The sequence below is a fragment of the Salvelinus fontinalis genome, chromosome 23, assembly GCF_029448725.1.
Source record: "Salvelinus fontinalis isolate EN_2023a chromosome 23, ASM2944872v1, whole genome shotgun sequence".
NCBI lineage: Eukaryota > Metazoa > Chordata > Actinopteri > Salmoniformes > Salmonidae > Salvelinus > Salvelinus fontinalis.
Genome location: NC_074687.1, coordinates 3,655,747 through 3,727,835, shown reverse-complemented (window position 1 = coordinate 3,727,835; position 72,089 = coordinate 3,655,747). Strand labels below are relative to the sequence as shown.

Here is a 72,089-nt window from a genome sequence, read left to right as displayed (position 1 = left end):
AACAAAACAACAAATAGACGACCGTGAAGCTATATAAATGAACTTAGTGCACACATGCAACATAGACACAGACAATTACCCACAAAACCCCAATGCCTATGACTGCCTTAAATATGGCTCTCAATCAGAGACAATGAACCACAGCTGCCTCTAATTGAGAACCAATCTAGGCAGCCATAGACATAACTAGACAACTACACTAGACACTACAAAAACACATACATTCCCCATGTCACACCCTGGCCTAACTAAAAAACATAAAGAAAACAAAGAATACTAAGGCCAGGGCGTGACAGTAATGTCACGTTCCTGACCTGTTTTTTTTTGTCTTGTATTTATTTAGTTGGTCAGGGCGTGAGTTGGGTGGGTTTGTCTATGTGTGATTTTCTATGTTGGGATTTTGTGTTCGGCCTGGTATGATTCTCAATCAGAGGCAGCTGTCAATCGTTGTCCCTGATTGAGAATCATACTTAGGCAGCCGGGGTTTCACGTGTGTTTTGTGGGTGTTTGTATCTCGTGTCAGTGTTCGTGCCACACGGGACTGTTTTTGGTTTTGTCACGTTTGTTGTTTTTTGTATTTGTAAGTGTTCAGTTTCGTTTTGATTAAATCAATATGAGCACTAACCACTCTGCGTGTTGGTCCGATCCATGCTCCTCCTCGTCTGAGGAGGAGAACGACTATGACGACCGTTACAAGTAATCACAAGTGATAGACTCCTCTCTGGTTAATTTCAGGAAATATGAATCTGGATCAACACAATCATTATATTTATCGGTCGCTTCGTTAATATCTAATGGGTTAAAGACCATGCTATCAGTGTCTGGTATCCTTGGCTTCGTTATTAATACCTAATGGGTTAAAGACCATGTTATCAGTGTTGGTATCCTTGGCTTCGTTATTAATATCTAATGGGTTAAAGACCATGTTATCAGTATTGGTATCCTTGGCTTCGTTAATATCTAATGGGTTAAAGACCATGTTATCAGTTTTGGTATCCTTGGCTTCGTTATTAATATCTAATGGGTTAAAGACCATGTTATCAGTATTGGTATCCTTGGCTTCGTTATTAATATCTAATGGGTTAAAGACCATGTTATCAGTATTGGTATCCTTGGCTTCGTTAATATCTAATGGGTTAAAGACCATGCTATCAGTGTTGGTATCCTTGGCTTCGTTAATATCTAATGGGTTAAAGACCATGTTATCAGTTTTGGTATCCTTGGCTTCGTTATTAATATCTAATGGGTTAAAGACCATGTTATCAGTATTGGTATCCTTGGCTTCGTTAATATCTAATGGGTTAAAGACCATGTTATCAGTTTTGGTATCCTTGGCTTCGTTAATATCTAATGGGTTAAAGACCATGTTATCAGTATTGGTATCCTTGGCTTCGTTATTAATATCTAATGGTTTAAAGACTATGTTATCAGTGTTGGTATCCTTGGCTTCGTTAATATCTAATGGGTTGAAGACCATGTTACAAGGGATGATATCCTGCTCAACTAACACACAGTGGGAATCATCCAGAGAGTGTGACAGAAACATAGAAGTACATGTCTCACATGTCCAATACAACATACGTTTGTGTTAGTTTTATCAATAGGGGTGCACTTCCTGTGGAATGCACATTGACACAGTCCACATAACACCACTGAAGACTTCAGACGATTATGGCATTTAGAGCAATGTGTGTTTTAGGTCATGAGGTAAGGTGAAACACATGAACAAAGTAGAGTATATATATTCGTGTGTGTGTGTCAAATCAGTCGACTATAGCGGAGTCACTTGCCATAAACCTAGGAGAGGGGAGGGGTGAATGACCAGCTGATCATATTTCAGGTATGCAATGTAGATCTTGGCCGTCCATCGGGGAAGAAAGTGCCATTCCTTTTCATCCTCTCCAAATTTCAGTCTTTACGTCTTCAATTCCATGAGATTAAAATGTTATTGTGCCTCGATTGGTTTTCGACGTAGTCTCCTTTTGGAAAATTGCTCCTCCAAACTGTGTTTAAATTCAACTACATCCTTAAAAAGATGATCAACCCTTTTGTTGGTAGAATCCATGTTAGAGTTGCAGGAAGGACTTAAAGTTATTTTCCTGCAGATCTATGATATCTTTATATACTTATTTTTGTTGATCGAGTAGTTAATGATGTAGTGCTTGGTACGCATTCCTCTTCCGCACTGGGCCTCTGTAATATTAGCTGATATTAGCAAAGCTACACGCTTAAAAAAGTTTATTTTTTGGCCATGCAACAAGATTGTTGTGAGCTAAAATGAGTTCGCAAACACAACCCACACCCCGCCTCCCGAAAACAAGCTCCGCAAGTGAAATGGCAAACACACAAAAGCAACACACACATGCACCAGTACGATAAACAAAAAGCGGAGAATTGCGCACTGTATGGATCCTGGCTGCACTTTACTTAAGGAGCGGGAGATTGCCAATGTTAGTACTGTGGATACAAGCAGTATTCGGGGCAGTAAGCCAAAACACGGTCAAAGATGCTTGGGAGAGATAGTGGTAGGAGCATTCGCTTACCCGCGGAACGAGCAGGGTGAACGCGCAGAGTCCCTCCGGCGTGGCTGATTTACACAGTCTTTCATTTCATAATTAGACCATTTCATTACGCAGGGGCAATATCCCTGATCTTACCTGTGCACATAGTGATCTCCTGCTTCTAGGTAGGTTATAAATAATATCTCTCACACACGAATTCACCATAAATCAAACAAAAGGTTCTCAATTTGGGTTTATGATTAATCTCAACCCATTTCTTTCCATATTGCATCATCCGTTGTTTTTTCATAAAACTGTCTCCTTTAATTTGGTTTTCGTACTGCTGTTCACAGTCAGACTGTTGGAAAAGGTCATTCATTTCAGTTGCCCAGGCTCCTCCTATGGAGAGATTCCATTAAAAAATGTTTCTGGCTATTCTGGCAATAGGCATATCCAACAGTCTATTCCAAAGTCTCACCATACACGCCTTCCATTTCACCTCACAGGGTTCCCAGCCCATGTCCCCAGTTATTGCCAGTATAGGTGCAAACTTGTGGATACCAAAAAAATATCGCACTGCTCTGTTATGGACATGTTCGTTTTTGAGATACCTCTTAGCACCCCACAGTCCTGCTGAGTAGTCCAGAACAGGACAGACGCCTGTTTGATACAGTTGGGAATATGTAGCATCACTAATATCTTTGAGTGTTTCTGTTTTTCCTGTAACTCCCCCAGGAGCTCTACATCCTGAGTCGGCCAGGGCAGATATGCCAAATAGAAAGGGCATGTGTTCATTAAAAATTGCTAGTATACTCAATCATTTCTTCACCAAAACAAAACTGAAAAACACTTCTCTTAGTACCTGTTTTTCTAAAATGCATTATCTTTATTTTTTCAATCTTTTGCACCAATTTACTGGACATAATAATATTTTATGCAGGTCTTGCTCAGCTTCTGCCATCAAAATAATATAATCAGCATATAAGAGGATGCTTAGCATTTCATCATCATATCTTACTCCAATATTTAAAAGTTTAATTTACTACTCGGACTATTGACCCTTTTTTCACTAACTGTGCTGCAACTGTTTATATCAACCTGTTGCCTAGTCACTTTATCCCTACCTATATGTACATATCTACCTCAATTACTTCGTACCCTGGCACATCGACTCTGTACTGGTACCCTGTGTATATAGCCAAGTTATTTCTTGCAGTGCAGGTTAGATTGAATGGAGTCCTGAGTGCCTCCCCGGTCTCCATGTGTCCTAGCATGAATGTCATCTTCAAACAGTCTTTTATGTGAGTGGCTAACTCTTCACCAGCCAGAGAATAGAGGGAGTGAGCAAGCGATTCATTCCCCGGCCGACCAAATAGGAGTCTAATTAATGTAGGGCTAGGAGCTGCTTTTGAAACAACAGGGCCGCAGAATGAAAGGGATGCCCGTTGTTTTATTCTGACGAGACAGTGGCCTTTATCTAGTGATAATACATAATGTTATCAGCATCAGAACTGTTCTGCTGTAATCAAAAGGTCATACAACCTGGTCGTAACAGCATCTACTTGAAAGCTAAAAAAAAACATTAGATCTCTAAAGAATGGGCTGGATGAAAGAGAACTGAATTGATGAGGTTTGGTGTGGGGGGGGGGGGGGGGGGGGTAATGGGAATGGGTGGTTGTGGGTATTAGAACATACAAAAGACACCATGAATAAAGTAATGGTAAGACAAGGTAGAGAAAGGGGAGGAGGAGGGAGAGAGAGATATGAGGAGGGGGTTAAGGATGGAGGACATAGTAGTTTTTTTCAGGGTAGATATCTCCCTCTTGCACAGCGATACTGACTTTGAGTTTGCCTCTGTCTATTTGAGCTGGAATAATTAGATGCATCGTTTAATTAACAAGAAAGAAATTAATCAAATTCACAATTTCATTACTGGTGATACATTAAAAGTTTGTCTGTGTGATGATTTTAATTGGTCCTTACCCAACGATGTTGAGAGCTGAATACATATTTGGGGAATTAGATATAAAATATGAAACATTTAGCTGAAGAGCTCTAAACAATTTTCTTCTTAGAATTTGACCCATGGTCAGATATTTGTTCTTCACTCTAGTGGCTAGGTTTTGGATTAGAGTAGGGGAATCCTATGTAAGGGCGAGAGAATGGGGAGAGAATGGGGTGGGGGCATGTAGTCTAATTAGGGAATGACTTAGAAACAGGTCCCCGTGACCCCATCATATTAGCCTTAGCTTGTCTGGCTATTAGTGTTTTCTCCTGGCCACTCCACCAGAATGGTACAGGGCTGTAAGACTATGTTGTCCCCAATCAATACCTACAGGGTCTTTATCATTAAGACCAGTTATCAGAGCCAATCATTTATTAGTGGTCTAATACTGCTGTTGATATGCCTCAACCACAAATCAATGGAAAAAGAAAAGCACTGATGAAATTAGACGGTGCCCATTTTCTCCCATTCATTTAGTAATGAGGCATATAGCTGGATCTACACAATAGAGGTGGACACTCAACATTACACCATTCTCCAGGTTCAATAAAGTCTAAAAACGTACATTTTTGGAGTGAACTCTCATTTAATCCCGCGATGACATTAATGCCTTGTAGCAGTCCATGGTCTGATAGCAACACTATTTCGGAGTACAGTAGTCAAATGTTAATCAATCCAAAGTTTTAGAGTCATCCTCCATGTACATAAAGGAAAATAAAAAACCTCTATAGTAAGTTTCTCTCTTCATCAAGACGTGATCAAACACAAAGACAGCCTAGACTCTAAATAAAACATTAATGCCATTCTAACAAACTATAGTTTTGGCAAGTCGGTTAGGACATCTACTTTGTGCATGACACAAGTCATTTTTCCAACAACTGTTTACAGACAGATTATTTCACTTATAATTCACCGTATCACAATTCCAGTGGCTCAGAGTTTTACATACACTAAGTTGACTGTGCCTTTAAACAGCTTGGAAAAATCCAGAAAATGATGTCATGGCTTTAGAAGCTTCTGATAGGCTAATTGATATAATTTGAGTCAATTGGAGGTGTACCTGTGGATACATTTCAAGGCCTACCTTCAAACTCAGTGACTCTTTGCTTGACATCATGGGAAAATCAAAAGAAATCAGCCAAGAGCTCTGAATAAAAAATGTAGACCTCCACAAGTCTGGTTCATTCTTGGGAGCAAATTCTAAACGCCTGAAGGTACCACGTTCATCTGTACAAACAATAGTATGCAAGTACAAACACCATGGGACCACGCAGCTGTCATACCGCTCAGGAAGGAGACTCGTTCTGTCTCGTAGAGATGAACGTACTTTGGTGCAAAAAGTGCAAATCAATCCCAGAACAACAGCAAAGGACCTTGTGAAGATGCTGGAGGAAACCGGTACAAAAGTATCTATATCCACAGTAAAACAAGTCTTATATCGACATAACCTGAAAAGCCGCTCAGCAAGGAAGAAGCCACTGCTCCAAAACCGCCATAAAAAAGCCAGACTACGGTTTGAAACTGCACATGGGGACAAAGATTGTACTTTTTGGAGAAATGTCCTCTGGTCTGATGAAACAAAAATAGAACTGTTTGGCCATAATGGCCATCGTTATGTTTGGAGGAAAAAGGCGAAGGCTTGCAAGCCGAAGAACACCAACCCAACCGTGAAGCACGGGGGTGGCAGCATCATGTTGTGGGGGTGCTTTGCTGCAGGAGGGACTGGTGCACTTCACAAAATAGATGGCATCATGAGGAGAGAAAATTATGTGGATATATTGAAGCAACATCTCAAGACATCAGTCAGGAAGTTAAAGGTTGGTTGCAAATGGGTCTTCCAAATGGACAACGACCCCAAGCATACTTTAAAAGTTGTGGAAAAATGGCTTAAGGACAACAAATTCAAGGTATTGGAGTGGCCATCGCAAAGCCCTGACCTTAATCCTATAGAAAATTTGTGGGCAGAACTGAAAAAGCGTTTGCGAGCAAGGAGGCCTACAAACCTTACTCAGTTATACCAGCTCTGTCAGGAGGAATGGGCCAAAATTCACCCAACTTATTGTGGGAAGCTTGTGGAAGGCTACCTGAAACATTTGACTCAAGTTAAACAATTTAAAGGCAATGCTACCAAATACTTATTGAGTGTATGTAAACCTCTGACTCCCTGGGAATGTGATGAAAGAAATAAAAGCTGAAATAAATCATTCTCTCTACTATTATTCTGACATTTCACATTCTTAAAATAAAGTGGTGATCCTAACTGGCATAAGACAGGGAATTGTTACAAGGATTAAATGTCAGGAATTGGGAAAAACTTAGTTTAAATGTATTTGGCTAAGGTGTATGTAAACCTCTGAATTCAACTGTATATGTACCCCCACACACACTGGGACAGTAGACAGGGGGTTCAAAAACGTCCTCCTTACCCCTTCATCTGAGAGCTCAGCTGGGCTGTCTGCATGGAGTCGTAGTGGGGATATAGCTCTTAACCCTTCATCTGAGAGCTCAGCTGGGCTGTCTGCATGGAGTCGTAGTGGGGATATAGCTCTGTGATGGATGACTCAGGAGTTCTCACTGTTTTCCCCAGGGACAATCCTGGGAGGGAGGGGTTACTGCCTGCAACCAGTCCACTATGAGGCAGTCTTGGATGTCAGTCACCTACTGTACAGAGAAAAGTTGGATACATAGTGAAGTGTAATGCTGTTTAACAGGCACGATAATGAGCTGGAGTCTCTGTTAATTAAGAGTGCTTTGTAATGCGACGTCAATAGAAAGAGGAGTAGGGAGAGAAAAGGAGAGTGTAATCTTTATTTAACTAGGCAAGTCAGTTAAGAACAAATTATTATTCTCCAGACAACGCTGGGCCAATTGTACATCGCCCTATGAGACTGCCAATCACAGCCAGTTGTGATACAGCCTGGATTTGAACCAGGGTACATACATCTATTAGACCTGTTAAATGGACTCTGTTGAATCTTTCCCGAGATAGCAGAGCAGTACAGAGCAATCATGCCACAAATAAAAATGAAAATGACATTTTATTTGCAACATGCTTTGTAAACAGATGTAGACTAACAGTGAAGAGCTTACTTACGGGCCCTTCCCAACAATGCAGAGAGACATAAAAAAAGAAAAGAAAGGGCACACAAGGAATAAATTCACAATGAGTCCAGGATAACTTGGCTATATATACGAGGTACCAATACCGAGTCCAGGATAACTTGGCTATATACACGAGGTACCAATACCGAGTCCATGATAACTTGGCTATATACACGAGGTACCAATACCGAGTCCAGGATAACTTGGCTATATACACGAGGTACCAATACCGAGTCCAGGATAACTTGGCTATATACACGAGGTACCAATACCGAGTCCAGGATAACTTGGCTATATACACGAGGTACCAATACCGAGTCCATGATAACTTGGCTATATACACGAGGTACCAATACCGAGTCCAGGATAACTTGGCTATATACACGAGGTACCAATACCGAGTCCAGGATAACTTGGCTATATACACGAGGTACCAATACCGAGTCCAGGATAACTTGGCTATATACATGAGGTACCAATACCGAGTCCAGGATAACTTGGCTATATACACGAGGTACCAATACCGAGTCCAGGATAACTTGGCTATATACACGAGGTACCAGTACCGAGTCCAGGATAACTTGGCTATATACACGAGGTACCAGTACCGAGTCCAGGATAACTTGGCTATATACACGAGGTACCAATACCGAGTCCAGGATAACTTGGCTATATACACGAGGTACCAATACCGAGTCCATGATAACTTGGCTATATACACGAGGTACCAATACCGAGTCCAGGATAACTTGGCTATATACACGAGGTACCAATACCGAGTCCAGGATAACTTGGCTATATACACGAGGTACCAATACCGAGTCCAGGATAACTTGGCTATATACACGAGGTACCAATACCGAGTCCATGATAACTTGGCTATATACACGAGGTACCAATACCGAGTCCAGGATAACTTGGCTATATACACGAGGTACCAATACCGAGTCCATGATAACTTGGCTATATACACGCGGTACCAATACCGAGTCCAGGATAACTTGGCTATATACACGAGGTACCAATACCGAGTCCATGATAACTTGGCTATATACACGAGGTACCAATACAGAGTCCAGGATAACTTGGCTATATACACGAGGTACCAATACCGAGTCCATGATAACTTGGCTATATACACGAGGTACCAGTACCGAGTCCATGATAACTTGGCTATATACACGAGGTACCAATACCGAGTCCATGATAACTTGGCTATATACACGAGGTACCAGTACCGAGTCCAGGATAACTTGGCTATATACACGAGGTACCAATACCGAGTCCAGGATAACTTGGCGCTATACACAAGGTCCCAGTACCGAGTCCATAATAACTTGGCTATATACACGAGGTACCAGTACCGAGTCCATGATAACTTGGCTATATACACGAGGTACCAATACCGAGTCCAGGATAACTTGGCGCTATACACAAGGTCCCAGTACCGAGTCCATAATAACTTGGCTATATACACAAGGTACCTGTACCGAGTCGATGTGTAAGGGTACGAGGTAATTGATGTAGATATGTAGATATTTAATAAGCAGTAGCAGCAGTGTATGTGATGAGTTAAAATAGTTAGTGCAAAGGGGGGACATCGCAGACAGTCTGGGTATCTATTTTGTTAACTATTTAACTAACTATTTACAGTCTTATGGCTTGGAGGTAGAAGCTGTTCCGGGTCCTGTTGATTCCAGACTTCGGTATTGCTTGCCGTGCGGTAACAGAGAGCACGGTCTATGACTTGGGTGGCTGGAGTATTTAACCATTTTTATTGATCTGCATTGAGTTAGCCACACTCCCTATAGGCCTACGAAGTTCTCTGTAATGTGTTTTTCTGTGAAGATGCTTTCTTGGCTCTACATATGACAATTTCTCCAGAAATTGGCACTTATTCAACTCTCCCTAATTGAAGAATGACCTGGCTTTCTTTTCACTATGAACTTTCCTCACAGCTTGTCAATACAATGAAAGAAAGAGTATTGGTCTACTTTTAATAATGGAAATGCTGACGACTACAGAAATACAGAGAGCTCCTCTGGACTCCATTGCTCTGTGATAAAGACTGAGCTTGTTCCTCTGGCTCCAAGACTAGTCATGTGGATAATTGCCTCTCGCTGCTATGGGACAGAGAACGCACCCGTGTGAATATAAAGGAGAGACCTTTTTAATAAGAAACACTGTCCAAACAATACAGCTCCATTCTGTTGTTATATCCGTGGTCGCAGGGAAGCTCCAGACATTACAGAGTGGGGCTGGGGATGATGAGGAAGGTGTGGTCTATGTTCTACCCAACAAGATAGCAATGACCCTAGGAGCATGAAGGTGAGAGGAAAGAGAGAGAGAGAGAGAGAGAGAGAGCAAGAGACAGACAGACAGAGACAGAGAGAGACAGAGAGAGAGAGAGAGAGAGAGACAGACAGAGAGAGAGAGAGAGACAGACAGAGAGAGAAAGGGATAAATAGAGAGAGACTAAGTGGGGCTAACGGCTAAGTGGTCACAGTAAATGTCCCATCGGTAGAAGACAAAGAAAGGACTCGAAGGAGAGAGAGATATAACAGGCAGAGATTTAATGTCAATGTGTCATTGCTCTGTGAGGCAGAGGAGGACAGCAGCTCTGCTCTAATTGATCATCCCAAAGCCAAGGTCAGAATTAGCCTCACACCTCGGAGACTGAACCCTACTGTCCCCTGCCACCTTGGCCTTGGCCTGAAGGCAGCAATCTGACCGTTGACCCCTAGCATCTGACTCCTGACCCCTATGGTTCTCCCATATGTGACCTTTGCCGGGTGGTATTTTGGCTTCAGTTGCATCACCCCCTCTCCGTCTTCCATCCCCAACACAGCCCCACCTCGCCCCTCTCCGTCTTCCATCCCCAACACAGACCCACCTCCCCCCTCTCCGTCTTCCATCCCCAACACAGACCCACCTCGCCCCTCTCCGTCTTCCATCCCCAACACAGACCCACCTCCCCCCTCTCCATCTTCCATCCCCAACACAGCCCCACCTCCCCCTCTCCATCTTCCATCCTCACCCCCACCTCCCTCCTCTCCATCTTCCATCCTCACCCCCACCTCCCCCCTCTCCGTCTTCCATCCTCACCCCTACCCCACCCTCCACCTCCCCCCTCTCCGTCTTACATCCTCACCTCAGCCCCACCCTCCACCTCCCCCTCTCCGTCTTACATCCTCACCCCAGCCCAACCTCCCACCACCCTCTCTCTGTCTGTCTGACATCCTCACCCCAGCCCCACCCTCCACCTCCCCCTTCTCCGTCTTCCATCCTCACCCCAGCCCCACCTCCCCCTCTCCGTCTTCCATCCTCACCCCAGCCCAACCTCCCACCTCCCCCTCTCTGTCTTACATCCTCACCCCAGCCCAACCTCCAACCTCCCACCTCCCTCCTCTCCGTCTTACATCCTCACCCCAGCCCAAGCTCCAACCTCCCACCTCCCCCCTCTCCGTCTTACATCCTCACCTCAGCCCAACCTCCCACCTCCCCCTCTCCGTCTTACATCCTCACCCCAGCCCAACCTCCAACCTCCCACCTCCCCCCTCTCCCTCTTACATCCTCACCTCAGCCCAACCTCCCACCTCCATCCTCTCCGTCTTACATCCTCACCCCAACCCAACCTCCAACCTCCCACCTCCCCCCTCTCCGTCTTACATCCTCACCTCAGCCCAACCTCCCACCTCCCCCTCTCTGTCTTACATCCTCACCTCAGCCCAACCTCCCACCTCCCCCTCTCCCTCTTACATCCTCACCCCAGCCCCACCCTCCACCTCCCCCCTCTCCGTCTTCCATCCTCACCCCAGCCCAACCTCCCACCTCCATCCTCTCCGTCTTACATCCTCACCCCAGCCCAACCTCCAACCTCCCACCTCCCCCCTCTCCGTCTTACATCCTCATCCCAGCCCCACCTCCCCCCTCTCCGTCTTCCATCCTCACCCCAGCCCAAACTCCCACCTCCCCCTCTCCGTCTTCCATCCTCACCCCAGCCCAAACTCCCACCTCCCCCTCTCCGTCTTACATCCTCACCCCAGCCCAACCTCCAACCTCCCACCTCCCCCCTCTCCGTCTTACATCCTCACCACCGCCCCAGCCCCACCCTGCACCTCCCCCCTCTCCGTCTTACATCCTCACCCCAGCCCAACCTCCCACCTCCCCCCTCTCCGTCTTACATCCTCACCCCAGCCCCACCCTCCACCTCCTCCCTCTCCGTCTTCCATCCTCACCCCAGCCCAACCTCCCACCTCCCCCTCTCCGTCTTACATCCTCACCCCAGCCCAACCTCCAACCCCCCATCTCCCCCCTCTCCGTCTTCCATCCTCACCCCAGCCCCAGCCCCACCCTCCACCTCCCCCCTCTCCGTCTTCCATCCTCACCCCAGCCCACCCTCCACCTCCCCCTCTCCGTCTTACATCCTCACCCCAGCCCAACCTCCAACCTCCCACCTCCCCCCTCTCCGTCTTACATCCTCACCCCAGCCCAACCTCCCACCTCCCCCTTCTCCGTCTTACATCCTCACCCCAGCCCAACCTCCCACCTCCCCCTCTCCGTCTTACATCCTCACCCCAGCCCAACCTCCCACCTCCCCCCTCTCCGTCTTCCATCCTCACCCCAGCCCAAACTCCCACCTCCCCATCTCCGTCTTACATGCTCACCCCAGCCCAACCTCCAACCTCCCACCTCCCCCCTCTCCGTCTTCCATCTTCACCCCAGCCCAACCTCCCACCTCCCCCTCTCCGTCTTCCATCCTCACCCCAGCCCAACTTCCCATCTCCCCCTCTCCGTCTTCCATCCTCACCCCAGCCCCACCTCTCCGTCTTCCATCCTCACCCCAGCCCCACCTCCCCCCTCTCCATATTCCATCCTCACCCCAGCCCCACCTCCCCCCTCTCCATCTTCCATCCTCACCCCAGCCCCACCTCCCCCCTCTCCATATTCCATCCTCACCCCAGCCCCACCTTCCCCCTCTCCATCTTCCATCCTCACCCCAGCCCCCCCCCCCCCCCCCCCCTCTCTGTCTTCCATCCCCAACAGGACTTCAGAGAAACATGCTATCCCTAGGCTTGAGTTCTGCATCGTAACATGCACTTATATTTACAGACATAGAGAGGGAAAAAGGTATAGAAGGAGAAACAGGGAGAGGTTTAGGGAGAGTAAGAACGTGGCATATTGTAACGGTCTTGAGAGGGAGTCATAGGCTGCTGGGTAGTATTGATCTAGTGATTTAATTATGAACATGCACAACACACACACACACACACACACACACACACACACACACACACACACACACACACACACACACAGGATATAGTGGATGATGGATCACAGTATTAGGCAGCTCTGACAGTTCTGCTCCCCATATTGCTGTAAAGGATCAAGTGCTGCTCAACACTTCATTCTGCATAGTATTAGTATAGGTAATCACAGACAGACAGACAGACAGACAGACAGACAGACAGACAGACAGACAGACAGACAGACAGACAGACAGACAGACAGACAGACAGACGGATTCACTTACTTTGTTTAGAAATCACAGTTCCAATACTTCTACAATACTTCTACACTATTGCATCATGGGACATAGCTCCATGTCCTATCAGATGGCTGCCAGATGTCCATTTATGACTGTTTCAAATCTCCATCTCATTTCCAGGCTTTGCATATTTCCAGATCTGACTGCCTTTCAAGTATGGTAGAAAATCTCCCCTAATGTTTTTGCATGAGGTAACTAAACATGCCATTCTCTCAAAATTCTTGAGAAAAGGCTTTCTGTATTGCGTGACATAAATTTGAAGATATACATTTATTTCCCCATCCATGGAAATGTATGGATATTAGTGCATTAGGGATGTGGCCAGGGAACAGGATTATACATGCAATGTCATTACAATAATCCCATTTAACCACATCAATGTCCTCTCTACTATTGGTGATCGGACGCAAGTCCAGACATGATCTATAGGTCTTCAGACAAGGTCAAAGGAGAGAGGTCGTGGTCACTGTGTGTGTGTGTGTAGGTGTATGTGTGTGTAGACAGGGTCTTTAATGCTGAATCAGGATCGAAATGAGAATGTACCCCCGTCCCGCCCAAACATCAATAACATCCTTTCAACAGATAATTCCTTTTATCTGTTGAAAGGGCAAATGTTAAGAGATTCTCCAGTAATTTTGTACACTTTTTAGCCAGTAGTTCTGAAAGTCGAGCTCACGAGCCAAATGTGGTCCCCGAAAATTGCGTACTACGTCACATACTGTATGTGCACCAAGTCATTGCTCTCTCTCTCGCTCTGCTGTTTGTGCATCTTGCTAGCTGTCACTCAAATTGGAAAGGGACGAAGCTCATTGTCTAGAACTCGAATTGCTAGGGGGCTGGCCCATGTGGGAAAAATGCCACAGCACAGCTTCCAGAAAAATAGTTGCTTTCAATCTAGGGATTTCATGGCTAACTGAGGTTAAACAGGTATTTTGCTCATAGATTATGCATGTATGAACTACACATTGACAAATCCATCCCAAAGCGTAAGGTTTAAAAAATACTTAGTCACCAAAGTTCTGGAGCATGTCTTTAAGAAGGGAGGGATCAATAAAAGCTTCCTTGACTCAAAAAGCAACTACAGGGGAAAAATGTAGATACTTTTCAGGCAGTTTAAAGTTTGTAGGCATTGGGATGATTTGACTCAGATCTTCTTCTGCTGTGGTTCTGCACTGCTTCCAATCCTACACCTGGTTGTTGATAACCAGAGCTTATCTTCTAATTAGATACATGCAGATAAGATCAGATGCCTCAAATCATCTATGGCAACATCGTGACACACCTGCATCTCTGTGGGACTCCACCATCACAACTTCCTTGATAACGAGCTGAGGCAGGGTTTCATTTCTCTGCTAATTGTCTTGTAATTCCATCCTGTCATGTTCGAGCCTCCACACTAAAGTTCACAGCCAGAGACCCATCTTCTTCTTTTTCTCGGAGTCTACATGTTCTGGTTATTGCTTTTATCAATCTCCTAGAGCACAGAAGAAAGCAGCCTGTGTTCAAACACCAGTTACTCTCTCATCTCCTGAGACATCAGCCTAAGCCTAATTGGATTTAAATGAACTCCAAATTTCCCTTTGTTATGGCAAATAACACGCAACGCTTTTTAATTAAGATGCCCATTCTTTCCCACGTGGAAGGGACTGCAGTCGCTTTCATGTTCCACTCTTCAAACATCAACTGGAGAGAGGCAGAGCCAGAATGGCGGATGAGCCTGCCCACTGTCTGGTCCAGCGGGGGGGCTCTATCTGGAGGGGAAGATCGGTTAATTAAGATCCTGGTTCTGATCTGATAGATCAGTGGCTCTACATTCTGGGGAGATGATATGTTCTGTGTTTGGATGCTACACTTCATGTGAAGGAATAGGCTAACAAAGACCCCGTTTCCCTCATCTATCGCCTATCTGTCTGATCTAACCCTGGTTGGGTTAACATATGCTGGGCTCCGTATACTGGGAGGGAGATGAGTGTGGGAGGTGTGTAAGTCTCATATCGCAGATGGATGTTAGATAGAGACGGAGAACATAGATCCTACTGATTCTACTAATCACCTGCTTATCAGGACTGTGATTAGCTGAATGAAGTGTGTTGGTGCTGGGTTGGAACAAAAGCCTGCTACAGAATGTAATAGAGCAATACATTAGTGTTTATTGATGCTTCACATGGACATCGTGAAAAACCCTGTGTCAAGCTGAGTTTCCATTGTAATGATCTGGGGGAGGGGGAAAGCAGTTTCCCACCTACAATGTGCCATGACAGGTAATGAGACAACAGGCAGAGACAACTTCCATTCCCCAAACTCATACAAATAGAGAAGAATTGTTACGTCCTTCGTTATACAAAGAGGAAACACAGTTCTTTAATTGAATAGGACCCTGGACAACAGTTGCCTTATCAGTGAAATGGAGAGAAGCACTCATTATCAAGGCTTCAATGGATTATAGTTAAGTGTCTGTTAATTACATTTCAACACTTCATTCAATAACATTGGTTCTCTTATTGGCTTTTCGTCTGTTTGTGGCCCAGCAGACCAGAAGAAAGGCTAACTGTTCAGCCTATGGTAGCAATTTAGGGGGTACAGTCAGGGGTCAAATTTGGAATGCAGAGGCGGGGGACATCATTTGGAGGGGTTAGGGTAAGGGTTGAAAATAGGGTGTTGACAAGACTAGGGTTAGGGTTTAAATAGGACGCAGACGTTAAGCTAGGGTTAGGCATCAAGCTAGGGTTAGACATGAAGCTAGGGTTAGGCATGAAGCTAGGGTTAGACATGAAGCTAGGGTTAGACATGAAGCTAGGGTTAGACATGAAGCTAGGGTTAGGCATGAAGCTAGGGTTAGGCATGAAGCTAGGGTTAGACATGAAGCTAGGGTTAGACACGAAGCTAGGGTAGGACATGAAGCTAGGATTAGACATGAAGCTAGGGTAGGGCATGAAACTAGGGTAGGACATGAAGCTAGGGTTAGGACATGAAGCTAGGGTTAGGCATGAAGCTAGGGTAGGACATGAAGCTAGGGTTAGGCATCAAGCTAGGGTTAGACATGAAGCTAGGGTTAGACATGAAGCTAGGGGTAGAACATGAAGCTAGGGTTAGGACATGAAGCTAGGGTTAGGCATGAAGCTAGGGTAGGACATGAAGCTAGGATTAGACATGAAGCTAGGGTAGGGCATGAAGCTAGGGTAGGACATGAAGCTAGGGTTAGGCATGAAGCTAGGGTTAGACATGAAGCTAGGGTTAGACATGAAGATAGGGTTAGACATGAAGCTAGGGGTAGAACATGAAGCTAGGGTTAGGCATGAAGCTAGGGTAGGACATGAAGCTAGGGTTAGACATGAAGATAGGGTTAGACATGAAGCTAGGGTTAGACATGAAGCTAGGGTAGGGCATGAAGCTAGGGTTAGGCATGAAGCTAGGGTTAGACATGAAGCTAGGGGTAGAACATGAAGCTAGGGTTAGGACATGAAGCTAGGGTAGGGCATGAAGCTAGGGTAGGACATGAAGCTAGGGTTAAGCATGAAGCTAGGGTTAGACATGAAGCTAGGGTTAGACATGAAGCTAGGGTTAGACATGAAGCTAGGGGTAGAACATGAAGCTAGGGTTAGGCATGAAGCTAGGGTAGGACATGAAGCTAGGGTTAGACATGAAGCTAGGGTTAGACATGAAGCTAGGGTTAGACATGAAGCTAGGGTAGGGCATGAAGCTAGGGTTAGGCATGAAGCTAGGGTTAGACATGAAGCTAGGGTTAGACATGAAGCTAGGGTTAGACATGAAGCTAGGGTTAGACATGAAGCTAGGGTAGGACATGAAGCTAGGGTTAGGACATGAAGCTAGGGTTAGGCATGAAGCTAGGGTTAGACATGAAGCTAGGGTTAGACATGAAGCTAGGGTTAGACATGAAGCTAGGGTAGGACATGAAGCTAGGGTAGGACATGAAGCTAGGGTTAGACATGAAGCTAGGGTTAGACATGAAGCTAGGGTTAGACATGAAGCTAGGGGTAGGACATGAAGCTAGGGTTAGGACATGAAGCTAGGGTTAGGCATGAAGCTAGGGTAGGACATGAAGCTAGGGTTAGACATGAAGCTAGGGTTAGACATGACGCTAGGGTTAGACATGAAGCTAGGGTTGGGCATGAAGCTAGGGTTAGGCATGAAGCTAGGGTTAGACATGAAGCTAGGGTAGGACATGAATTTAGGGTAGGACATGAAGCTAGGGTTAGACATGAAGCTAGGGTAGGACATGAAGCTAGGGCCGGACATGAAGCTAGGGTAGGACATGAAGCTAGGGTTAGGACATGAAGCTAGGGTTAGGACATGAAGCTAGGGTTAGGCATGAAGCTAGGGTAGGACATGAAGCTAGGGTTAGGCATCAAGCTAGGGTTAGACATGAAGCTAGGGTTAGACATGAAGCTAGGGGTAGAACATGAAGCTAGGGTTAGGACATGAAGCTAGGGTTAGGCATGAAGCTAGGGTAGGACATGAAGCTAGGATTAGACATGAAGCTAGGGTAGGGCATGAAGCTAGGGTAGGACATGAAGCTAGGGTTAGGCATGAAGCTAAGGTTAGACATGAAGCTAGGGTTAGACATGAAGATAGGGTTAGACATGAAGCTAGGGGTAGAACATGAAGCTAGGGTTAGGCATGAAGCTAGGGTAGGACATGAAGCTAGGGTTAGACATGAAGATAGGGTTAGACATGAAGCTAGGGTTAGACATGAAGCTAGGGTAGGGCATGAAGCTAGGGTTAGGCATGAAGCTAGGGTTAGACATGAAGCTAGGGGTAGAACATGAAGCTAGGGTTAGGACATGAAGCTAGGGTAGGGCATGAAGCTAGGGTAGGACATGAAGCTAGGGTTAAGCATGAAGCTAGGGTTAGACATGAAGCTAGGGTTAGACATGAAGCTAGGGTTAGACATGAAGCTAGGGGTAGAACATGAAGCTAGGGTTAGGCATGAAGCTAGGGTAGGACATGAAGCTAGGGTTAGACATGAAGCTAGGGTTAGACATGAAGCTAGGGTTAGACATGAAGCTAGGGTAGGGCATGAAGCTAGGGTTAGGCATGAAGCTAGGGTTAGACATGAAGCTAGGGCTAGACATGAAGCTAGGGTTAGACATGAAGCTAGGGTTAGACATGAAGCTAGGGTAGGACATGAAGCTAGGGTTAGGACATGAAGCTAGGGTTAGGCATGAAGCTAGGGTTAGACATGAAGCTAGGGTTAGACATGAAGCTAGGGTTAGACATGAAGCTAGGGTAGGACATGAAGCTAGGGTAGGACATGAAGCTAGGGTTAGACATGAAGCTAGGGTTAGACATGAAGCTAGGGTTAGACATGAAGCTAGGGGTAGGACATGAAGCTAGGGTTAGGACATGAAGCTAGGGTTAGGCATGAAGCTAGGGTAGGACATGAAGCTAGGGTTAGACATGAAGCTAGGGTTAGACATGACGCTAGGGTTAGACATGAAGCTAGGGTTGGGCATGAAGCTAGGGTTAGGCATGAAGCTAGGGTTAGACATGAAGCTAGGGTAGGACATGAATTTAGGGTAGGACATGAAGCTAGGGTTAGACATGAAGCTAGGGTTAGGCATGAAGCTAAGGTTAGACATGAAGCTAGGGTAGGACATGAAGCTAGGGTAGGACATGAAGCTAGGGTAGGACATGAAGCTAGGGTTAGACATGAAGCTAGGGTTAGACATGAAGCTAGGGTTAGACATGAAGCTAGGGTAGGACATGAAGCTAGGGCCGGACATGAAGCTAGGGTAGGACATGAAGCTAGGGTTAGACATGAAGCTAGGGTTAGACATGAAGCTAGGGTTAGACATGAAGCTAGGGTTAGACATGAAGCTAGGGTTAGACATGAAGCTAGGGTAGGGCATGAAGCTAGGGTAGGACATGAAGCTAGGGTTAGGCATGAAGCTAGGGTTAGACATGAAGCTAGTGTTTGGCATGAAGCTAGGGTTAGGCATGAAGCTAGGGTTAGGCATGAAGCTAGGGTTAGACATGAAGCTAGGGTTAGACATGAAACTAGGGTTAGGCATGAAGCTATGGTTAGACTTGAAGCTAGGGTTAGACATGAAGCTAGGGTTAGACATGAAGCTAGGGTTAGACATGAAGCTAGGGTTAGGCATGAAGCTAGGGTTAGGCATGAAGCTAGGGTTAGACATGAAGCTAGGGTTAGACATGAAGCTAGGGTTAGACATGAAACTAGGGTTAGGCATGAAGCTAGGGTTAGACATGAAGCTAGGGTTAGACATGAAGCTAGGGTTAGACATGAAGCTAGGGTTAGACATGAAGCTATGGTTAGACTTGAAGCTAGGGTTAGACTTGAAGCTATGGTTAGACTTGAAGCTAGGGTTAGGGTTAGAGTTTCTGCTGTAATTTCAATGTTAGCACTTTTATCTGAATTTCTATTCTACGCCTCTTGGTATCCATATGGTGCTGGAGTGAATGGAGTATATGGTGCTGGAGGGTATGTTGCTGGAGTGTATGTTGCTGGAGTGTATGGTGCTGGAATGTATGGTGCAGAAGTGTATGGTGCTGGAGTGTATGGCGCTGGAGGGTATGTTGCTGGAGTGTATGTTGCTGGAGTGTATGGTGCTGGAATGTATGGTGCAGAAGTGTATGGTGCTGGAGTTCATGGTGCTGGAGTGTATGGAATTTATGGTGCTGGAGTTCATGGTGCTGGACTGTATGGAGTGTATGGTGCTGGAGCTCATTGTGCTGGGTTGTATGGTGCTGGTGTTCATGGTGCTGGAGTATATGGAGTGTATGGTGCTGGAGTTCATGGTGGTGTACTGTATGGAGTTTATGGTGCTGGATTTCATGGTGCTGGACTGTATGGAGTTTATGGTGCTGGATTTCATGGTGCTGGAGTGTATGGCGTGTATGGTGCTGGAGCTCATTGTGCTGGGTTGTATGGTGCTGGAGTTCATGGTGCTGGAGTGTATGGAGTGTATGGTGCTGGAGTTCATGGTGCTGGAGTGTATGGAGTGTATGGTGCTGGAGTTCATGGTGCTGGACTGTATGGTGCTGGAGTTCATGGTGCTGGAGTGTATGGAGTGTATGGTGCTGGAGTTCATGGTGCTGGACTGTATGGTGCTGGAGTTCATGGTGCTGGAGTTCCGTTCTGCCTGGCTGTCTCATTAACTGAAGGTGTCGGTGCCCGGCTTCATTTAGCTCTGGCTCTATCTAACGGGAGCTTGTACCAGAGACCCTGCAGGTATGAGGAAAGCACATTACCACCTGTGTCACTAACATTCAGGCCATTTCCTTAACCTCAGGTGATTGACTAGCTAGTTAATAACTTCAGGACCAGTTGCATATCCACGCTTCAGTCTGCTAATATGGAATTTATTTTATCATTGTGATGAGTAGGAAATATTACAGTAGGTAACCCAGCACGCTGAACAATGGTTACCACAGGACCATGTGTAATGGCACATATACTTCATTATGAGAGCTAGATCATTTCACCAATTTATATTTAACCATCAAGGCTGTGCCAACATTATTACTGCACTGCTGCAGTGTCAAACCAATCACAGACAGGGCTCTATATGTATACGTGTATACATACACTACGTATACAAAACATTAAGAACACCTGCTCTTTCCATGACATAGATTGACCAGATGAATCCAGGTGAACGCTATGATTCCTTATTGATGTCACTTGTTCAATGCGCTTCAATCAGTGTAGATGAAGGGAAGGACACAGGTTAATAAAGAAGGATTTTTAAGCCTTGAGACAATTGAGACATGGATTGTGTATGTATGCCATTCAGATTGTGAATGGGCAAGACACAATATTTAAGTATGGTAGTAGGTTCCATGCGCACCGGTTTGTGTCAAGAACTGCAACGCTGCTGGGTTTTTCACACTCAACAGTTTCCCGTGTGTATCAAAAATGGTCCACCACCCAAATGACATCCAGCCAACTTGACACAACTGTGGGAAGCATTGGAGAACTAGTGTAGAATATCAGGTGGGTTGTTGTAGCAGTATGTGGGTGCTCAGGCTATTGGCCTCTTGGTGGCACTAATCACTGAACATGCTCTCCCCCTTTGAGGACCTCCCCATCCTTTAGTGTGTGTGTGTGTGTGTGTGTGTGTGTGTGTGTGTGTGTGTGTGTGTGTGTGTGTGTGAGCACAACTTGAACAGTTGCATCTGGTTTGTGCGTGAATTAATCATGATGATTAATTGGCCTTCATGTTAAATCTCCACAGAGTGATGTCAGGCTGCCAGGCATCATGGCTGTAATTGACAGCACTTTAAGGAGAAGCAGATTGATTTACACAAGACCCTAATGAATCCCCCTCTCTACCGTGGGAGGAATGGGGAATGGTAAACAAATCTCTCTCTCTCTCTCTAACCTCTCTCTCTCTCTCTCTTACTCCCCCCCTCACTCCCTCCCCCTCTCTCACTCTCCCTCTCCCCTCTCTCTCTCTCTCTTGCAATCTCTCCTCTGTGTGTCATATACACTTCTATCAGTTTCCTTTGTGTGTTCGCATAGTTAACTATCTTCTCTTTTTCTCCTTTCCTTGTTGCTTTTCCTTAATGATTACAGGTAATGAGGGTGAGTAGAAAAAGTCAAGGTGGATAAGTAAGAGTCTTTGGCCATTGCCCCTCTATTTCCTTCAGCCCGCCCTCTTAGGCACTCTTTCCCTCTCCCTCTCCTCTGTTCTGTCTGTCCTAACAAATGTAAACGAGGGTGAACTGTGCATGCGAGCGCATAATGCACTTTCTGGTTCACATTGCAGATGTGGGTTTCCATGGTTATAGTGGAACAACCAACTGTAGCATCAAAAAATTCCAAGATGGCGTAGCAGTCGGTTGTGTGTTGTGTTAGTCTTTGTCTTATCCCGTGTAAATAGCTGTTTTTTTTCTCATATACATTTTAGTCTCACTTTCTTTCTACGATCCAAATATACTTTCCTGCAACCCGCCTCACCCAAGGTGGTACGGATCTGCTATTTTTATTCCTTATAACTGGAACCTCTGTCAGGAGCTAACCTGCTAACTAGCTACTAGTCTTTGTTAGCCACGGCTAGCGGTCTTTTAGCTCGTACAATACATGCCAGTATGCACAGCGCGATATCAACCCAGAGCATATCGGACTGCTTCTCCCTACCACATCATCGGATTCCTGCTCATCTGGATCATTACACCGGATCTTCGCAGCTAGCTAGCTGCTACCGAGTGGCTACTGTTAGCTAACGCCTCTGTCCTGAAGCAAGCACCAGTTAACCTTGAGCTAGCCACAAGCTAGCCCCATATACCAGCTACTTCTAGGGCTACAATACCTCTTTTGACAATTGGCCTGGACCCTTTGTTGTCAACGCGGAGCCCCGCCGATCCATCACGACTGGTCTGCCTACGTGGTCGTCCGATGTGGTCTCAACGGGCTTTTCTTTTGCGATGTAGCCGAAGACCCATCTTCTTGCCCCGGCCCGCTAGCTTTCTAAGCGCCGTGTCTCCCACCCGCCTATTGTAGTACTAACTAATGTACGCCACCCTTACTCACCTATTGCTGTTCTTTGGACCCTATGATCACTTGGCTACACAGCTGATGCCCCCTGGACTGTTTCAATAACACGGTACCTCATTTTGTTTATCTGTCGGCCCCAGCCTCGAACTCAAGTCCCGTATGTACCTAACTGGCCCGCTCTGCCCATTCATCACCATTTACCTGTTATTGTCTTAGCTCTCCTGATCAACACCTGTGATTGCTTTATGCCTTTCTAATGTCAATATGCCTTGTCTACTGCTGTCTCGGCTAGTCCTTATTGTTTTATTTCACTGTAGAGCCCTCAGTCCTGCTCACCTTGCCTTAGATAGCTCTTTTGTCCCACCCCCCACACATGCGGAGACCTCACCTGGCTTAGCTGGTCCCACCAGAGACAAAACCTCTCTCATCGTCACTCAACGCCTAGGTTTACCTCCACTGTACTCACATCCTACCATACCCTTGTCTGTACATTATAATCTGAATCTATTCTACCACGCCCAGAAATCAGCTCCTTTTATTCTTTGTTCCCAATGCACTAGACGACCAGTTCTTATAGCCTTTAGCCGTACCCTTATCCTACTCCTCCTCTGTTCCTCTGGAGATGTAGAGGTTAACCCAGGCCCTATAGACCCCAGTACCACACCTATTCCCCAGGCGCTCTCATTTGTTGACTTCTGTAACCGTAAAAGCCTTGGTTTCATGCATGTTAACATCAGAAGCCTCCTCCCTAAGTTTGTTTTATTCACTGCTTTAGCACACTCCGCCAACCCTGATGTCCTAGTCTGACTGTGTTGAGTTAGCTGTAAGGGAAGGCCACCAAAAATTCTGAAATTTCCATCCTCAACTACAACATTTTCCACCGAGATAGAACTACCAAAGTGGGTGGAGTTGCAATCTAGTGCAGAGATAGCCTGCAGAGTTCTGTCATGCAATCCAGGTCTGTGCCCAAACAGTTTGAGCTTCTATTTCTAAAAATCCACCTTTCCAGAAATAAGTCTCTCACTGTTGCCACTTGCTATAGACCCCACTCAGCCCCCAGTTGTGCCCTGGACTCCATATGCGAATTGATTGCCCCCATTTATCTTCGGAGTTCGTTCTGTTAGGTGACCTAAACTGGGATATGCTTAACACCCTGGCAGTTCTAAAATCTAAGCTAGATGCCCTCAATCTCACACAAATTATCAAGGAACCCACCAGGTACAACCCCAAATCCATAAACACGGGCACCCTCATAGATATCATCCTGACCAACCTGTCCTCTAAATACACCTCTGCTGTCTTCAACCAGGATCTCAGCGATCACTGCCTCATTGCTTGCATCCGTAATGGGTCCGCGGTCAAACGACCACCCCTCATCACTGTCAAATGCTCCCTAAAACACTTCAGCGAGCAGGCCTTTCTAATCGACCTGGCCCGGGTATCCTGGAAGGATATTGACCTCATCCCATCAATAGAGAATGCCTGGTCGTTCTTAAAAGTGCTTTCCTCACCATCTTAAATAAGCATGCCTCATTCATTTTTTTTTAACTGTAACAGGTGTCGTCGTCGGAAGAGACCAAGGCTCAGCGTTCTTTGAGTTCCACATAATTTAATAACGAAGTGAAACTTTGAAAGGACAAAACAATAAAGAATACAACGACCGAACAGCTTCGATGTGCAAACTACCTGCACATAAACAGAGAACAAGATCCCACACAGAAGGAGGGAAAAGGGCTGCCTAAGTATGATCCCCAATCTGAGACAACGATAGACAGCTGCCTATGATTGGGAACCTCACTCGGCCAGAAAAAAGAAACACAAAACCTAGAAATAAAGAACATAGAATGCCCACCCAAATCACACCCTGACCAAACCAAATAGAGACATAAAAAGGCTCTCTAAGTTCAGGGCTTGACAAGAACTAAGAACAGATATAGCCCTTGCTTGACTCCAGACTTGACTGCCCTCGACCAGCACAAAAACATCCTGCATCCTGCATTAGCATCAAATAGCCCCCACGATATGCAACTTTTCAGAGAAGTTAGGAACCAATATACACAGGCAGTTAGGAAAGCAAAGGCTGGCTTTTTCAAACAGAAATTTGCATCGTATAACACTAACTCCAAAAAGTTTTGGGACACTGTAAAGTCCATGGAGAATAAGAGCACCTCCTCCCAGCTGCCCACTGCACTGAGGCTAGGAAACACTGTCACCACCGATAAATCCACGATAATCGAGAATTTCAAGAAGCATTTTTCTACGTCTGGCCATGCTTTCCACCTGGCTACCTCTACCCCGGCCAACAGCTCTGCACCCCCCGCAGCAACTTGCCCAAGCCCCCCAGATTCTCCTTCACCCAAATCCAGATAGCTGGTGTTCTGAAATAGCTACAAAATCTGGACCCCTACAAATCAGCTGGGCTAGACAATCTGGACCCTCTCTTTCTAAAATGATCCGCCGCAATTGTTGCAATCCCTATTACCAGTCTGTTCAACCTCTCTTTCGTATCGTCTGAGGATCCCTAAAGATTGGAAAGCTGCCGCGGTCATTCCCCTCTTCAAAGGGGGAGACACTCTAGACCGAAACTGTTATAGACCTATATCCATCCTACCCTGCCTTTTTAAAGTCTTCGAAAGACAAGTTAACAAACAGATCACCGACCATTTCGAATCCCACCTTACCTTCTCCGCTATGCAATCTGGTTTCAGAGCTGGTCATGGGTGCACCGCAGCCACGCTCAAGGTCCTAAACGATATCACAACCACCATAAAAGACAGTACTGTGCAGCCGTCTTCATCGACCTGGCCAAGGCTTTCGACTCTGTCAATCACCGCATTCTTATCGACAGCCTTGGTTTCTCAAATGACTGCCTCGCCTGGTTCACCAATTGGTTCTCAGATAGAGTTCAGTGTGTCAAATCGGAGGGCCTGTTGTCCGGACCTCTGGCAGTCTCTATGGGGGTGCCACAGGTTTCAATTCTCGGGCCGACTCTTTTCTCTGTATATATCAACGATGTCGCTCTTGCTGCTGGGGATTCTCTGATTCACCTCTACGCAGACGACACCATACTGTATACATCTGGCTCTTCTTTGCACACTGTGTTAACAAACCTCCAGGCAAGCTTCAATGCCATACAACAGTCCTTCCTTGGCCTCCAACTGCTCTTAAGTGCTAGTAAAACTAAATGCATGCTCTTAAACCGATCGCTGCCTGCACCTGCCCACCCGACTAGCATCACTACTCTGGACGGTTCTGACTTAGAATACGTGGACAACTACAAATACCTAGGTGTCTGGTTAGACAGTAAACTCTCCTTACAGACTCACATTAAGCATCTCCAATCCAAAATTAAATCTAGAATCGGCTTCCAATTTCACAACAAAGCCTGCTTCACTCATGCTGCCAAACATACCCTCGTAAAACTGAATATCCTACCGATCCTTGACTTCGGCGATGTCATTTACAAAATAGCATCCAACACTCTACTCAGCAAACTGGATGCAGTCTATCACAGTGCCATCCGTTTTGTCACCAAAGCCCCATATACCACCCACCCCTGCGACCTGTATGCTCTCGTTGGCTGGGCCTCGCTTCATATTCATCACCAAACCCACTGGCTCCAGGTCATCTATAAGTCTTCGCTAGGTAAAGCCCCACCTTATCTCAGCTCACTGGTCCCCATAACAACACCCACCCGTAGCACGTGCTCCAGCAGGTATATTTCACTGGTCATCCCCAAAGCCAACTCCTGATTTGGCCGCCTTTCCTTCCAGTTCTCTGCTGCCAAGGACTGGAGCGAATTTTCCAAAAATCACTGAAGCTGGAGACATATCTCCCTCACTAACTTTAAGCATCAGCTGTCAGAGCAGTTTATCAATCACTGCACCTGTACACAGCCCATCTGTAAATAGCCCACCCAACTACCTCATCCCCATATTGGTATTTATTTTTGCTCTTTTGCACCCCAGTATCTCTACTTGCACATAATCTTCTGCACATCTATCACTCCAGTGTTAATGCTAAATTGTAATAATCTCGCCACTATGGCCTATTTATTGCCTTACCTTCCTAATCTTACTACATTTGCACACACTGTATATAGATTTTTCTATTGTGTTATTGACTGTACATTTGTTTGTCCCATGTGTAACTCTGTGTTGTTGTTTGTGTCGCACTGCTTTGCTTTATCTTGGCCAGGTCGCAGTTGTAAATTAAAACTTGCTGTCAACTGGTCTACCTGGTTAAATAAAAAAAATTAAATTCCTGTTCAGGTGATCTGCATCTTGGACAGTCAACGAATCAAAACAGAGGAGACACACCTCACTGAGGAGCAGAGTGGGTCAACCAATTCAATAACCATGTGAGCTGAACAGGAAAAACTCCATCCTCCCATACATGGCCCATACATAGCGAGCGCTTTAGAATGCCCTTCAAGCCAATCAGAAACGAGTATTCAACAATGCCATGGTATAATCTGAGATCATTTGCTTTAAAGTTCCGAACCATCATTGGTTTGGGTGCATTCTTTTGATCATAGCAACATATTAACAACTATATTGGTAGAGAACATTGAACGGAACAAGGCTATGTCATTAACTACATTTTGACTAGAATGCAGATAGAACCTTACAGTCCCAGGCTCTCGATAGCCCAAACATACGAGCCAGAGTTTATCCCAACTCAGGGCCCTAACCATGGTGGCATGCATCCACAAAAAGCAATGTGCAAATATCAGATACAAAACAGCCATGAAAAGAAGTTTGTTATTTTTTCAAAAAGCAATTTGAATGATTTCAGATAGTGAAATGATGTTGTAGTAAATTCTTGATATCATTATGACTGGGGCCTTGTGCTGTAAAGAAGGTCAAGGCTGGTCAAACACAGAAGCTCCTCTGATAGCTGTGTGCGTTTGATGTTCAATGCTACACGTTCCTCCTCTCGTCTCCACTCCCCCCGGCCCGAGCCCCTCCTCTCCTCTCCTACCCCGTCCCGAGCCCCTCTGATCTGCACTGGCACTGATTATAAAACCCTCTCCACCTTCACATTAGCATCAGAGTCATGGTCAGCTGGCTTTGTGGTATGAATGGGGGAAACAATATCAATAACAACAACAAACAACTAAAGTAGTCTTTTGTCCAGTGAGGATAGGAGGACAGGAGAGTAGGAGAGGAGGCGAGGAGGAGAGGAGGGGAAGAGAGGAGGAGAAGAGGAGAGAAGGGGAAGAGAGGAGGAGAGGAGGGGAAGAGAGGAGGGGAGGAGGAGAGGATGGAAAGAGAGGGGGAAAGGAGGGGAGGAGGTGAGAAGGGGAGAGGTCTTTGATAGTGCAGATCAAGGAAGAGAGGTAAAGTAGACCATTGTGTGTTTTCATCCTCAGCCTCCCAAGGTCCTCTCTGATGCAGCCTGCCTGACTGTATTGAGTTAGCTGTAAGGGGAGGCCAGCCTGCATGACTGTATTGAGTTAGCTGTAAGGGGAGGCCAGCCTGTCTGACTGTGTTGAGTTAGCTGTAAGGGGAGGCCAGCCTGTCTGACTGTGTTGAGTTAGCTGTAAGGGGAGGCCAGCCTGTCTGACTGTGTTGAGTTAGCTGTAAGGGGAGGCCAGCCTGTCTGACTGTGTTGAGTTAGCTGTAAGGGGAGGCCAGCCTGTCTGACTGTGTTGAGTTAGCTGTAAGGGGAGGCCAGCCTGTCTGACTGTGTTGAGTTAGCTGTAAGGGGAGGCCAGCCTGTCTGACTGTGTTGAGTTAGCTGTAAGGGGAGGCCAGCCTGTCTGACTGTGTTGAGTTAGCTGTAAGGGGAGGCCAGCCTGTCTGACTGTGTTGAGTTAGCTGTAAGGGGAGGCCAGCCTGTCTGACTGTGTTGAGTTAGCTGTAAGGGGAGGCCAGCCTGTCTGACTGTGTTGAGTTAGCTGTAAGGGGAGGCCAGCCTGTCTGACTGTGTTGAGTTAGCTGTAAGGGGAGGCCAGCCTGCCTGACTGTATTGAGTTAGCTGTAAGGGGAGGCCAGCCTGCCTGACTGTGTTGAGTTAGCTGTAAGGGGAGGCCAGCCTGTCTGACTGTGTTGAGTTAGCTGTAAGGGGAGGCCAGCCTGTCTGACTGTGTTGAGTTAGCTGTAAGGGGAGGCCAGCCTACATGACTGTGTTGAGTTAGCTGTAAGGGGAGGCCAGCCTGTCTGACTGTGTTGAGTTAGCTGTAAGGGGAGGCCAGCCTGTCTGACTGTGTTGAGTTAGCTGTAAGGGGAGGCCAGCCTGTCTGACTGTGTTGAGTTAGCTGTAAGGGGAGGCCAGCCTGCCTGACTGTATTGAGTTAGCTGTAAGGGGAGGCCAGCCTGCCTGACTGTGTTGAGTTAGCTGTAAGGGGAGGCCAGCCTGTCTGACTGTGTTGAGTTAGCTGTAAGGGGAGGCCAGCCTGTCTGACTGTGTTGAGTTAGCTGTAAGGGGAGGCCAGCCTGTCTGACTGTGTTGAGTTAGCTGTAAGGGGAGGCCAGCCTGTCTGACTGTGTTGAGTTAGCTGTAAGGGGAGGCCAGCCTGTCTGACTGTGTTGAGTTAGCTGTAAGGGGAGGCCAGCCTGTCTGACTGTGTTGAGTTAGCTGTAAGGGGAGGCCAGCCTGCCTGACTGTATTGAGTTAGCTGTAAGGGGAGGCCAGCCTGTCTGACTGTGTTGAGTTAGCTGTAAGGGGAGGCCAGCCTGTCTGACTGTGTTGAGTTACCTGTAAGGGGAGGCCAGCCTGTCTGACTGTGTTGAGTTAGCTGTAAGGGGAGGCCAGCCTGTCTGACTGTGTTGAGTTAGCTGTAAGGGGAGGCCAGCCTGCATGACTGTATTGAGTTAGCTGTAAGGGGAGGCCAGCCTGTCTGACTGTGTTGAGTTAGCTGTAAGGGGAGGCCAGCCTGTCTGACTGTGTTGAGTTAGCTGTAAGGGGAGGCCAGCCTGTCTGACTGTGTTGAGTTAGCTGTAAGGGGAGGCCAGCCTGTCTGACTGTGTTGAGTTAGCTGTAAGGGGAGGCCAGCCTGTCTGACTGTGTTGAGTTAGCTGTAAGGGGAGGCCAGCCTGCCTGACTGTATTGAGTTAGCTGTAAGGGGAGGCCAGCCTGCCTGACTGTGTTGAGTTAGCTGTAAGGGGAGGCCAGCCTGTCTGACTGTGTTGAGTTAGCTGTAAGGGGAGGCCAGCCTGCCTGACTGTGTTGAGTTAGCTGTAAGGGGAGGCCAGCCTGCCTGACTGTGTTGAGTTAGCTGTAAGGGGAGGCCAGCCTGCCTGACTGTGTTGAGTTAGCTGTAAGGGGAGGCCAGCCTGTCTGACTGTGTTGAGTTAGCTGTAAGGGGAGGCCAGCCTGTCTGACTGTGTTGAGTTAGCTGTAAGGGGAGGCCAGCCTGTCTGACTGTGTTGAGTTAGCTGTAAGGGGAGGCCAGCCTGTCTGACTGTGTTGAGTTAGCTGTAAGGGGAGGCCAGCCTGTCTGACTGTGTTGAGTTAGCTGTAAGGGGAGGCCAGCCTGTCTGACTGTGTTGAGTTAGCTGTAAGGGGAGGCCAGCCTGTCTGACTGTGTTGAGTTAGCTGTAAGGGGAGGCCAGCCTGTCTGACTGTGTTGAGTTAGCTGTAAGGGGAGGCCAGCCTGTCTGACTGTGTTGAGTTAGCTGTAAGGGGAGGCCAGCCTGTCTGACTGTGTTGAGTTAGCTGTAAGGGGAGGCCAGCCTGCCTGACTGTATTGAGTTAGCTGTAAGGGGAGGCCAGCCTGCCTGACTGTGTTGAGTTAGCTGTAAGGGGAGGCCAGCCTGTCTGACTGTGTTGAGTTAGCTGTAAGGGGAGGCCAGCCTGTCTGACTGTGTTGAGTTAGCTGTAAGGGGAGGCCAGCCTACATGACTGTGTTGAGTTAGCTGTAAGGGGAGGCCAGCCTGTCTGACTGTGTTGAGTTAGCTGTAAGGGGAGGCCAGCCTGTCTGACTGTGTTGAGTTAGCTGTAAGGGGAGGCCAGCCTGTCTGACTGTGTTGAGTTAGCTGTAAGGGGAGGCCAGCCTGCCTGACTGTATTGAGTTAGCTGTAAGGGGAGGCCAGCCTGCCTGACTGTGTTGAGTTAGCTGTAAGGGGAGGCCAGCCTGTCTGACTGTGTTGAGTTAGCTGTAAGGGGAGGCCAGCCTGTCTGACTGTGTTGAGTTAGCTGTAAGGGGAGGCCAGCCTGTCTGACTGTGTTGAGTTAGCTGTAAGGGGAGGCCAGCCTGTCTGACTGTGTTGAGTTAGCTGTAAGGGGAGGCCAGCCTGTCTGACTGTGTTGAGTTAGCTGTAAGGGGAGGCCAGCCTGTCTGACTGTGTTGAGTTAGCTGTAAGGGGAGGCCAGCCTGCCTGACTGTATTGAGTTAGCTGTAAGGGGAGGCCAGCCTGTCTGACTGTGTTGAGTTAGCTGTAAGGGGAGGCCAGCCTGTCTGACTGTGTTGAGTTACCTGTAAGGGGAGGCCAGCCTGTCTGACTGTGTTGAGTTAGCTGTAAGGGGAGGCCAGCCTGTCTGACTGTGTTGAGTTAGCTGTAAGGGGAGGCCAGCCTGCATGACTGTATTGAGTTAGCTGTAAGGGGAGGCCAGCCTGTCTGACTGTGTTGAGTTAGCTGTAAGGGGAGGCCAGCCTGTCTGACTGTGTTGAGTTAGCTGTAAGGGGAGGCCAGCCTGTCTGACTGTGTTGAGTTAGCTGTAAGGGGAGGCCAGCCTGTCTGACTGTGTTGAGTTAGCTGTAAGGGGAGGCCAGCCTGTCTGACTGTGTTGAGTTAGCTGTAAGGGGAGGCCAGCCTGCCTGACTGTATTGAGTTAGCTGTAAGGGGAGGCCAGCCTGCCTGACTGTGTTGAGTTAGCTGTAAGGGGAGGCCAGCCTGTCTGACTGTGTTGAGTTAGCTGTAAGGGGAGGCCAGCCTGCCTGACTGTGTTGAGTTAGCTGTAAGGGGAGGCCAGCCTGCCTGACTGTGTTGAGTTAGCTGTAAGGGGAGGCCAGCCTGCCTGACTGTGTTGAGTTAGCTGTAAGGGGAGGCCAGCCTGTCTGACTGTGTTGAGTTAGCTGTAAGGGGAGGCCAGCCTACATGACTGTGTTGAGTTAGCTGTAAGGGGAGGCCAGCCTACATGACTGTGTTGAGTTAGCTGTAAGGGGAGGCCAGCCTGTCTGACTGTGTTGAGTTAGCTGTAAGGGGAGGCCAGCCTGTCTGACTGTGTTGAGTTAGCTGTAAGGGGAGGCCAGCCTGTCTGACTGTGTTGAGTTAGCTGTAAGGGGAGGCCAGCCTGCCTGACTGTATTGAGTTAGCTGTAAGGGGAGGCCAGCCTGCCTGACTGTGTTGAGTTAGCTGTAAGGGGAGGCCAGCCTGTCTGACTGTGTTGAGTTAGCTGTAAGGGGAGGCCAGCCTGTCTGACTGTGTTGAGTTAGCTGTAAGGGGAGGCCAGCCTACATGACTGTGTTGAGTTAGCTGTAAGGGGAGGCCAGCCTGTCTGACTGTGTTGAGTTAGCTGTAAGGGGAGGCCAGCCTGTCTGACTGTGTTGAGTTAGCTGTAAGGGGAGGCCAGCCTGTCTGACTGTGTTGAGTTAGCTGTAAGGGGAGGCCAGCCTGCATGACTGTGTTGAGTTAGCTGAAGGGGAGGCCAGCCTGCCTGACTGTGTTGAGTTAGCTGTAAGGGGAGGCCAGCCTGCCTGACTGTGTTGAGTTAGCTGTAAGGGGAGGCCAGCCTGCCTGACTGTGTTGAGTTAGCTGTAAGAGGAGGCCAGCCTGCCTGACTGTGTTGAGTTAGCTGTAAGGGGAGGCCAGCCTGTCTGACTGTGTTGAGTTAGCTGTAAGGGGAGGCCAGCCTGCCTGACTGTGTTGAGTTAGCTGTAAGGGGAGGCCAGCCTGCCTGACTGTGTTGAGTTAGCTGTAAGGGGAGGCCAGCCTGCCTGACTGTGTTGAGTTAGCTGTAAGGGGAGGCCAGCCTGCCTGACTGTGTTGAGTTAGCTGTAAGGGGAGGCCAGCCTGCCTGACTGTATTGAGTTAGCTGTAAGGGGAGGCCAGCCTGCCTGACTGTGTTGAGTTAGCTGTAAGGGGAGGTCAGCCTGCCTGACTGTGTTGAGTTAGCTGTAAGGGGAGGCCAGCCTGCCTGACTGTGTTGAGTTAGCTGTAAGGGGAGGCCAGCCTGCCTGACTGTGTTGAGTTAGCTGTAAGGGGGGGCCAGCCTGTCTGACTGTGTTGAGTTAGCTGTAAAGGGAGGCCAGCCTGCCTGACTGTGTTGAGTTAGCTGTAAAGGGAGGCCAGCCTGTCTGACTGTGTTGAGTTAGCTGTAAGGGGAGGCCAGCCTGTCTGACTGTGTTGAGTTAGCTGTAAGAGGAGGCCAGCCTGTCTGACTGTGTTGAGTTAGCTGTAAGGGGAGGCCAGCCTGTCTGACTGTGTTGAGTTAGCTGTAAGGGGAGGCCAGCCTGTCTGACTGTGTTGAGTTAGCTGTAAGGGGAGGCCAGCCTGTCTGACTGTGTTGAGTTAGCTGTAAGGGGAGGCCAGCCTGTCTGACTGTGTTGAGTTAGCTGTAAGGGGAGGCCAGCCTGTCTGACTGTGTTGAGTTAGCTGTAAGGGGAGGCCAGCCTGTCTGACTGTGTTGAGTTAGCTGTAAGGGGAGGCCAGCCTGTCTGACTGTGTTGAGTTAGCTGTAAGGGGAGGCCAGCCTGTCTGACTGTGTTGAGTTAGCTGTAAGGGGAGGCCAGCCTGTCTGACTGTGTTGAGTTAGCTGTAAGGGGAGGCCAGCCTGTCTGACTGTGTTGAGTTAGCTGTAAGGGGAGGCCAGCCTGCCTGACTGTATTGAGTTAGCTGTAAGGGGAGGCCAGCCTGTCTGACTGTGTTGAGTTAGCTGTAAGGGGAGGCCAGCCTGTCTGACTGTGTTGAGTTAGCTGTAAGGGGAGGCCAGCCTGTCTGACTGTGTTGAGTTAGCTGTAAGGGGAGGCCAGCCTGTCTGACTGTGTTGAGTTAGCTGTAAGGGGAGGCCAGCCTGTCTGACTGTGTTGAGTTAGCTGTAAGGGGAGGCCAGCCTGTCTGACTGTGTTGAGTTAGCTGTAAGGGGAGGCCAGCCTGCCTGACTGTATTGAGTTAGCTGTAAGGGGAGGCCAGCCTGCCTGACTGTGTTGAGTTAGCTGTAAGGGGAGGCCAGCCTGTCTGACTGTGTTGAGTTAGCTGTAAGGGGAGGCCAGCCTGCCTGACTGTGTTGAGTTAGCTGTAAGGGGAGGCCAGCCTGCCTGACTGTGTTGAGTTAGCTGTAAGGGGAGGCCAGCCTGCCTGACTGTGTTGAGTTAGCTGTAAGGGGAGGCCAGCCTGTCTGACTGTGTTGAGTTAGCTGTAAGGGGAGGCCAGCCTACATGACTGTGTTGAGTTAGCTGTAAGGGGAGGCCAGCCTGTCTGACTGTGTTGAGTTAGCTGTAAGGGAAGGCCAGCCTGTCTGACTGTGTTGAGTTAGCTGTAAGGGGAGGCCAGCCTGTCTGACTGTGTTGAGTTAGCTGTAAGGGGAGGCCAGCCTGCCTGACTGTATTGAGTTAGCTGTAAGGGGAGGCCAGCCTGCCTGACTGTGTTGAGTTAGCTGTAAGGGGAGGCCAGCCTGTCTGACTGTGTTGAGTTAGCTGTAAGGGGAGGCCAGCCTGTCTGACTGTGTTGAGTTAGCTGTAAGGGGAGGCCAGCCTACATGACTGTGTTGAGTTAGCTGTAAGGGGAGGCCAGCCTGTCTGACTGTGTTGAGTTAGCTGTAAGGGGAGGCCAGCCTGTCTGACTGTGTTGAGTTAGCTGTAAGGGGAGGCCAGCCTGTCTGACTGTGTTGAGTTAGCTGTAAGGGGAGGCCAGCCTGCATGACTGTGTTGAGTTAGCTGAAGGGGAGGCCAGCCTGCCTGACTGTGTTAAGTTAGCTGTAAGGGGAGGCCAGCCTGCCTGACTGTGTTGAGTTAGCTGTAAGGGGAGGCCAGCCTGCCTGACTGTGTTGAGTTAGCTGTAAGAGGAGGCCAGCCTGCCTGACTGTGTTGAGTCAGCTGTAAGGGGAGGCCAGCCTGTCTGACTGTGTTGAGTTAGCTGTAAGGGGAGGCCAGCCTGCCTGACTGTGTTGAGTTAGCTGTAAGGGGAGGCCAGCCTGCCTGACTGTGTTGAGTTAGCTGTAAGGGGAGGCCAGCCTGCCTGACTGTGTTGAGTTAGCTGTAAGGGGAGGCCAGCCTGCCTGACTGTGTTGAGTTAGCTGTAAGGGGAGGCCAGCCTGCCTGACTGTATTGAGTTAGCTGTAAGGGGAGGCCAGCCTGCCTGACTGTGTTGAGTTAGCTGTAAGGGGAGGCCAGCCTGCCTGACTGTGTTGAGTTAGCTGTAAGGGGAGGCCAGCCTGCCTGACTGTGTTGAGTTAGCTGTAAGGGGAGGCCAGCCTGCCTGACTGTGTTGAGTTAGCTGTAAGGGGGGGGCCAGCCTGTCTGACTGTGTTGAGTTAGCTGTAAAGGGAGGCCAGCCTGCCTGACTGTGTTGAGTTAGCTGTAAAGGGAGGCCAGCCTGTCTGACTGTGTTGAGTTAGCTGTAAGGGGAGGCCAGCCTGTCTGACTGTGTTGAGTTAGCTGTAAGGGGAGGCCAGCCTGCCTGACTGTATTGAGTTAGCTGTAAGGGGAGGCCAGCCTGCCTGACTGTGTTGAGTTAGCTGTAAGGGGAGGCCAGCCTGCCTGACTGTGTTGAGTTAGCTGTAAGGGGAGGCCAGCCTGCCTGACTGTGTTGAGTTAGCTGTAAGGGGAGGCCAGCCTGCCTGACTGTGTTGAGTTAGCTGTAAGGGGGGGCCAGCCTGTCTGACTGTGTTGAGTTAGCTGTAAAGGGAGGCCAGCCTGCCTGACTGTGTTGAGTTAGCTGTAAAGGGAGGCCAGCCTGTCTGACTGTGTTGAGTTAGCTGTAAGGGGAGGCCAGCCTGTCTGACTGTGTTGAGTTAGCTGTAAGAGGAGGCCAGCCTGTCTGACTGTGTTGAGTTAGCTGTAAGGGGAGGCCAGCCTGTCTGACTGTGTTGAGTTAGCTGTAAGGGGAGGCCAGCCTGTCTGACTGTGTTGAGTTAGCTGTAAGGGGAGGCCAGCCTGTCTGACTGTGTTGAGTTAGCTGTAAGGGGAGGCCAGCCTGTCTGACTGTGTTGAGTTAGCTGTAAGGGGAGGCCAGCCTGTCTGACTGTGTTGAGTTAGCTGTAAGGGGAGGCCAGCCTGTCTGACTGTGTTGAGTTAGCTGTAAGGGGAGGCCAGCCTGTCTGACTGTGTTGAGTTAGCTGTAAGGGGAGGCCAGCCTGTCTGACTGTGTTGAGTTAGCTGTAAGGGGAGGCCAGCCTGTCTGACTGTGTTGAGTTAGCTGTAAGGGGAGGCCAGCCTGTCTGACTGTGTTGAGTTAGCTGTAAGGGGAGGCCAGCCTGCCTGACTGTATTGAGTTAGCTGTAAGGGGAGGCCAGCCTGTCTGACTGTGTTGAGTTAGCTGTAAGGGGAGGCCAGCCTGTCTGACTGTGTTGAGTTAGCTGTAAGGGGAGGCCAGCCTGTCTGACTGTGTTGAGTTAGCTGTAAGGGGAGGCCAGCCTGTCTGACTGTGTTGAGTTAGCTGTAAGGGGAGGCCAGCCTGCCTGACTGTATTGAGTTAGCTGTAAGGGGAGGCCAGCCTGCCTGACTGTGTTGAGTTAGCTGTAAGGGGAGGCCAGCCTGTCTGACTGTGTTGAGTTAGCTGTAAGGGGAGGCCAGCCTGTCTGACTGTGTTGAGTTAGCTGTAAGGGGAGGCCAGCCTACATGACTGTGTTGAGTTAGCTGTAAGGGGAGGCCAGCCTGTCTGACTGTGTTGAGTTAGCTGTAAGGGGAGGCCAGCCTGTCTGACTGTGTTGAGTTAGCTGTAAGGGGAGGCCAGCCTGTCTGACTGTGTTGAGTTAGCTGTAAGGGGAGGCCAGCCTGCATGACTGTGTTGAGTTAGCTGAAGGGGAGGCCAGCCTGCCTGACTGTGTTAAGTTAGCTGTAAGGGGAGGCCAGCCTGCCTGACTGTGTTGAGTTAGCTGTAAGGGGAGGCCAGCCTGCCTGACTGTGTTGAGTTAGCTGTAAGAGGAGGCCAGCCTGCCTGACTGTGTTGAGTCAGCTGTAAGGGGAGGCCAGCCTGTCTGACTGTGTTGAGTTAGCTGTAAGGGGAGGCCAGCCTGCCTGACTGTGTTGAGTTAGCTGTAAGGGGAGGCCAGCCTGCCTGACTGTGTTGAGTTAGCTGTAAGGGGAGGCCAGCCTGCCTGACTGTGTTGAGTTAGCTGTAAGGGGAGGCCAGCCTGCCTGACTGTGTTGAGTTAGCTGTAAGGGGAGGCCAGCCTGCCTGACTGTATTGAGTTAGCTGTAAGGGGAGGCCAGCCTGCCTGACTGTGTTGAGTTAGCTGTAAGGGGAGGCCAGCCTGCCTGACTGTGTTGAGTTAGCTGTAAGGGGAGGCCAGCCTGCCTGACTGTGTTGAGTTAGCTGTAAGGGGAGGCCAGCCTGCCTGACTGTGTTGAGTTAGCTGTAAGGGGGGGGCCAGCCTGTCTGACTGTGTTGAGTTAGCTGTAAAGGGAGGCCAGCCTGCCTGACTGTGTTGAGTTAGCTGTAAAGGGAGGCCAGCCTGTCTGACTGTGTTGAGTTAGCTGTAAGGGGAGGCCAGCCTGTCTGACTGTGTTGAGTTAGCTGTAAGAGGAGGCCAGCCTGTCTGACTGTGTTGAGTTAGCTGTAAGGGGAGGCCAGCCTGTCTGACTGTGTTGAGTTAGCTGTAAGGGGAGGCCAGCCTGTCTGACTGTGTTGAGTTAGCTGTAAGGGGAGGCCAGCCTGTCTGACTGTGTTGAGTTAGCTGTAAGGGGAGGCCAGCCTGTCTGACTGTGTTGAGTTAGCTGTAAGGGGAGGCCAGCCTGTCTGACTGTGTTGAGTTAGCTGTAAGGGGAGGCCAGCCTGTCTGACTGTGTTGATTTAGCTGTAAGGGGAGGCCAGCCTGTCTGACTGTGTTGAGTTAGCTGTAAGGGGAGGCCAGCCTGTCTGACTGTGTTGAGTTAGCTGTAAGGGGAGGCCAGCCTGCCTGACTGTGTTGAGTTAGCTGTAAGAGGAGGCCAGCCTGCCTGACTGTGTTGAGTTAGCTGTAAGGGGAGGCCAGCCTGTCTGACTGTATGGAGTAGGTCCATATACAGTCATTGGGTATGTCAGGTCTATTGTTTCTGTAGACCTGGTTCAGAGGGCATACAGAGGGTCAAAGAGGACAGACAAGAGGTCAACTGTTTTATGAGGTTATGTTGCATCACTCTGATGACGCTGTGATATCATACATCTAGGGGCTGCTGAGATCCTGCTGAAGTATGTGATCTAAACCCATCTCAGCGTGTGTGTGTGTGTGTGTGTCTGTGTCTGTGTCTGTGTCTGTGTCTGTGTCTGTGTCTGTGTCTGTGTGTCTGTGTCTGTGTCTGTGTCTGTGTCTGTGTGTCTGTGTGTCTGTGTGTCTGTGTGTGTGTGTGTGTGTGTGTGTGTGTGTGAGGCTGATAGAATGGAGATGTTGCATGATTGCAGTAAGGAGTGGGAGACTGCATTACAAGTAAAGGGTACCCTATGTGGAACAATGGCACAAAGCAAAGACTTGAATCGCACCCATCAGCTCCTTCACTCTCAGAAGCTATATGAATGGGACTGCTGTGTCGAAGCAGCTCATACCACTCAGCTAGGAGCTAGAACAGTGTATGTATGTGTGTGTGTGTGTGTGTGTGTGTGTGTGTGTGTGTGTGTGTGTGTGTGTGTGTGTGTGTGTGTGTGTGTGTGTGTGTGTGTGTGTGTGTGTGTGTGTGTGTGTGTGTGTGTGTGTGTGTGTGTGTGTGTGTGTGTGTGTGTGTGTCACTTTGGTTGTGGGAGTCCAGCTCTGTGTGTCAAAGAGGTGTGTACCACTCAAAGCTCCAACAGGGGGAGATATGCAGGTTGAGTGGGACAGATCACTTTAATTGGTTTAGCGGGGGTCCCATTGAAGCTGTGGAGAGCATTGTGTCTGGAATGAGAGCCGAGTGGACAATAGCACTCAATCAGCTCCCCATTCTGTGGTGGAATGAGTCTGTATGGTCCCTCTCAGTGAAACTGCTGCCTCGAGTCACTCCTCTGTCCCTTCTGCGTTCTCCTCTTATGGGAAACATCCCAATGATGCCGTAGAATCTTAGATATCATCTGGTACATAGAGATACTGTACAAGAGACAATGCTAAAAAGAGATAGGGCTAGAAAGGGAAAGAGGAAAAGTGATGTGGATGGAGAGAGAGCCCACTGGGCACACTCACTGGTTGAGTCAACGTTGTTTCCACGTCATTTCAACAAAATGAATAGACGTTGAATTGACGTCTGTGCCCAGTGGGAGCTGAGTTGTTTTGGTGCAGATTCTCTCATATCTTCATCTCGCTCATATCTTCATCTCGTTAAGTGCCTTGCTCAATGGCACAGACAGATTTTTCACCTAGTTGGCTCAGGAATTCAAACCAGCAACCTTTCGGATACTGGCCCAATGCTCTCAACCACCAAGCTACCACTCCCCATAAAAGAACCCTGTCTGGTTACAGGTAAAAAAAACATTTTGGTTCCAGGTAGAACCATGTTGGGTTCCATGTAGAACCCTCTGTGGGATGGGCTCTACATGAAACCCACATCTCAACGCTGTGCATTACAGGGAAGACATCCTCCTCCCTCATGTGGTACCCTTCCTGCAGGCTCATCCTGACATGACCCTCCAGTATGACAATGCCACCAGCCATACTGCTCGTTCTGTGCATGATTTCCTGCAAGACAGGAATGTCAGTGTTCTGCCATGGCCAGCGAAGAGCCCGTATCTCAATCCCATTGAGCACGTCTTGGACCTGTTGGATCGGAGGGTGAGGGCTAGGGCCATTCCCTCCAGAAATGTCCAGGAACTTGCAGGTGCCTTGGTGGAAGAGTGGGGTAACATCTCACAGCAAGAACTTGCAAATCTGGTACAGTCCATGAGGAGGAGATGCACTGCAGTACTTAATGCAGATGGTGGCCACACCAGATACTGACTGTTACTTTTGATTTTGACCCCCTCTTTGTTGAGGGACACATTTCTCCATTTCTGTTAGTGACATGTCTGTGGAACTTGTTCAGTTTATGTCTCAGTTGTTGAATCTTGTTATGTTCATACAAATATTTACACATGTTAAGTTTGCTTAAATAAACGCAGTTGACAGTGAGAGTTTACTTGGAACCAAAAGGGTTCTACCTGGAACCAACAAGAGTTCTTCAAAGGGTTCTCCTATGGGGACACCCGGAGAACTCTTTTAGGTTCTAGATAGCACTTTTTTTGCTAAGAGTGTAAGAATAGGAAAATGTTGGTTTCCACGTTACTGAGGCTAAGCAGTGTAGCCCCCAAAAATAAAACAAATACTGCTATCACCAGTTGAAGTTAATATCTTCATTTGATAAATATTCCTAATCCTAGTGAACGCACCAGGAAAAGCTCCTTAACTACAGAGGGTCTCTATAACCAGGTGGCCCAGAGGGGAACTGTAGGGAAAACTCTCCCCATTCACAGAGCTCTGGGCCATGGTCTGAGTCTGTTTGAGCAGCCTGGTCCTCAGGGACTCCAAGCTGTTTGACTTGGCCAGCTTCGGAGCTTGGGTACAGGGGGACGGTTGTCCATACTGCCTGGAGAACCGGAGATTCTTCCTGACCCATTTTTTCCCTGGTCGTTTTTCAGTCTTATTTTGTAGAGGTTGGGTGGCAGTGATGTGTGTTTGTGGCAGAGAGAGTTAGAGTCAGGGCAGGGAGAAGAGATGGAGGGAGAGAGAGAGAAAGGGGATGAGAGAGCGAAAGACAGAGTGAGGGGAAGAGAAAAGATCAAGCTCAGAGGATAGAAAGAAATGAACGACTTTCTTCCCTTCTATTTGCCTCTGTTGCATTTGTTCTCCTTATCCAGCATTTGTTCTCTTTATCCAGCATTTGTTCTCCTTATCCAGCATTTGTTCTCCTTATCCAGCATTTGTTCTCCTTATCCAGCATTTGTTCTCCTTATCCAGCATTTGTTCTCCTTATCCAGCATTTGTTCTCCTTATCCAGCATTTGTTCTCTTTATCCAGCATTTGTTCTCCTTATCCAGCATTTGCTCTCCTTATCCAGCATTTGTTCTCCTTATCTAGCATTTGTTCTCCTTATCTAGCATTTGTTCTCCTTATCCAGCATTGCAATACAACATATTTTCACATGAAACCAGGAGCCTAGTTCTCTTCCAATCTCCTCTACACTGGCCATATCTGAGTCCAAATGTTTTCCTTATGTCTCGGTCCAGTTGTTCTTCTTGTCCTCTGCTTCACTTTGTTTCTTATATACTGCATTTCTAAATAAGATAGGAGGGCGTGCACCTGTTCCCAGTATATCTGTGAAGTATCAGACTGATATTCTGCCATCAGGAGTGACACGCACACATTCTCACACACACACACACACACACACACACACACACACACACACACACACACACACACACACACACACACACACACACACACACACGCACACTATAAATGCGGTCTCGTTATACCTCACAGCCCCCCTTAACCTTGTGAAAATTATGTGGTGGAATTAATGAATGTCATTTTCACACATTAGCCACCGCCGTCCACACATAATGGGCCACCCCACAACAACGTTTAACCAGTGCATCTGTCCTTTGGGCTTGATCATTTGGGCCACAGCAGGAGGTGGTAATTGACTGTGTTCCAATCAGGGCTGTAAATCGGATGGGGTTCCCTCTTCTCCTGACTCTCCTGTCTCTCCTTCCCTCCTTCCCTAATTAGATCACATTAAAGTGCTGTATTCCGAGGGATTCCCAAATGTTCCTCCTTGAGGACACACTTGAGGCCTCAGACGTCTTTTTGAGCTCTTTCTAGATTAACTATTGACAATATAGAAGAGGTTGCCTATATATAGCACATCAATTATAATGACACAGCACAAACAACCAAGCTTCACTATAACTCCTGTTGTTATAATCACCGTAGGGCTATGTTCTCTTCCCTCATTCTCTCTCATTCTCTCTCTCCCTTTCATCCTCTCCCTCCTGCACCCCCCCCCCCCCCCTCTATCACCCTCCCTCTCGCTCTCTGTGCCTCCCTCTGTCTGTGGTAGAAACACGCAGCAGGGGGTTGTGGGTAGAAGGCTTCTCCTGCTGTGAGGGTTGTCTCTGGCTCAGAGAGAGATGAAGGTCGAACACACTTCCAATCAGAACAGGAGGAGGAGGAGGAGAGTGATAGTTCTCTATTTATTTAAAAACAGAAACGTTTCAATCTAGTTCTTTCACCCTCTTCTTTCCCCTCCTCTTCCTCCTCATCCTTCTCTTCTTCACTCTTCCTTCTTGAAAGGCTATCTATTTGGAAAAAGAGAGACAGAGGAAGAGAGAGAGAGAGACAGAGAGACAGAGAGACAGAGAGAGAGAGACTGAATACACTGATCATACACCTCTCATTGAAGCCACAGTGGTTCAAGGCATGGAAAAAATGGAAAACTGTCAATCTTCATTAAAATATAAACATTTTAAGACTATCATAGTACCAATAATTGCTTCTAATACACCAGATGTATGTCCTTGAACCAATATGTTTTTCATCTAACACAAATAAGGTTAATTTAGTTGCTAATGGCAGCCTGCAGTACCCTGGTCGGCCTTCAATTTGAGTTAGTCAATGAGAGGGGGCAGCACTCAAACTGAGCATGTTATGTCTCCATGAGATTACATCTTAACTGACTTCATTTGGCTTCAATGCGCTATTGAGTCTTCACATAGGAATGAATGGTGTCATGTGATCGATGTCTTTATCCATTAATGTATATAGCCATTGGATTGAACACACCCCTTTCCTTACCCCCAACTTTGACTACTCTGTGACATCACTGTGACATCACTGTCTATGTACACTAAAACTGTGTGTATGAACGAGCTGATGATCTCCACAAACATTACGTCATGAGGGGCCGCTTGTAAGGGTAGAAGAGCTCTGTGGGAAAGAGAGAGACTTTTATTTTTCTCTCAACACACACAGACACCTCTCTAAAGGTTTGCTCTAACAAGGGGACAAAGAGTAGGGGCCATCCCCGTCCAGCCAAGGAGGTCGCACTAATAGAGAAAACCAACCAAGCCTCTGAAAGGGACTGCAGTCTCTTAGGATTTACAATAGTGTGTGGGGGGGCATTGAGAGAGAGAGAGAGAGCGAGAGAGCGAGAGAGAGCGAGAGAGCGAGAGAGCAAGAGAGAGAGAGAGAGAGAGAGAGAGAGAGAGAGAGAGAGAGAGAGAGAGAGAGAGAGAGAGAGAGAGAGAGAGAGAGAGAAAGAGAATCCTGCAGTCTCTTAGGATTTACAATAGTGTGTGTGTGAGGGGCATTGAGAGAGAGAGGGAGAGGGAGAGGGAGAGGGAGAGGGAGAGGGAGAAAAGGAGGGAGAGTAGAAATAACCAACTGAGCAATGGAGGACGATTGACATATAATTTCCTTCTATCCTTTGAGCCTGATCTTTTCTCTCCCTCTCACTTCTTCTATCGGTAAGTCTTGCACCACTCCTTTGATAGAGGGATGTACAGAGAAAGGAACAAGTAAATGATATGTCTTTGAGAGCTGACAGCTCAAGGAACATAGATGCAGAGTTGTTTCTCTTTTCTTCTTCTCTCTGCAGTTGTCAACTGCTGCATTTGCATATTTCTAAAGTCCACCAAAGAAAATAGCCTGCAGCTAGAGTAGCCTAGCCACTGTGCAGATTGGAGACAGAAACAGAGAGGGAGAGGGAGGGAGTGCAGACAGTGAAAGACCAAACCAGGGAAGACAGGACCTGGAAAGTGAGAGAGAGTGAAAGAAAAGGTTGGATGGAGCATGGGATCTGGGACAATCCTGCTGCCCTCATGGACGGGAGTTTATAGTGCACCTCTTCTCTGCAGCCCTGAGTACAGAGATAGACAGGGAGAGAAAGAGCAAATGAGAGAAAAGAGGGAGAGAGGGGAAATGGAAAAGACAGAAAGAGCCAGAGTAAGAGAGAGAGAGGGAGCAAAGAGAGTGAGAGAGCAAAAGAGAGAAGAGAATGAGAGTAGAAAGAGAGAGAGAACAGAGGGAGAGAGGGCTAAAATATGTGCATCATAAGGACTCTTCAGCTTCCTTCATGAATATCAAACAGTCGACCCTGGCCTGTTCCCTGCTGCGTCAACACAACACATGAGAAACATTACTGCTCTGCTCCCTGAGCACACACACAGCAATATGCATAGAGTTGGTTCTCCTGACCACAGCCTGGTTATAGGCTATAGGTCTCCTGGTCAGAGAGGACTCTGGACCCTGGTTATAGGTCTCCTGGTCAGGGAGGACTCTGGACCCTGGTTATAGGCTATATGTCTCCTGGTCAGGGAGGACTCTGGACCCTGGTTATAGGCTATAGGTATCCTGGTCAGGGAGGACTCTGGACCCTGGTTATAGGTCTCCTGCTCAGGGAGGACTCTGGACCCTGGTTATAGGCTATAGGTATCCTGGTCAGGGAGGACTCTGGACCCTGGTTATAGGCTATAGGTCTCCTGCTCAGGGAGGACTCTGGACCCTGGTTATAGGCTATAGGTCTCCTGGTCAGGGAGGACTCTGGACCCTGGTTATAGGCTTTAGGTCTCCTGATGAGAGAAAACTCCTGGCCCTGAATATGTGTGAGGAGAGGGGTACCAAAGGCTGTTATAGAGTGTGTGGGTGGTGTTCACATCATGGCTACATTGTGTAATCCTGAAAGGCAAGACAGATATCAATCTAACTAGTGGTAATTAGCAGGTTTAAATCATTTAACAAAGGTCATCACTATTATTATTCTGTTTTGTCAATAGCCATTATGATGTACCATGATTATGTATGTTGCATCTCTTACAGAAAAAACACCAGATTTTTTTGGAAACCTTCACGTGATCACGTTTTCACATTTGTGCTTTCATGTTGTCGCTTGTTGCTTTTACATGTCGTTTGAAACCTCCTCTCTACCTAACCAAAGACAGTACAGTATGAAGATAGGCAGAAATTACTTCTCCAATAGAAATCCCTGATTACACTTGCACTCATTGCGACGTTGGCTGGCTAAACTCATGACCAGAAACACGTCATCGGGTCTAACGGTTGTCTCGCGCCGAACTGCGCATGTGCAGGCCGTCAAATCAAAGGCCCTCCGTCGATATAAAGTTGTTTTTGACGAAAATTAAAACGTGTCAGTTTGTCACTTTCAGGAGGTTGGGTGTGATGTTTCAGTTTCAATGACTCAATATTTTGGACAAAAACAGCCTACTGTAACTAAGGGAATGTCAATACAATCAAACTAGCGAAGGCAAAGATCACAAGTCAGTCAAAACGTGGCTAATAGAATAGCTATTTCTTTAGCAAGTTAAAAACACATTATCAACAGATTTTCATTCGATTTCATGTTGCTAAAATGCTGTCAGATCCACTTTAGACATTGTCTCGGATCTAGGTTTTGCCTTTAGCTTTCGAGAAAATGAACAGCGAAGGAAGTGTTTTCACTTCTCTCATTGATTTTTAAAATCCCGGTCTGGTCTGTAGGGGCTGCTTCGCTAGCGCAAGAGAATCGCGATGTGGCGTCTCTGGGTTAAGAAACTCTGTGACCTCACCTTCCATCACAATCGCCTTAGTTCCCCCACAGTCCCGATAGCGTGATATTTCACCATCTCAGCTGTCCATCAAAGCCCTTTGGCTTCAGCCAATCAGCGTGCCCATATGCACATCTGGACTCGGACCCCTCCCACCCCATGTCAGAGTGTTTTAGTCCGAGGAAGAGGAAAGTTTTGGCCTGGAAGATTGTGCATACATCTAATAAAAAAGTCCATTCCTATTGTAACCAAAGATTCTGCATGTGTGTGTTAATTATGTGTGGTGGTGATGAAGATGAATAAAAGTCCTGGACTGTTCTTGCCAGACAGCATGTAGCGTCAGAACATCTACAAACAAGCATTAAGTAGGCCTACATCTACAAGCCTTAAGTAGGCCTACAGCTACAAGCATTAAGTAGGCCTACACCTACAAGCATTAAGTAGGTCTACATCTACAAGCATTAAGTAGGCCTACATCTACAAGCATTAAGTAGGTCTACATCTACAAGCATTAAGTAGGTCTACATCTACAAGCATTAAGTAGGCATACATCTACAAGCATTAAGTAGGTCTACATCTACAAGCATTAAGTAGGCATACATCTACAAGCATTAAGTAGGTCTACATCTACAAGCATTAAGTAGGTCTACATCTACAAGCATTAAGTAGGCCTACATCTACAAGCATTAAGTAGGCATACATCTACAAGCATTAAGTAGGCATACATCTACAAGCATTAAGTAGGGCTACACCTACAAGCATTAAGTAGGTCTACATCTACAAGCCTTAAGTAGGCCTACATCTACAAGCATTAAGTAGGTCTACATCTACAAGCATTAAGTAGGCATACATCTACAAGCATTAAGTAGGGCTACACCTACAAGCATTAAGTAGGTCTACATCTACAAGCATTAAGTAGGCCTACATCTACAAGCATTAAGTAGGCCTACATCTACAAGCATTAAGTAGGTCTACATCTACAAGCATTAAGTAGGCATACATCTACAAGCCTTAAGTAGGCCTACATGTACAAGCATTAAGTAGGCCTACATGTACAAGCATTAAGTAGGCCTACATCTACAAGCATTAAGTAGGCCTACATCTACAAGCATTAAGTAGGCCTACATCTACAAACATTAAGTAGGCCTATATCTACAAGCATTAAGTAGGCCTACGTCTACAAGCATTAAGTAGGGCTACACCTACAAGCATTAGGTAGGCCACCTCTACAAGCATTAAGTAGGCCTACGTCTACAAGCATTAAGTAGGCCTACATCTACAAGCATTAAATAGGCCTACATCTACAAGCATTAGGTAGGCCACCTCTACAAGCATTAAGTAGGCCTATATCTACAAGCATTAAGTAGGCCTACATCTACAAGCATTAGGTAGGCCACCTCTACAAGCATTAAGTAGGCCTACGTCTACAAGCATTAAGTAGGCCTACGTCTACAAGCATTAAGTAGGCCTACGTCTACAAGCATTAAGTAGGCCTACATCTACAAGCATTAGGTAGGCCACCTCTACAAGCATTAAGTAGGCCTACGTCTACAAGCATTAAGTAGGCCTACGTCTACAAGCATTAAGTAGGCCTACATCTACAAGCATTAGGTAGGCCTACATCTACAAGCATTAAGTAGGCCTACGTCTACAAGCATTAAGTAGGCCTACATCTACAAGCATTAAGTAGGCCTACATCTACAAGCATTAAGTAGTCCTACATCTACAAGCATTAGGTAGGCCACCTCTACAAGCATTAAGTAGGCCTACGTCTACAAGCATTAAGTAGGCCTACATCTACAAGCATTAAGTAGGGCTACACCTACAAGCATTAAGTAGGTCTACATCTACAAGCATTAAGTAGGCCTACATCTACAAGCATTAAGTAGGCCTACATCTACAAGCATTAAGTAGGTCTACATCTACAAGCATTAAGTAGGCATACATCTACAAGCCTTAAGTAGGCCTACATGTACAAGCATTAAGTAGGCCTACATGTACAAGCATTAAGTAGGCCTACATCTACAAGCATTAAGTAGGCCTACATCTACAAGCATTAAGTAGGCCTACATCTACAAACATTAAGTAGGCCTATATCTACAAGCATTAAGTAGGCCTACGTCTACAAGCATTAAGTAGGGCTACACCTACAAGCATTAGGTAGGCCACCTCTACAAGCATTAAGTAGGCCTACGTCTACAAGCATTAAGTAGGCCTACATCTACAAGCATTAAGTAGGCCTACATCTACAAGCATTAGGTAGGCCACCTCTACAAGCATTAAGTAGGCCTATATCTACAAGCATTAAGTAGGCCTACATCTACAAGCATTAGGTAGGCCACCTCTACAAGCATTAAGTAGGCCTACGTCTACAAGCATTAAGTAGGCCTACGTCTACAAGCATTAAGTAGGCCTACGTCTACAAGCATTAAGTAGGCCTACATCTACAAGCATTAGGTAGGCCACCTCTACAAGCATTAAGTAGGCCTACGTCTACAAGCATTAAGTAGGCCTACGTCTACAAGCATTAAGTAGGCCTACATCTACAAGCATTAGGTAGGCCTACATCTACAAGCATTAAGTAGGCCTACGTCTACAAGCATTAAGTAGGCCTACATCTACAAGCATTAAGTAGGCCTACATCTACAAGCATTAAGTAGTCCTACATCTACAAGCATTAGGTAGGCCACCTCTACAAGCATTAAGTAGGCCTACGTCTACAAGCATTAAGTAGGCCTACATCTACAAGCATTAAGTAGGCCTACATCTACAAGCATTAGGTAGGCCACCTCTACAAGCATTAAGTAGGCCTACGTCTACAAGCATTAAGTTGGTCTACATCTACAAGCATTAAGTAGGCCTACATCTACAAGCATTAAGTAGGTCTACATCTACAAGCATTAAGTAGGCCTACATCTACAAGCATTAAGTAAGCTACAAGCTACAAGCATTAAGTATGCTAAGTCCCGTGTGGCTCAGTTGGTAGAGCATGGCGCTTGCAACGCCAGGGTTGTGGGTTCAATTCCCACGGGGGGACCAGGATAAATATGTATGAACTTTCCAATTTGTAAGTCGCTCTGGATAAGAGCGTCTGCTAAATGACTTAAATGTAATGTAAATGTAAGTAGGCCTACGTCTACAAGCATTAAGTAGGTCTACATCTACAAGCATTAAGTAGGCCTACGTCTACAAGCATTAAGTTGGTCTACATCTACAAGCATTAAGTAGGTCTACATCTACAAGCATTAAGTAGGCCTACATCTACAAGCATTAAGTAGGCCTACATCTACAAGCATTAAGTAGGTCTACATCTACAAGCATTAGGTAGGCCTACATCTACAAGCATTAAGTAGGTCTACATCTACAAGCCTTAAGTAGGCCTACATCTACAAGCATTAGGTAGGCCTACATCTACAAGCATTAAGTAGGTCTACATCTACAAGCATTAGGTAGGCCTACATCTACAAGCATTAAGTAGGTCTACATCTACAAGCATTAGGTAGGCCTACGTCTACAAGCATTAGGTAGGCCTACATCTACAAGCATTAGGTAGGCCTACATCTACAAGCATTAAGTAGGTCTACATCTACAAGCATTAGGTAGGCCTACATCTACAAGCATTAAGTAGGTCTACATCTACAAGCATTAGGTAGGCCTACATAGCGGATGAGGCCTCAGAAGCAGAACTCTAAGATGAGTTCCAGATAGCCGTTTGTACACGTCATCTGTTATCACATTAACTTCACATGACATGTGATCACATGAAAACATGTGCGTTTGGAAGACTTAACATGTGATGACATTTTAAATGAATGTGGTTTTTCGTAAGGATGCTACTATACATTAGGACAAAGCATATCTACAACCTTAGAAAAAAGGTTTTCAAAATGGTTATTCGGCTGTCCCCATAGTAGGAGAACTCTTTGAATAGCCCTTTTGGGTTCCAAAAAAAATGGTTCTACTTGGGTTCTCCTTAGTGGACAGCCGAAGAACCTTTTAAGGTTCCAGATAGCATTTTTTTCTAAGAGTGTACCGGTGGAAGTTATGGTAACATTAAATAAATGATCCCCGTGCTTCTGAGGGCTGTTTATGAATGCATAAACCACGATAAGCTAAAGTGATGTGTGAATGAGGTGAGCGGAGTAAATTACGCGTTCCTTAAGTGTAGTAAAATGTGCCCGTTTGCTCGTCGGTAATTAGATAAACAACGTAATGATATCCGGACTATTTCGCTTGGATGATTGACTTTTACCATGGAATGCCTTCCTGTTTGTGATGACGGCCTAATAGTAGCAATAATACACTTTTCGTGAGGGGAGGGAAAAACATTAGATGACAAAATGTATTGATCCAGCAGGACACTATATAACGACAAAAAAACTTTGTCGTAGTTCTATACTAGCTATAAACACGCAATAAACACTATCTCTCTCTCCCTCGCTCTCTCTCTCTCTCTCTCTCTCTCTCTCTCTCTCTATATATATATATATATATATATATATAGCTGTAACTATTAAATTCTAATATTACATAAGCTAACAGTAAATATAACCGTTTTTGTTGCAGCCTAATACATAAACAATTGTTCTTATTATTAATAATATTAGTACAAATCGTTATTGTTATTGTATTCATCATTATTGATATTTGCTTAACTGTTATTTTATTATTACATTAGTCTGTCGGTTTGATGTCGTTTTTATAGGGTTGAAATAGCCTACACCTTCATGTTGAAATTGTTCGTTCATTTATTATGTTTATTATTATCATTATCATACTTTTTATTTTATTTTTTATATATATATATATATATACATAAAAAGCATACCTGCCATGTAATTTGATTCATCGGAATACCGAACATTCCGCCGCCACATGTAGGCCTAGGTCTAGTCTATAAGGACCCCATCCTGGGTTATGAGGATGTTGTGCAATCCATATCCATTGAATAACTCTCGATTGAAAACTAACATTGATGACTAAATACTTATATTTTTGTCTTCTTCCATGCATTGAATTCTCGTGTCGCCTGTGGGTTCCTATTCTGATACTGCTGCGTTTCTCGTGGGTTAAAACTGAATGCCCTCGCGTAGGGAGGGCAGCTCGCCCCATTGATGGGAAGACATACTAAACACCCCTACCCGGTTACCATGGTGATTTGAATAGGAGAAGGGGGAAAAGTGCTCGGTTGTATTGTGCATTGGATTCCGTTTAGCCTACATGCACCATAATTCTGACAGTTTGTCCTGGAATACAATTTAACAGTAAATTAATAGAATAGAATACAATACAATACAATACAATAGAACAGGTGGCACTTTTTTTCAAGTTTAAGGCCTAACTTGAGTGCACAAATCGAACTTATGCAAAGCTCTGGCATGCAAGGGTATACTCTTAGAAAAATGGGTTATTTGGGGTTCTATATAGAACCCTTTGGTTCTTTCGAGGAGAAAGGGTTCTCTCAGTGCCTTCAGAAAGTATTCACACCCTGTGACTTCCACATTTTGTTGTGTTACAAAGTGGGATTAAAATGGATTGAATTTTGTGTTTTTTTACTATCTACACAAAATACTCTGTAATGTCAAAGTGGAAGAAAAATTCCAAAATTTTATTTTAAATAAAACATTAATATATCTTGATTATATAAGTATTAAACCGCCTGAGTCAATAGGCTACATGTTATAATCACCTTTGGCAACGATTACAGCTATGAGTCTTTCTGGGTAAGTCTCTAAGAGCTTTGCACACCTGGATTTTACAATATTTGCAGATTATTCTTACAAAAAAAAATATTTCAGCTCTGTCAAGTTGGTTGTTGATCATTGCTAGAGAGCCATTTTCAAGTCTTGCCATACATTTTCAATCCGATTTAAGTCAAAACTGTAACTAGGCCACTCAGGAACATTCAATGTCATCTTGGTAAGCAACAGTGTATATTTGGCCTTGTGTTTTGGGTAATATTCCTGTTGAGTGGTGAATTTGTCTCCCAGAGTCTGTTGGAGAGTAGACTGAACCAAGTTTTCCTCTAGGATTTTTCTTGTGCTAAGCTCCATTGCATTTCATTTTATCCTAAAAAACTCCCTAGTCCTTGCTGATGACAAGCATACCCATAACATGATGCAGCCACCACCATACTAGAAAATATGAGGAGTGATACTCAGGGATGTGTTGTGTTGGATTTGCCCCAAACATAACGCTTTGTATTCAGGACAAAAAGTTAATATCTTTGTCACATTTTTTGCATTATTATTTTAGTGCCTTATTGCAAACAGTATGCATGTTTTGGAATAACTATTTTTATTCTGTACAGGCTTCCTTATTTTCACTCTGTCATTTATGTTAGTATTGTGGAGTAACTACGATGTTGTTGATGCATCCTCAGTTTTCTCCTATCACAGCCATTAAACTCTGTAACCATTTTAAAATCACCATTGGCCTCATGGTGAAATCCCTGAGCGGCAACTGAGTTATGAAGGGTGCCTGTATCGTATGAAGGGTGCCTGTGACTGGGTGTATTGATACACCATTCAAAGTATAATTACTAACTGCACCATGCTCAAAGGGATATTCAATGTCTGCTCCTGAACTTATTTAGGCTTGTGTTTTTAGAATTTGAGCTTGTTTGTTAACTTGCCTAGCTAGCTGAACAGAAAAAGATAGGCAACTTTAATTTGCCAATTTAACCAGCCAACCCTTTCAAATGAACATTATTTGTTATTATGGGATATGCCAAATAGAGCTACAGACCCAACCTGACATTGACAATTAGCTAATTGTTAATTTTATTTCAGTAAAACTGTGGAGTCAATTAAGGGGACTATGTTTCATGAAGCCATTAGAAGGCTGTTGCTGACTGAGAGGAAGTAGTCTACTGTATACATTTATAATACATCTTGGTGATTCAATAGCCTAGTTAATCATTACATGACTTTTAACACACCATCTATGTTTTACTCAGACTGGCAGTAACTCCGAACTATCAGAGACAGAGGATTTCTTTTTCGGCTATGGCTGACAACAACTGCATGCAAGTTGTTTTCCTACATCATAATAATTAGGCTATATGTCTGCATAGCGCTTTGTCTTCATTTTTTGAAGATGAACTCACGTATATTTCTGAAGATTAACTCATATTGTTGCTCTTTTTTCTTCTCTGGAACCAGTCAGGCAACAACCCAGACTGTACTGGCAGTAGGTAGCCCAGCAGCAAAAGATTTGGACCTGTGGCAGAAGTTGGACCTGTGGATGAAAGGCGGCCGGGACGGGCGCTAGAAAAAAAATGGGCGGAATTGATCTGACAAATGGGGGGCTGCTGTGTTCACATTCTCAAAACATTCCTCTACCGTTGGCCCCGTATGGCACCATGCAGGGTTCTATATGGAACCATTTGGGTTCAGTGAAGAACCTCTAGAGTTCTGAAAAAGAACCCTTTTGGGTCTATAAGGAACCTTTTTTTCTGTATCCTTATAGCCTATGAAGGCTACACACAAATGTTAACTTTTTCTTTCTCCTCCCCCAACATTTTTGAATCAGATCCAAGAGAAATGTTCCGGGAAGGAAAACTGCAAATGTATTAGCCTGCACCTGGTTGGGTGCAATTTCTCTTCTTTCAATTTAAAGAAAGCTCCCTGTGTTGAGAGTTTCGGTTTCTAAGACTGGGAAAATCTTGTGGCTAGAAATATTGGAAAGGTTATAATTGAGCTTACCGTCACTCGCACGCACTCTGGAAACATCCTATTAAAATAACACTTCTCCCGGAGATGGAAAAAACTAAAGGACTCTACATGCTTGCTAACCTCGATCCTGTGTAAATGTACATATTGCACCCTCACCCGCACTCGCCCGTGCGTCACGCCCAGTGGGTCCTGCTTCAGTACAAAAAGGAGAGGGCATTAAGATGCAAGTGGCGTACAGAACCCCTGGGTGTGTATCCAGAGCCGACCTTATACCCTTGACACAGCCCCCTCCGCATCCCTGACTGGCGAGAATGGCAAGAGTCAGTGTTCCCCTCCAATCCCCAATGGACTGCTAAATTTGGCCTTGTTTGCATGGGGCTTCTCTCTCTCCGTTAGAATGGAGAGTTTCTCTTCAATCCCCATGATATTGGGGTCATATAATTTGATTGTTTCTTGATTAGGCTAATTACAATTTTGTTATTGTGTTATGAATGCTACAATACTAATATCATTAGGTAAATATACCGTTAAATATTAATAATAATGTAGGGTACGCTATGATAGCCTAATTGCAATGTCAATATTGTATATTACCCTACATTATCATCTAAGCAATGAATCTGTATTTTTTTTCAGAAAAGGGAACCAAGACGTGTCAATCCCTCTATGTGTATCGTCCAATCAGCAGGAGTCCTGCTCTCCACTTCCGCTGGTAATTGGGGGAAGATGAGAAAGGCGTGCGCACGCATGGCACAGAGTAAACACTCGCTCCCAGAGAGGAACTGGTAGAAGTGTCAGATGGAAGGAGAAAAAGAGTGAAGGAAGAAAATAGATACAATCATTTATGTAGACCGTTGTATCATTTGGAAATTTGTAGCTTCCAACACTTCAGATTCGAAGAGCAGAAGCGGAGAAGAGTGTTTATGAATGGTCTTTTTCCGACCAGCCTCCCTCGACAAGGATCCTAGAAGAGAGCGTCCTTTTGTGGGAGTTTACTGAATCTATACGTCCAGCAGAAAACCAAAACTTTTCATATTTTAAATAATTTATTTAAAAAAAAAAAAATCCTACGGAATGCATAAAGATAATTTTCTATTCACCAATCGCTGCCTTTAATCTGATGGAAAGTGAATACATTTTCATAGGCCTACTAATAGATAAACAAAACATCAACTTTCATTTGCATTTTTGTTAATCTTTTGATGGATTAGTTGAATTTTTGTATCTCCATTTTATGGCATAGTATAACATTCAACACGCTTTCTCAACATTTTTTAAAAAAAATCTTGGATTAGAGCACTCTGTTTGAGAAGGTAAATTGATCCAACGAGGGAAGAGGGAGATCAATCACAGGCTTTATGGTTTGGGGAATGGCAACAGCCACCTCCAGTCCATACCTGGCCAGCAATAGGATCCTGTCCACCGGCTCCATCGTGCACTCAGACCGGGGGGTCGGTGACATGCAGCCGGGGAGCACTGCTGTCACCTCGGTGGCGGGCGGATACAGAGGGGACTCCTCGGTGAAGATGGTGCAGAGTGACTTCATGCAGGGCGCTATTGCGACGAGCAACGGGGGACACATGTTAAGCCATGCCCACCAGTGGGTGACATCCCTGCCTCACGCCGCCGCTGCAGCAGCCGCAGTGGCAGCTGCCGAAGCCGGTTCTCCCTGGTCCCCCGGCCCGGTGGGAATGACAGGCAGCCCGCAGCTGCAGGACGTGAAGAGAAACTCCGGCAGAGAGGACCTGCACTCGGGCTCCGCTCTACACCATAGGTCTTCGCATCTGGGCTCCCACCAGGCACACCCAGGAGCCTGGGGAGGCACCTCATCCCCTCACATCTCCAGCATCTCCAGCATCTCCGAAGGACAGCAGCAGCAACAGTCGCTGATGTACTCCCAGACCGGGGGATTCACGGTTAACGGGATGCTCAGCTCACCGGGTAGTAGAAGCCTAATGCACCTGGGGATGGTGAGGGGGGAATCCCCTGATCTCGACCACGGCAGCCACCACCATCACCACCACCACCAGCATCCACATCATCCGCAGCACCACGTCGGGGTGAGCCATGACGCTCAGTCCGACGAGGATACGCCAACCTCGGACGACCTGGAGCACTTCGCCAAACAGTTCAAACAGCGCCGGATCAAACTGGGCTTTACACAAGCGGACGTGGGATTGGCGCTGGGCACCCTGTACGGAAACGTCTTCTCACAGACCACGATATGCAGGTTCGAGGCCCTGCAGTTGAGCTTCAAGAACATGTGCAAGCTGAAGCCGCTGCTCAACAAATGGCTGGAGGAAGCCGACTCGACCACCGGTAGCCCCACCAGCATCGATAAGATCGCGGCGCAGGGCAGGAAGAGGAAAAAGCGCACGTCCATCGAGGTGAGCGTCAAAGGAGCTTTGGAGAGCCACTTTCTCAAAAGCCCTAAACCAGCAGCGCAGGAGATCACCTCTCTGGCTGACAGTTTACAGCTGGAGAAGGAGGTGGTCCGGGTCTGGTTCTGCAACCGCAGGCAGAAGGAGAAGAGGATGACGCCGCCGGGGCTGCCACACAGCCCGGAGGACGAGTACTCCCAGGTCGACAACATGAGCGCAGGCACACCGTCACCTTCCATGGACTGCAAGCGAATGTTCAGCGATACGTGAGAAATAAACAAAACACCGAACAATAATATTTCTTTGGGATGAATACTAGCAAGATAAATTATATTTTACATGTGTGCCAAGCGGGAACAGTTACGTTTAGGCCTACATGAAACAATGAAACAAAACAAAAATATTACCCATCCACATTACTCCATCCTGACGAACGGTGTATTTTCTCTTAGGAAAGTTAGAAATTAAAACGTGCGATATTAGGCAACACATTGTCGAATGGACAATCTTAATCAGTTTTTAGCCTGCTATATATTCCAATAAAGTGTGTGTGTGTGTGTGTGTGTGTGTGTGTGTGTGTGTGTGTGTGTGTGTGTGTGTGTGTGTGTGTGTGTGTGTGTGTGTGTGTGTGTGTGTGTGTGTGTGTGTTGTGTGTGTGTGTGTTTCACAAACTATATCTTTCCCTTTTATTTTATTTGGAACTTGCCCTGCTTTCACCAAAATTATTGTTTCAGTTCTCTGCCCCATCTTTGGCCCCATGTGAAAAACAATGATACGCTTTAACATCTCCCAATGATCGCCCTTCTTATTTTGTAATATTTCATATTGTGTGGGCCTATTTTAGAACAAACAAAATCAACGACACTTTTTTTGCAGCACTTAATGTTATTGGAAATGTTCCCTTCTGCAGTTGAAGGGGGTCACATTACATTCCCAAGCATTAGTCTTATATGCTTTTGTTTTGTTTTTACAAACAAGTTATGATAGAATATTTTTAAGAATCTGAATCTTTTTCACCATGCTGACTTTCTGTTCTAATGCTACCATATAATTCATGTACTATAATGAGCAATACTTTATTTACCCTCAACTTTGCATTATGTGGTATTGATGACTTAACAGTTTTATTCAAGTTTGTTATGATTAGACTGTTATTTCAGTGATGATTGGCCTATGCCTACATGTTATGTTCAAAGGAGCGCGAATTCCCAAAAGCTGACGTCATTGTTGTTTGTTATAGCCTTGTATACTTCTATGTGATGATTTTGACAGTAGCCTAATATATTTGAAGTGGTTATTTCATGAAGGATTATTGAGAACAATAAATTTGTCATAACGGATACCATTTGTGTTTTCAATGTCAGCACACCAAAAGTACTATAGGCCAACTTTGTAGATCTGATGTGCAAAACATTCGACAAAGGCCTAATCGAGACCCTGTCTTGTAGAGCGGGCGATGCTGCTCAATCCTGACCTTCAGATGTGAGAGAAAACTTGCCACCCAACACACCAACCTAAAAAAGTTAAACTTGATTGAATTAATCCACTATAGGATATACACGCAGGGGAGCGCAAAAGGACATTTATGAAAAAAGACAAACTTTGGAGTGTGTTTTGGTCTAATAGCCTCGTGAAATTATGTTAGTGTATTCCTGTTTTTCAGGATATGTTCTTTTAATGCAATGTACTGTAAATGCAGTCTACATTTGATTTTTTTGTGTACATTTTTTCTTAGAACTAGAACTAATGATGCGTTCGTTTTTTATTAGGCTATTCGAAGTTGTTGATCTGTTTTGTGTTTAATGACTAGGCCTATTCATTCGCCTATAGTTTTTGCTGACCAAAACGGAAAAAAAAAAACAATAAGCCAAATTGTCTGTTGTCTTTATTTGTCCTGTCGGTTGTGTAAAGAAACATCCGAATAGCGGCCTGAAAAATCTTGAGGTATAGGACAAACCAGGCCTAATTGCTTTTGGTCACATTGCTATGCCTATAGGCTGTTACAGGCCTATTGAATTAACAATCATGCTAGCTATGGTGCCCGTGGACTGTTTGGGATCTCTGTAAATATACGATTTGGACTAGTTTTGAGAAGTTAAACTTGTTTCTTGGCGTGGGACAAAACGCGCCATCCACCTGTGAAAGATTCACATTTCGCGGATGATCTGGCATACCACAGTGGATATTTTTTTTTAACCTTTATTTAATTAGACAAGTCAGTTAAAAACACATTCTTATTTTCAATGACGGCCTAGGAACAGTGGGCTAACTGCTTTTTTCAGGGGCAGAACGACAGCTTTTTACCTTGTCAGTTCGGTGATTCAATCTTGCAACCTTTCGGTTACAAGTTCAACACGCTAACCACTAGGCTACCTGCCGCCCCAAAGTTGCTGAGCCGCTCAATTCTAACCTGGGTAAAAAGCATGCACTTCACTATCTTCCTCATTGAATTAAACTGACATGTTAGACGTTTATAATAGGCCTACTTATTTTAGTAGGTTTACACGCTGTCATGAGACATGGAAAAGTGCTTATTTTAGGCTACACAAAAATAATAGGCCTAGGCCTATTCCAGAATAGAACAAAATATTCTAGAACAGAACAAAAAAAATGAATAGAATAGCAATTTGCATAAACATAATTTAGAGATTATAGATATACAGTACTAGTCAAAAGTTTGGACACACCTACTCATTCCAGAGTTTTTCTTTATTTTTACTATTTTCGACATTGTAGAATAATAGTGAAGAAATCAAAATGATGAAATAACACATATGGAATAATGTAGTAACCAAAAAAAGTGTTAAAAAAAGGGTCGTTCAGAAGTTTACATACACTCAATTAGTATTTGGTAGCATTGCCTTTAAATTGTTTAACTTGGGTCAAACGTTTCAGGTAGCCTTCCACAAGCTTCCCACAATAAGTTGGGTGAATTTTGGACCATTCCTCCTGACAGAGCTGGTGTAACTGAGTAAGGTTTGTAGGCCTCTTTGCTCGCAAACGCTTTTTCAGTTCTGCCCACAAATCTTCTATAGGATTGAGGTTAGGGCATTGTGATGGCCACTCCAATACCTTGACTTTGTTGCCCTTAAGCCATTTTGCCACAACTTTGGAAGTATGCTTGGGGGTCATTGTCCATTTGGAAGACCCATTTGCGACCAAGCTTTAACTTCCTGACTGATGTCTTGAGATGTTGCTTCAATATATCCACATATTTTTCGTACCTCATTATGCCATCTATTTTGTGAAGTGCACCAGTCCCCCCTGCAGCAAAGCACCCCCACAACATGATACTGCCACCCACGTGCTTCACGGTTGGGATGGTGTTATTCAGCTTGCAAGCCTCTCCCTTTAACCTCCAAACATAACAATGGTCATTATGGCCAAACAGTTCTATTTTTGTTTCATCAGAACAGAGGACATTTCTCCAAAAAGTACAATCTTTGTCCCCATGTGCAGTTGCAAACCGTAGTCCGGACTTTTTTATGGAGGTTTTGGAGCAGGTGCTTCTTCCTTGCTGAGTGGCCTTTCAGGTTATGTCGATATAAGACTCGTTTTACTGTGGATATAGATACTTTTGTACCTCTTTCCTCCAGCATCTTCACATGGTCCTTTGCTGTTGTTCTGGGATTAATTTGCACTTTTTGCACCAAAGTACGTTCTTTGGTCGTATTCCTGGTCGTAATGCTGGTGAGTTACCGTAGCTCTGATATCCAAAAGTTATTTACGGCTGTATGTAATAACACAGAAAAATCCTAGGTGAATAATGTAATAAATAGCACACAAAAAAACTAAATACTGCAAAGTTGCTTAGGAGCCAGAAGCAGAGTTGACATATCTGTCAGCACCATCTAAGAAGAGAACATTCAATCTATGTTCTCTTCTCAACCAGCTTCATGAGGTAGTCACCTGGAATGCATTTCAATTAATAGGTGTGCCTTGTTAAAATGATTTTTTTTTTAAGACAATCAGTTGTGTTGTGACAAGGCAAGGATGGTATACAGAAGATAGTCCTATTTGGTAAAAGACCAAGTCCATATTATGGCAAGAACAGCTCAAATAAGCAAAGAGAAATGACAGTCCATCATTACTTTAAGACATGAAGGTCAGTCAGTCCGCAACATTTCAAGAACTTTGAAAGTTTCTTCAAGTGCAGTCGCAAAAACCATCAAGCGCAATGATGAAACTGGCTCTCATGAGGACCGCCACAGGAAAGGAAGACCCAGAGTAACCTCTGCTGCAGAGGATATGTTCATTAGAGTTAACTGCACCTCAGATTGCAGCCCAAATAAATGCTTCACAGTTCAAGGAACAGACACATCTCAACATCAGCTGTTCAGAGGAGACTGCGTTGAATTAGTGCAAATAAACCAATACTAAAGGACAACAATAACAAGAAGAAACTTGCTCGGGCCAAGAAACACGACCAATGGACATTAGACCGGTGGAAATCTGTCCTTTGGTCGGATGAGTCCAAATTTGAGATTTTTGGTTCCAACTGCCATGTCTTTGTGAGACGCAGAGTTAGTGAACGGATGATCTCCGCATGTGTGGTTTCCACCGTGAAGCATGGAGGAGGAGGTGTGATGGTATGGGGTGCTTTGCTGGTGACACTGTCAGTGATTTATTTAGAATTCTAGGCACACTTAGCCAGCATGGCTAACACATCGTTCTGCCACGATACACCATCCCATCTTGTTTGCGCTTAGTGGGACTATCATTTGTTTTCAACAGGACAATGACCCAACACACCTCCAGGCTAGGTAAGTGGTATTGGTTAGCCTAGTGGTTAGAGTGTTGGACTTGTAACCAAAAGGTTGCAAGATCAAATCCCTGAGCTGACAATTTTAAAAACTGTTGCTCTGCCCCTGAACAAGGCAGCTAACCAATTGTTCCTAGGCTGTTATTGAAAATAAGAATTTGTTCTTAACTGACTTGCCTAGTTAAAGAAAAAAATAAGAATAATTTCTAATGTCAGATGACCTGGCCTCCACAATCACCTGACCTCAACCCAATTGAGATGGTTTGGGATGAGTTGGACCGCAGAGTGAAGGAAAAGCAGCCAACAAGTGCTCAGCATATGTGGGAACTCCTTCAAGACTGTTGGAAAAGCATTCCGAATGAAGCTAGTTGAGAGAATGCCAAGAGTGTGCAAAGCTGTCATCAAGGCAAAGGGTGGGTACTTTGAAGAATCTAAAATATATTTTGATTTGTTTAACATGTTTTTGGTTACTACATGACTCCATATGTGTTATTTCATAGTTTTGATGTCTTCACTATTATTCTACAACACAGGTGTCAAACTCATTCCACGGGGGGCCGAGTGTCTGCGGGTTTTCGCTCCTCCCTTATACTTGATTGATGAATTAACATCACTAATTAGTTAGGAACTCCCCACACCTGGTTGTCTAGGGCTTTATTGAAAGGAAAAAACAAAAACCTGCAGACACTAGGCCCTCCGTGGAATGAGTTTGACACCCCTGTTCTACAATGTAGGAATAGTAAAAATAAAGAAAAACCTTGAATGAGTAGGTGTGTCCAAACTTTTGACTGGTACTCTCTATATACAGTTGAAGTCGGAAGTTTGCATACACTTAAGTTGGAGTCATTAAAACTTGCTTTTCACTCCACAAATTTCTTGTTAACAAACTATAGGTTTGGCAAGTCAGTTAAAACATCTACTTTGTGCATGACACAATACATTTTTCCAACAATTGTTTACAGACAGATTATTTCACTTACAAATCACTGTATCACAATTCCAGTGGGTCAGAAGTTTACATACACTAAGTTGACTGTGCCTTTAAACAGCTTGGACATTTCCATAAAATGATGTCATGGCTTTAGAAGCTTCTGATAGGCTAATTGACATCATTTGAGTCAATTGGAGGTGTACCTGTGGATTTATTTCAAGGCCTACCTTCAAAACCCAGTGCTTGACATCATGGGAAAATCAAAAGAAATCAGCCAAGACCTCAGAATTTTTTGTTGTTGTTGACCTGCACAAGTCCGGTTCATCCTTGGGAGCAATTTCCAAACGCCTGAAGGTACCATGTTCATCTGTACAAACAATGGTACGCAAGTATAAACACAATGGGACCACGCAGCCGTCATACCGCTTAGGAAGGAGACGTGTTCTGTCTCCTAGAGATTAACGTACTTTGGTGAGAAAAGTGCAAATCAATCCCAGAACAACAGAAAAGGACCTTGTGAAGATGCTGGAGACATCATTTAAGACATCAGTCAGGAAGTTAAAGCTTGGTCGCTTTGTTTTTTGTGCACATGAATCTGAAATGGTTATTCTTGTTCAGAAGTTGTTTGAGTTTCATCATTTAAATAAATAAAATTGGAAGGCTGAAATTGTGATATGCTAATTCGTTACTGTATGCTTCAATAGGCTAATTGTAACAACGTTTTTCAATTTCTCTTAATAGTTGCTAGGCTTTCTTGGATTGGGAACATAGTTTTTATACATTCCGTTTATGTTAAGAGACTGTCAATAAAATAGACGAAATGGCCTGTTCATGAAAAGGCTACATTTTGAGTTGGACTACAACCATTATTATTTTGTTAAAGCCTATAGCCCATTGGTCGATTATTGTGAATTTGTATTAGGCTAAGTAAGGTCTCTGATTTAGCCCAGTCCTAGAGTTCAATAACCCGCTGTATTGTAGGCTATGCTGTACTTAAAAAATAGTCTATATATTTTAGTTGGTCTAATAGTGAGAATGCTAAGCCTAGTTAGTCTTAGAGACTATAGGCATATAAACACAGCCTAGGCTACATCCCATTCGCGTAGGAAGGTCCCCCATGATACAAGTCAGTATTTGACGTCCATCCATGTCTGGTCGGGAGGTGGAAAACAACCACTAGGGGGAAAAAGTGAGCGCTGACGGGGATGGCTGATGGGCATATTTTTGTTTTAAGGCTATCCTAAACCTTAACCCTTACCTTAACCATTCAGAGTTAATGCCTAACCTTAAGAATCCTGAGTTATTGCCTAAACTTAATCCTAACCTTAAGAATTCGGGAATTAATGCCTAAATGTAACCCTAACCTTAAGAATTCAAAGTTAATGCCTAAACTTAACCCTAACCTTAAAAAATCGAAATGAATCCCTAAATTGAACCTTAAACACATCGAAATTTGATGTTTGGAACAACTTAAAAATTTGACGTTTAAGAAACATGGGTGAATGTCTAATTCTGTCGTGAGAGCTGGTTGATTTGCAATGGACAAACCTATGAGCATTTTAGAATGTTTATTGACTGCTGTGTTTTGTCGGTTTCATCCCGGATGTTTGTTTGCGTTTAGTTATCGCTCGCTCTTGACACGTGCGCGCCACAGTTCCATGGCTCGTGGCCAGCGGAGGTCGGCTACCCCAGCTGTCTGGCCACCTTGGCAGCGGTTGTCTATGGATGACAGCGTGCCAGAGCCATCTCTTAGTGGTAGGAGCAGTTGAGATGGAAGAGGATCTGTCAGATGATGGGTTTGGCAGTTAGGAGGACAGTCGACATCTCCCACACCCTCCCTCTGGTAAACACACACAAACACACTATATCTCAACTGTCATTTAGGATTTAGATAGAGAGAGAAAATGAAGATAAGTGTATGAAAGGTCTACTGTTGCAGTAGCTGTCAGTCTAACCTGTGGACCTGACTGAGGAAAATGGCCCAGGGCACAGGGTTTAATAAGTTATCTTCAGTAGGTACACTGGTACTCACAGTTACCTATTGTTACCCCAGGGCCTTCAATGGGACACGTAGCCTACCAGAGGAACGCAATGCAAGTAAAATAGGTCTTGGTTCACAGGCAGACTAATTTATTCACTGTTATGTTGTTGTTGAACTTATTTCATCAGCTGTGACGAATAGAGGAACTTTGGCCTTGGAGATGGAGAAAGGTGGGAAGGGGACTCTACAGAGTGAGAGGTTGAAAAACAGAGGTGTGTGTGTGTGCGGGCGGGCGGGCGTTGCTGCATGTGTGCGCGCGTGTGTATGTCTGTGTGTATCCCCTCTCTCCTGTACATTGTTAGGGATCAGAGGAAACTCTGGCCTTTAGGTTATAGATAACCCACTCTCTGGCTTAAATGCTGAGGTACGAATTGACTGTTTGACTGAGGCCTCAGATCATGGATCAGAACCAGTCAGGTCAGCAGGTCAGCTCTATAGGACCGGACTATATACAGAATAATTAATGGTCCTATGAGAGAGAGAGAGAGAGAGAGCGAGAGAAAGAGAAAGAGAGAAAAAAGAGAGAAAGAGAGAGAGAGGGAGAGCTATTTCACTTGCTTTGGCAATGTAAACATGTTTCCCATGCCAATAAAGCCCTTAAATTGAAAATGTTAATTGAATTAAGAGAGAGAGAAAGAAAAGAGAGAGAAAGAGAGAGAGCGAAAGAAAAACAGATAGAGAGAGAAAAAGGAGAGAGAGAAAAAGGAGAGAGAGAGAAAGAGGAGAGAGAAAAGAGAGAGAAAAGAGAGAGAAAAGAGAGAGAAAAGAGAGAGAAAGAGAGAGAGCGCGAACGAGAGAGAGAAAAAAAGAGAGAGAAGAGAGAGGGAGTGAAAGGAGAGAGAACAGAGAGGAGAGAAGAGAGCAAACGAAAAAGTGTGAGCGAGAGAGAGAAGAGAGAGAGAAAGAGAGAAGAGAGAGAGAAAGAGAGAAGCGAGAGAGAGCGAAAGAAAGAGAGGGATAGAGAGAGAGAGCGAGAGAGTCCACCCTAATCATGCATGGGCAGCGTATACTGTAAACCCCTAGAGCCTCCCCCCATCCGGCCGCCCGCCCCGGTGATGGAATGGAGGCAAATGTGTAATGTGATCCTGGCAGCAGCTTAGTGGTGTAAAGATGGGAGATAAAGCTGGAATTATAGGATGAAAGGGCCCCTTTAAAGGGTTCTCTCATCAGGCGTACAATATAGCCGGCCACTCATTGAATCTCAATGCTGGGATCTGAAGGTGTGTGTGTGTATATCATGGGGCGGTTTGTTACAGATAACTTGTTTTCAAACTCGTCAAACAATAGAATCCTTGCAGCTTAGATGAAAGCACCCCTTTAATTTCACTGTTTAAATTGCACTATCGTTTTATCCCCTCTCACAGAAAGAAACGAGAGCAAACCCTAGTGTGTGTGTGTGTGTGTGTGTGTGTGTGTGTGTGTGTGTGTGTGTGTGTGTGTGTGTGTGTGTGTGTGTGTGTGTGTGTGTGTGTGTGTGTGTGTGTGTTTACATTAAATGCATTGCATTGTTATTCTATGTACAGTATAGAAGCAAGTGATTCACAACTGAAAAAGAGGTTGTTAATTGGTGTTACATGGTAAGGACATAATTAACTTTTTAAATAACCGCAGTCCATAATTGTTTGCAATTGTTCTACAATCCTTGCTCAGAAGTACCTTACACCACACAGTTATAACACATCTCACAATGAACTTTTCTTGGACACTCAGTTGATTGTGTCAGTATATCAAAGCGTGTATGCTGATATAGACACTTTGTCTGTCACACACACGCGCACGCACGCACGCACGCACACACACACACACACGCAAGTCCTTGGACTGTGGTGTTAATTATTTCCACATTGCAGAGCAGGTTTACCACCAGAGACTAGCACTAATTAACACATTAATGCTCCCTCAGAGGGATCCTCCCGCTGAATTCCCTGGCCAAGCCCCAGCCCACCATACCCTGAGGAGAGAGTCTGACTCCCTGGTCCAGCCCCAGCCCCAGCCCACCATACCCTGAGGAGAGAGTCTGACTCCCTGGTCCAGCCCCAGCCCACCATACCCTGAGGAGAGAGTCTGACTCCCTGGTCCAGCCCCAGCCCCAGCCCACCATACCCTGAGGAGAGAGTCTGACTCCCTGGTCCAGCCCCAGCCCACCATACCCTGAGGAGAGAGTCTGACTCCCTGGTCCAGCCCCAGCCCCAGCCCACCATACCCTGAGGAGAGAGTCTGACTCCCTGGTCCAGCCCAAGCCCCAGCCCACCATACCCTGAGGAGAGAGTCTGACTCCCTGGTCCAGCCCCAGCCCACCATACCCTGAGGAGAGAGTCTGACTCCCTGGTCCAGTCCCAGCCTACCATACCCTGAGGAGAGAGTCTGACTCCCTGGTCCAGCCCCAGCCCACCATACCCTGAGGAGAGAGTCTGACTCCCTGGTCCAGCCCCAGCCCACCATACCCTGAGGAGAGAGTCTGACTCCCTGGTCCAGCCCCAGCCCACCATACCCTGAGGAGAGAGTCTGACTCCCTGGTCCAGTCCCAGCCTACCATACCCTGAGGAGAGAGTCTGACTCCCTGGTCCAGTCCCAGCCTACCATACCCTGAGGAGAGAGTCTGACTCCCTGGTCCAGCCCCAGCCCACCATACCCTGAGTAGAGAGTCTGACTCCCTGGTCCAGCCCCAGCCCACCATACCCTGCGGAGAGAGTCTGACTCCCTGGTCCAGTCCCAGCCTACCATACCCTGAGGAGAGAGTCTGACTCCCTGGTCCAGTCCCAGCCTACCATACCCTGAGGAGAGAGTCTGACTCCCTGGTCCAGCCCCAGCCCACCATACCCTGAGGAGAGAGTCTGACTCCCTGGTCCAGCCCCAGCCCCAGCCCACCATACCCTGAGGAGAGAGTCTGACTCCCTGGTCCAGTCCCAGCCTACCATACCCTGAGGAGAGAGTCTGACTCCCTGGCCCAGCCCCAGCCCACCATACCCTGAGGAGAGAATCTGACTCCCTGGTCCAGCCCCAGCCCACCATACCCTGAGGAGAGAGTCTGACTCCCTGGTCCAGCCCCAGCCCCAGCCCACCATACCCTGAGGAGAGAGTCTGACTCCCTGGTCCAGCCCCAGCCCACCATACCCTGAGGAGAGAATCTGACTCCCTGGTCCAGCCCCAGCCCACCATACCCTGAGGAGAGAGTCTGACTCCCTGGTCCAGCCCCAGCCCACCATACCCTGAGGAGAGAGTCTGACTCCCTGGTCCAGTCCCAGCCCACCATACCCTGAGGAGAGATGCCTACAAAGGGAAGCAGCAGTCTGACTACCAACATGGTCTGCTTTCACCATCTTGCCTCATCTGTTGAATGCAGCGGTCATGAGAAGAAAGTGGAAGAGCAACACTGGTCATACAAAAAAACACAGACAGAAGTCCATCCCCATCCACAAGAGTACAATAGATGGGAGGAGAGCTAAGTAAAAATCTATAATGGTCTCCCTCCATTACACAGGAGAAGGAGGTTTCCCAAGATCTGCCCTGCTCTGCACTGTGGGCTAAATCAAAAGTGGTAGGGAGAGATAAGAGAGGAGATGATATGGGGAAAGGTAGAGAGGGAGAGAGGAGAGACAGATGAGGATATATGGAGGTAGAGAGTGGTAAGATGTAAGAGAGCAAGAATAGGTTTGCTTTTCATTCTAGTTTTAGCAGCACCACAGGGAGCCTCTCAGTCCTCAAGATGGATCCTCGCTTCTGCAGACAGACTGGAGGAAGATGGAAAAGAGAGGGATAGAAGGGGAGGGGGGGGTCGAAGGTCTTGAAATAATTTCAATGTGAGATAGAGGCTCACCCTGGCTTTGAAAGGCTGAGGTTGTTTGAGCGTAATGCTTCAATGTTGATGTGTGTGTGTGTGTTTGTGTGTGTATTTGTGTGTGCGTGTGCAAGTGTGAGTGTGTGCATTCATGTGTGTGTGTGCAAGTGTGCATGTGTTTGCATGCTGCTGTGCCTGGTCTCTCCTGAAACCCCCAACATCTCTCTGGACACATCTCTCTAGAGAGGCCAAGGCCCGGGTTTGACCACATTCTACTACAGCATCAGTGTGTTGACCCTTGACAAACCAGTAAAGCAAGGGGTTTAAAAAGAACAACACTCAATTATACTCAATTATTTCAATATATTCAGATTCAGTGTTTAATTGTTTTTCTTCTCTAGCCTACTCGGTTTGCTCTCGTGGTGAGTGATGTCAAGTATCCAGCTCTCTCCATCAGGAGGGAAGGAAGGAATCTAAGCAAACATCTGTGGAATAATGGCGGGGGAAATTAATCCTCTCACTAGTGTGCGAGAAGCGTAACGTGCCGTGTGGGTGCCACGGAACGTGACCAGAATGCATGTGCCCGGCCAACGGCGTGGAACACGTTTGATGGGTACGTTCGACATGTGGGCGCGATGCCAATTTAGACAAGCATGCATGCCCGCTTGGTATCTCGCTCTGCATGGCAAGTGTGGGGGAGGGGGGGGGGGGGGGGGGGGGGGTTGTGTGTGCGTGTCCGTGTGTGTGAGAGAGAAAGACAGAAAGAGAGAGAGAGAAAGATAGATAGTCTCTATTCCTTTGGAACTTTTGTGAGTGTAATGTTACTGTACATTTTCTATTGTTATTTCACTTTTGTAAATTGTCTATTTCACCTGCTTTGGCAATTTAAACGTATGATTCCAATGCCAATAAAACCCTTTGAACTGAAACATTTTATTGAATTGAATCGAGAGAGACCAAGAGAGAGAGATTGGCTATAGTTAAACACTTTAACATCATCCTCAGCTCTCGCATCTTCCCCAATACTTAGAACCAAGGACTGATCACCCCAATCCACAAAAGTGGAGACAAACTCAACCTGAATTTAGGGATAGGCGTCCCGCTAGCGGCACACCTCGACAACACCCGGTGAAATTGCAGAGCGCCAAATTAAAATGACAGAAATAGTCATATTTAACATTCATGAAAATACAAAGTGTCATACATCAAAATAACTCTTAACTTCTTGTTAATCCAGCCCCTGTGTCAGATTTCAAAAAGGCTTTACGGCGAAAGCATACCATGCGATTATCTGAGGACAGCGGTCCGCTTACAAAAGCATACACACATTGTCAAGCCAGAGGAGTCACAAAAGTCAGAAATAGCGATACAATTAATAATTTACCTTTGATGATCTTCATCTGGTTACACTCACAAGAGTCCCTGTTACACAATAAATGTTTGTTTTGTTCGATAAAGTGTCACGCTCTGACCTTAGATATCTCTGCTTTCTTTATATTTTGGTTAGGTCAGGGTGTGACGAGGGTGGGTATGCTAGTTTTTGTATTGTCTAGGGTTTTTGTATGTCTATGGTGGCCTGATATGGTTTCCAATCAGAGGCAGCTGTTTATTGTTGTCTCTGATTGGGGATCATATTTAGGTAGCCATTTTCCCTTTTGTGTTCGTGGGTTCTTGTCTATGTGTAGTTGCCTGTCAGCACTCGTTTTGTATAGCTTCACGTGTCGTTTTGTTATTTTGGTTAGTTTGTTCAGTGTTCATTCTTATCATAATAAAGAATGTACGCCTACCACGCTGCGCCTTGGTCCGATTCATTTGACGAACGTGACATAAAGTCCCTCTTTATGTCCCAAAAACTCAGTTTTGTTGGCGCGTTTTGTTCAGTAATCCACTGGCTCAAAGGCGGTCACAACAGGCAGACGAATACATCCTAATAGTACCGGTAAAGTTCGTTGAAACATGTCAAACGATGTTTATAATTAATCCTCAGGTTGTCTATTGTCTAAATAATCGATAATATTTCAACCAGACAATAGCGTATTCAATAGAAATAAAAAACAAAGAACGGCGCGCGATCGGTCACGCGCTCAAACCAGCTCTGGTTCATTCTATAGTCCACTTACAAAATGGTCTCATTCTCCTCATTTTTCAGAAAACAAGCCTGAAACAATGTCTAAAGACTGTTGACATCTAGTGGAAGCCATAGGAACTGCAATCTGACCCATTACATACTGTATAGGCAGGCAATTGAAAACTACACACATCAAAAATATCCCACTTCCTGGATGGATTTTCCTCAGGTTTTTGCCTGCCATATATGTTCTGTTATACGCACAGACATTATTTTAACAGTTTTGGAAACGTCAGAGTGTTTTCTATCCACATCTACCAATTATATGCATATCCTATTTTCTGGGCCTGAGTAACAGGCAGTTTACTTTGGGCACCTCAGTCATTCAAACTTCCGAATACTGCCCTCGATCCCCAAAAAGTTTTAATAACTACCGTGGAATGTGCATCAACAGCAACCTTGGGAAAGTCATCTGCGTTATCATTAGCCTCCGACTCATACATTTCCTCAGTGAAAACAATGTACTGAGCAAATGCCAAATTGGCTTTTTACCAAATACCATATGACAGACCACGTATTCACCCTGCACACCCTAATTGACAAACAAACGTACCAAAAGCAAAGTCTTCTCATGCTTTGTTGATTTCAAAAAAGCTTTAGACTCAATTTGGCATGAGGGTCTGCTATAAGAATTGATGGAAAGTGGTGTTGGGGTAAAACATATGACATTATAAAACCCATATACACAAACAACAAGTGTGCAGATGGTTAAAATTGACCAAAAAAACCACACCGATTTATTTTCCTCATGGCCAGATGGTGAGACAGGGATGCAGCTTGAGACCCACCCTCTTCAACATTCATATCGACAAATTGGCAAGGGCGCGAGAACAGTCTGCAGCACCCAGCCTCACCCTACAAGAATCTGAAGTCAAATGTATACTGTTTTCTGATGATCTGGTGCTTCTGTTCCCACCTGTCACGGCTGTTTAAAGAAGAGGACCAAGGTGCAGCGTGGTGAGCGTACATTTTCTCTTTATTTGGAAAAAGACGCCGAACAAAACAACAAACATAACAAAAACAAACCATGAAGCTAAAGGCTATGTGCCCTAAACAAAAGTCACCTTCCCACAAAGACAGGTGGAAAAAAGGGATACCTAAGTATGGTTCTCAATCAGAGACAACGATAGACAGCTGCCTCTGATTGAGAACCACACCCGGCCAAACACAAAGAAATACACAACATAGAACATAGAATACCCACCCCAACTCACGCCCTGACCAAACCAAAACAGAGACATAAAAAGTATTTCTAAGGTCAGGGTGTGACAACACCCAAGGAGGGCCTACAGAAAAACCTAGTTCTTCTGCACAGATTCTGACAGATCTGGGCCCTGACAGTTAATCTCAGTAAGACAAAAATAATGGTGTTCCAAAAAAGGTCCAGTTGCCAGGACCACAAATACAAATTCCACCAAGACATTGTTGCCCTAGAGCACACAAAAAAACTATACCTACCTCAGACTAAACATCAGCACCACAGGTAACTTGTTGCTACTACCGTCTCTTATGACCAAAAATTACTTCTGACCATCAGAAAAGCGATTACTCACCGCGGACTAGAATAAACTTTTTCCTTTAATGAGTCCGACGAGAAGGATATCCTGCTTTCACTGGAACAAGCCCAGATCCACGCCTTTGCGTGAAGAAAAGACGCCGGAAAAGGGGACGCAGATCGGGGATCCTTCTGAGAAGCCGGAGGTGAGCGAGTAAACTCCCAATTCCTTTCATTCTCCTTGCTAACGTGCAATCTTTAGAAAATAAAATTGATGACCTATTATTAATATTATCATACCAACGGGACATTAAAAACCCTAACATCTTATGTTTCACCGAGACGTGGCTGAACGAAGAAACGGACAATATAGAGCTGGCGGGATTTTCCATGCACCGGCAGAACAGATACGCTACCTCTGGTAAGACGAGGGGTGGGGGTGTGTGTCTATTTGTCAATAACAGCTGGTGCGTGATGTCTAATATTAAAGAAGTCTTGAGGTATTGCTCGCCTGAGGTAGATTACCTTATGATAAGGTGTCGACCACACTATCTACCAAGAGAGTTCTCATCTGTATTATTCATAGCCATCTATTTACCACCACAAAGCAAAGCTGTCAACCAACTCTATAAGGCCATAAGCAAAGAACAAAATGCTCACCCAGAAGTGGCGCTCCTAGTGGCCGGGGACTTTAATGCAGGCAAACTTAAATCAGTTTTACCAAATTTTACTAGCATGTTACATGTGCAACCAGGGAAAAAAATCATAGACCACCTTTACTCCACACACAGAGATGCGTACAAAGCTCCCCCCGCCCTCCATTTGGCAAATCTGACCACAATTCTATCCTCCTGATTCCTGCTTACAAGCAAAAACTGAAGCAGGAAGTACCAGTGACTCGCTCAATACGGAAGTGGTCAGATGAAGCAGATGCTACATTACAGGACTGTTTTGCTGGCACATACTGGAATATGTTCCGGGATTCATCTAATGGCATTGAGGAATACACCACCTCTGTCATCGGCTTCATCAATAAGTGCATCGATGACGTCCCCCCCACAGTGACTGTATGTACATATCCCAACTAAAAGCCATGGATTACAGGCAACATACGCATCGAGCTAAAGGCTAGAGCTGCCGCTTTCAAGGAGCGGGAGACTAATCCGGACGCCTATAAGAAACACTTATAAACACTTAGAAACGCTTATAAGAGCCATCAAACAAGCAAAGCACCAATACAGGATTAAGATTGAATCCTACTACACCGGCTCTGATGCTCGTCGGATGTGACAGTGTTTGAAAACTATTACGGACTACAAAGGGAAGCCCAGACGCGAGCTGCCCAGTGACGTGAGCCTACCAGACGAGCTAAATGCCTTTTATGCTCGCTTCGAGGCAAGCAACACTGAAGCATGCACGAAAGCACCAGCTGTTCTGGATGACTGTGTGATAACATTCTCGGTAGCCGATGTGAACAAAACCTTTAAACAGGTCAACGTTCACAAAGCCGCTGGGCCAGATAGATTACCAGGACGTGTACTCAATGCATGATGACCAACTGTCTAGTGTCTTCACTGACATTTTCAACCTCTCCCTGACTGAGTCTGTAATATCTACATGTTTTAAGCAGACCACCATAGTCCCTGTGCACAAGGAAGCGAAGGTAACCTGCCTAAATGATTTCAGGAG

At 46.0% G+C, this 72,089-nt stretch overlaps 1 protein-coding gene and 1 long non-coding RNA gene across 3 annotated transcripts; one reads left to right on the top strand and one right to left on the bottom strand.

The window, feature by feature from the left end:
* Positions 1 to 41,841: 41,841 nt before the first annotated feature.
* LOC129820728 (uncharacterized) lies at positions 41,842 to 53,108 on the bottom strand. 2 transcript variants are annotated; one of them, XR_008754229.1, is made up of 3 exons: positions 52,915 to 53,100; positions 52,317 to 52,476; positions 41,842 to 41,965 (listed from the first exon to the last, which is right to left on the bottom strand). It is a non-coding gene; the product is annotated as an uncharacterized LOC129820728 (long non-coding RNA). The 2 variants fall into 2 exon arrangements; XR_008754230.1 differs by lacking the exon at positions 41,842 to 41,965 and adding an exon at positions 41,972 to 43,524 and having other exon boundaries at positions 52,915 to 53,108.
* A 321-nt stretch (positions 53,109 to 53,429) lies between these two features.
* On the top strand, positions 53,430 to 56,607 carry pou3f3a (POU class 3 homeobox 3a). Its single transcript, XM_055877636.1, has one exon. The coding sequence runs from the start codon at positions 54,243 to 54,245 to the stop codon at positions 55,533 to 55,535; it is 1,293 nt and encodes a 430-aa protein (XP_055733611.1). The 5' UTR covers positions 53,430 to 54,242; the 3' UTR covers positions 55,536 to 56,607.
* Positions 56,608 to 72,089: the final 15,482 nt, after the last annotated feature.

Excerpts from the sequence above, each read along its gene's own strand:
- pou3f3a (XM_055877636.1), top strand. The coding sequence starts at position 54,243 with ATGGTTTGGGGAATGGCAACAGCCACCTCCAGTCCATACCTGGCCAGC.